At 34.0% G+C, this 59,562-nt stretch overlaps 9 protein-coding genes across 12 annotated transcripts; 5 read left to right on the top strand and 4 right to left on the bottom strand.

Annotated features, from left to right (window-relative positions):
• The first annotated feature begins 1,100 nt into the window (after positions 1-1,100).
• On the top strand, positions 1,101-4,948 carry LOC113873757 (probable WRKY transcription factor 47). Its single transcript, XM_027512056.1, has 5 exons — positions 1,101-1,379; positions 1,930-2,004; positions 3,169-3,318; positions 3,396-3,509; positions 4,361-4,948. The coding sequence occupies exons 1-5, from the start codon at positions 1,101-1,103 to the stop codon at positions 4,946-4,948; spliced, it is 1,206 nt and encodes a 401-aa protein (XP_027367857.1).
• Positions 4,949-5,897: 949 nt separating this feature from the next.
• Positions 5,898-8,103, top strand: LOC113873618 (protein S-acyltransferase 18). Its single transcript, XM_027511819.1, has 8 exons — positions 5,898-6,053; positions 6,130-6,462; positions 6,548-6,616; positions 6,697-6,768; positions 6,866-6,994; positions 7,088-7,168; positions 7,332-7,493; positions 7,588-8,103. The coding sequence occupies exons 1-8, from the start codon at positions 5,898-5,900 to the stop codon at positions 8,101-8,103; spliced, it is 1,518 nt and encodes a 505-aa protein (XP_027367620.1).
• Positions 8,104-8,716: 613 nt separating this feature from the next.
• Positions 8,717-12,853, bottom strand: LOC113872315 (probable polygalacturonase). Of its 2 annotated transcripts, XM_027509777.1 has the most exons (7): positions 12,230-12,853; positions 11,985-12,095; positions 11,218-11,535; positions 10,691-10,811; positions 10,272-10,446; positions 10,059-10,129; positions 8,866-9,704 (listed from the first exon to the last, which is right to left on the bottom strand). In XM_027509777.1, the coding sequence occupies exons 2-7, from the start codon at positions 12,000-12,002 to the stop codon at positions 9,013-9,015; spliced, it is 1,395 nt and encodes a 464-aa protein (XP_027365578.1). In that variant the 5' UTR covers positions 12,003-12,095; positions 12,230-12,853; the 3' UTR covers positions 8,866-9,012. The 2 variants fall into 2 exon arrangements, with proteins under 2 accessions (XP_027365577.1, XP_027365578.1); XM_027509776.1 differs by having other exon boundaries at positions 8,717-9,704; positions 11,985-12,853.
• Positions 12,854-17,209: 4,356 nt separating this feature from the next.
• Positions 17,210-19,269, top strand: LOC113872821. Its single transcript, XM_027510654.1, has 6 exons — positions 17,210-17,428; positions 17,511-17,558; positions 17,780-17,840; positions 17,938-18,072; positions 18,235-18,402; positions 18,907-19,269. Exons 1-6 carry the CDS (start codon positions 17,346-17,348, stop codon positions 19,015-19,017), a joined length of 606 nt encoding a protein of 201 aa, XP_027366455.1. The 5' UTR covers positions 17,210-17,345; the 3' UTR covers positions 19,018-19,269.
• A 422-nt stretch (positions 19,270-19,691) lies between these two features.
• Positions 19,692-31,033, bottom strand: LOC113872818 (protein translocase subunit SecA, chloroplastic). Of its 2 annotated transcripts, none has more exons than XM_027510649.1 (20): positions 30,440-31,033; positions 30,271-30,343; positions 29,893-30,099; positions 29,462-29,564; positions 29,176-29,356; positions 28,084-28,302; positions 27,495-27,608; positions 27,281-27,394; positions 26,827-26,994; positions 25,995-26,170; positions 25,436-25,502; positions 23,801-23,947; positions 23,537-23,632; positions 23,392-23,460; positions 23,014-23,115; positions 22,691-22,942; positions 22,543-22,610; positions 21,054-21,171; positions 20,135-20,374; positions 19,692-20,032 (listed from the first exon to the last, which is right to left on the bottom strand). In XM_027510649.1, the coding sequence occupies exons 1-20, from the start codon at positions 30,821-30,823 to the stop codon at positions 19,892-19,894; spliced, it is 3,039 nt and encodes a 1,012-aa protein (XP_027366450.1). In that variant the 5' UTR covers positions 30,824-31,033; the 3' UTR covers positions 19,692-19,891. The 2 variants fall into 2 exon arrangements, with proteins under 2 accessions (XP_027366450.1, XP_027366452.1); XM_027510651.1 differs by having other exon boundaries at positions 29,176-29,255; positions 29,457-29,564.
• Positions 31,034-32,009: 976 nt separating this feature from the next.
• On the bottom strand, positions 32,010-36,677 carry LOC113872819 (protein transport protein SEC23). The gene is made up of 5 exons (XM_027510652.1): positions 36,240-36,677; positions 34,158-35,978; positions 33,234-33,350; positions 32,898-32,969; positions 32,010-32,755 (listed from the first exon to the last, which is right to left on the bottom strand). The coding sequence occupies exons 1-5, from the start codon at positions 36,561-36,563 to the stop codon at positions 32,618-32,620; spliced, it is 2,472 nt and encodes an 823-aa protein (XP_027366453.1). The 5' UTR covers positions 36,564-36,677; the 3' UTR covers positions 32,010-32,617.
• A 177-nt stretch (positions 36,678-36,854) lies between these two features.
• LOC113872820 (L-cysteine desulfhydrase-like) lies at positions 36,855-40,851 on the top strand. Its single transcript, XM_027510653.1, has 2 exons — positions 36,855-38,361; positions 39,941-40,851. Exon 1 carries the CDS (start codon positions 36,926-36,928, stop codon positions 38,333-38,335), a length of 1,410 nt encoding a protein of 469 aa, XP_027366454.1. The 5' UTR covers positions 36,855-36,925; the 3' UTR covers positions 38,336-38,361; positions 39,941-40,851.
• A 2,006-nt stretch (positions 40,852-42,857) lies between these two features.
• Positions 42,858-49,573, bottom strand: LOC113870802 (ABC transporter B family member 21-like). 2 transcript variants are annotated; one of them, XM_027507270.1, is made up of 13 exons: positions 49,391-49,573; positions 48,159-48,491; positions 47,997-48,051; positions 47,716-47,891; positions 47,396-47,617; positions 47,015-47,253; positions 46,337-46,862; positions 45,961-46,234; positions 44,920-45,785; positions 44,545-44,811; positions 44,181-44,444; positions 43,806-44,099; positions 42,858-43,440 (listed from the first exon to the last, which is right to left on the bottom strand). In XM_027507270.1, the coding sequence occupies exons 2-13, from the start codon at positions 48,462-48,464 to the stop codon at positions 43,084-43,086; spliced, it is 3,846 nt and encodes a 1,281-aa protein (XP_027363071.1). In that variant the 5' UTR covers positions 48,465-48,491; positions 49,391-49,573; the 3' UTR covers positions 42,858-43,083. The 2 variants fall into 2 exon arrangements, with proteins under 2 accessions (XP_027363071.1, XP_027363070.1); XM_027507269.1 differs by having other exon boundaries at positions 49,303-49,440.
• Positions 49,574-55,334: 5,761 nt separating this feature from the next.
• On the top strand, positions 55,335-58,644 carry LOC113873758. Its single transcript, XM_027512057.1, has 5 exons — positions 55,335-55,640; positions 55,840-56,414; positions 56,744-57,259; positions 57,350-57,509; positions 58,598-58,644. The coding sequence occupies exons 1-5, from the start codon at positions 55,418-55,420 to the stop codon at positions 58,642-58,644; spliced, it is 1,521 nt and encodes a 506-aa protein (XP_027367858.1). The 5' UTR covers positions 55,335-55,417.
• The last annotated feature ends 918 nt before the right edge of the window (positions 58,645-59,562 follow it).

Raw genomic sequence — 59,562 nt, forward strand, 5'->3', positions numbered from 1 at the left:
GTAATGTGAGATCAAGTCCAAGTAATATGATCATAAACACATGCGATATTTGGTATAGTAATTTTAAATAAATTTTTTAATTGCTTAACTGTATTCATTTACACACTTCCAAATCACTATTTTAATTAAAAAATTTAATCTTATTCTCATATTTTGTAACAATTGCTGTTTCTACTATCATTATATAATTATCCTTTATTCTAACTTTATCTTATACCGCTATTAATATTTTTATCCTTATCACATTTATGACTACTACTCACCTTTAATTATTATTGTCATCATTGTTATAATATTTTGAATTGATTTTGATATCATTATTTTATATTATAATTCTAATTTTGTATGTTAAACAGAAATAATAAATCTCACTATGTATGTAAATAAAACAAAACATTAATAATCACATAATTACCACCTGAATATCAATGAACAAGTTCGTTGTTGTCATTGTATCTTCACGTTTATTTTGTAAAATTAATTAAAAATTTATATCTACTGAACTAGTTAAAACTTTATAATTTATAGTAAATAATTGAGATAAAACATTTAAAATAGAAGATATATATACATATATATCCTTATAAGTGGAGGGGGGGAAAAAAAAAACTCTATAAAAATGGTGGTTCAATTCTATATTATTTAACAGAGTTAAAGTACAGTTGTAAATTAAGTAATTTGATGGGTAGTGTTAGTCATATTAAAAATATCAGTGTAAATGAAAATTTCTCATATTAAAAATATCAAGGAATATCCAGAATTTTCTACCGGTTAAACAATCTTTTAGTTTAGATAATAAGAGAAACAGTGATTCTATATATTTTTTATTTTGAAAATAAAATTTTTAAAAATATTGTCGAAGTGAATGAGAATACTTTTTAGTTATAGCAATTTTATCTCATCAAATTGATTATATTATATTAAATAATTTTTTTGCAATATTATATATAGATCCAATATAGAAGAGGCTGCACAACACAAGCACACATGTAAAACCTCCCCTTTGAAAGTCTTGTATATATATATCTTAGCAAACCCACCTTTTTCTTCTTCTTCTTCATCTACTTCTCTCTCCATATAATTTATCAGTAACAGTACATATGAAAGACCACCACAAAATGCAACACCGCCACCACCGTGAATTGACCTTGCTAAGCTCCACCGACTTCCCCCGCCAGAATCTCAGTCTAGATCCCATAATCGTCACCCCCAAAGACCATAGCGATCCTTCCATCAAAGAAATGGATTTCTTCTCAGATTCACCGCCCAGGTATAGTGATACTAAAAACAATATTAACCAGCACCAGCACCATCATCAACGTCACCCCAACATCTCTCAAGATGGATCACAAACTCTTCTCACCGATCACTTCGTAAACGTAAGTCTTCAAATTATACAAACGTAAGTCTTCAAATTATACAAATATATGGACTGGTTCAGAATTCATGTTCCGATTCCGCGTCTTCAATTCTGAATCCGCTACCACATCAATTCATTCTTTTAATTGCACTTTTGCTCGTTTATATATATTGTGTCATTTTTATTTTCTTTTTATTTTAATTACTCAGTCTTTTATTTTATTAACTAACTAAATTTAGTATCTATTGTTAATATCTTATTTAATAATTAGTAAAAATATTACAGAAACATAAATATTATTAATTTATATAAATTAATAAAATATATGAAATATTTAAATAAAATAATATAAATTGTTTTTTTTTATTCCTTATATATATATATATATATATATATACATATATATTAAAATTTATAAAAAGTAATACATCACGTATTTATTATATTTATAATAATTATAAAATAAATTTTTGAAATATGAGACTTAATTTAAAGAATTAAAAATTTATAAGAACTAGGTGTATATTATGGCTAATTCTTTTCTATTTGGTGCATATAATGTAATACAGACTGCGTTGAATTTAAAGTGTGCAAGTGCTGAAAGAACTGCAAATGATGAAAGTTCAAAAGCCGTGGTTCGTATGGTAAGATCTTTCCCTGATTTAAGTTTGAGAATCATGTATATAACAATTGCAGAAAAGGGAAAAAAAAGAAAAAGAAAAAGAGATATGATAAATTATTTGATGGACGAAAAAGAAAAAGAAAAGAATGTTATATATGTTATTGAATAATTTTATTGTATGAATTAATATAATATCTCTTTTAGGTTTTATACTTAAAACATTTGAAAATTAATGTTTCTCTCTCTCTCTCTCTCACAGCTGATCAATACACTTAAAAAGGAATTACTAAGAGAACAAGAAGAAAATTGCAAGTTGAAAACTATGTTGGATCAAGTCACCAGAAACTATAATCAGCTACAAATACTGCTCATCAATTCACAAAAACCTCATCAGGTAGGTTTATATATATGTTGAACACTACATTGTAATTGTGTCAAGATCTTTTCAGTATTGTAATAAAAATATGTGATTTATGCAACCACAATTATTGACAGTTGCAGAAATTACAAAAACATTTTGCAATTATATATAGTTTATAACATTTTTGTTAAATTATGTATCTCACAGATGGATGAGATTAATTATATCTTTTTTTTTATCCCATGAGTTATTTTTCTCAATCTAATTCTATGTATGTACTCAAATTTATTTATTTTCTTTGTTGTAACCTCTTTTTTATCGATCAAAGAAATGGGATAACAAGCATCACTTTAATTAAAAAGTGTGTACTCTATTTGTTAACTTTCGTGTTAATATTTTTTTATCTTTAGAAGTTAAAACTGGCGATAGAATATGAAACATCCACTTTCATTGAAAGATAATTAACATGTGTAAACATAGGCCACAAAAATTAATTGAATACATTCAGAGATGAAAGTGACTTGGTAAATATACTTAAACTAATAATGAAGTCTTATCACTTATGCGGTTTTAAGTTGACGTGCATGACTTAGGAGATAAGATTCTAAGTCAAAATTTAAGTTCACACACAAATAAAGTTAAATTCATGTACTGAACCTACATATATGGGTGAAATAGAAGGTAGAGACAAATTGGATGATGTTGAACTCAAATATTGTTGCATAGACTTGGGATAATAAGTTTGGTCAAGAGGTATTGGTTGTTTCGAAAACAATTCAAAGATAATTAATTACATTTACTAAAGTTAATACTGAAAAGCTGCAGGCTTGTCCTGATCCAACAGAAGATGTTGTTGACCAATCGTCCTCACAGAGTTGGGGATCATCCAAGAGTCCCAAGTTAGAAGAATCCAAAATCGAACTTCCTTTCAAAAAGGCCAAGGTTTCCGTGCGTGCAAGATCAGAAGCTCCGCTGGTAATAATTAAATTTCATTTTATGTGTTCCAACTTATACTGTCGCTTATTAATTTGAAATCATATGTGATTTTTCAGATTAACGATGGATGTCAGTGGAGAAAATATGGGCAGAAAATGGCCAAAGGTAACCCTTGTCCCCGTGCCTACTATCGTTGCACTATGGCTGTAGGATGCCCGGTTCGAAAACAGGTAAATACTTTATTTTTGTTTTCAACTTGCTATTGGATAAGTAGGACTAAAGAGAGGTAGAGGTCAGGTTTGTCTTGTAAAAAAGAAAAATTAATTTTAGCTTATTAATTTAAATGGGATAAATTCAAAGTTTGAATTTAGTTTTTTAAAAAGTTGTAAAATGTGGACTTTAATTTATTTATGATGTGATCATCTTTTTATTTATCATTTTTCTTTGAATGAATTTTTATTGATTTAATATTTAATAAATATCTTCTATTTAGAAAATGAAATGAAAATATTAAGATATAATTTTGTATTCGTAAAATTGTATTTAAATTTGGAAAAAATATGTTTTTAATAAAAAGGGTAGTTTTTTAAAATTATTTTATGATTATTTATTTAAAATTTACTCTCTACATATTAAATTAAGTACATCATTTATGATATAATATTAGATCAAAATATATTTTAAAAATAAATATATTAAATAATTATTTAACTACTAAGTAATTTTTGTATATATAAAGTATGAAAAAAAGGCAAATTACTTCGTGGTGTTTGCTTCATGAACAAATTAACCCCGTAAGTAAGATGAAAGTGGCTTGATTCTTAGGGATGTGTATCAAGAATGTGTTGAGAAGCAGAATCTATTCAATAATCTCAAATCTCAAATCTCAAATCTCAAATTGTCAGCTAAGAGATAAACTTAGTATAAAAAAAGTTATATAAATTATTAGGAAGTGATTAATATCAAATGTACAGAGATTCACTTTTATTAATTTCAAATATCTAAAAAAAGGAAGAGAGTGATAACAAGAAACAATGGTTCTATGAAAAAATGGGTAAAAAACTTGTATAAAATTTTGCAGGTGCAAAGATGTGCAGAGGACAAGACAGTGCTTATAACAACCTACGAAGGGAATCATAGCCACCCTCTCCCACCATCAGCCACAGCCATGGCCAATTCTACATCAGCTGCTGCGTCAATGCTTCTGTCAAGTTCAGGTTCAACAAGCAGCAATGAAACGTTAAATAACAGTGCAGGACTCTTCTCTTCAACACCCTACATCTCCATGGCAACCTTGTCAGCCTCTGCACCATTCCCCACTATCACTCTCGACATGACCCATATTCCCAATAATCCCATGCAACTACCTCTACCGTTGCATGTTGCTTCTTTTCCTCAATTACTGGGACACCCTGTGATCTTCCCCCAGAAGCTATCACATCCAGCTATGACTCTTGCTCAACTAGCCCAACAACGACTGCCTTCATCCATGACCCAGACAGTGAGCGCAGCCATTGCTTCAGATCCAAACTTCACTACTGCCCTAGCAACTGCCATCTCATCATTCATTGGATCACACCCAGGCAGTGATGCAAATAGTAACAACACTGGAAATGCTAATTCTCTTCATGGGCCATTTCTGTTCCCCAATTCCACAGTCACCAATTAAGTAGCAGTGAATGTTGGACTATTCTGTACCATAATACAAGTTATTCTCCGAGTTATATTATTTTTAAACACAGTTTCTACCCTATTTGTTTTACAATTACTTTTTTTTATTTCCTTCCGTCACATCATAGATCTCATCTCATATTAATTTCTCTTCTTTCTTATCTACTCTGGTCATAAAAGAATAATTAATGACTTGTAATTTCACCCCTTTATTAAAATATTGAGTTTATATTTAATTTAACTTATTTTGTAAAAGAATTATTTATTTGTATAACATTTTTTAACTTATGGCTAAAGACACACAATAAAAAAATATATACAGTAAGCTTTTAAGAAAATTATAAGATTGAAAATCATACAACAATATTAAATGCAAGAAATTTTAATAAATTTTTTTTATTAAGTGTTATTGGACACAGATTAACGAATAATTTTTGTATAATTTTAAAAATAAATAACTATTTAGTCATAATTGCTGATTGATTTTGTTTATGTTTTAAGTTTTGAAAAATGCTAACCAATATTTTAGTTAAAGAGTTAAAATAAAAAAAATATATTAAAAATACTATTGAATGAATATCTATTACAAGTTTTAATTAATTCCTAATTTAATTTTAAATAAAATTTTCATTTTTATTCTTTAATTAGTGTTCTTGGACCATTATTAGCAACTCCTTGATTTTACCATAGCATGGAAGATTTGGTTCATGGTGTGGGTACTTAGGAACTTGGAAGGAACAAAAAGCCCAAAAGATTTTACTGAATGGAGTGGAGCCCAAGACTGTGTTTTGGGAATGGAAACCTACGGTTTGTGGTATCCGTTGGATGAGTGAAAAGGGGGAATGGAGCGCGTTTCGATTCAATTTTGAAAACAGAGTGACCGTTGAGTTGAGGAAGTAAGTAAAGGAACGCAACTCTCTCATCAAACCCCACATTTCCTTCACACTATGAGACGCCATGGATGGCAACGCCCTCTCCATCCTTTGCAGTTTGTGGGAATCGCCGTTTACGTTTTTCTGGTTGTCTGTTTCTTCACATTCCTCGGACTTTTCCTCGGAAACCCAACTGCAGAGATCACTCTCACCCTCACATTTTCCTTAGTCGTATGTTTTCTTTATTATCTTCTCACTCTCAATCCATAACTCTCTTCGCAAACTCATTTTCTGATATTCCCCACAGGCTGTTTCCGTTATCTTTCTCTTCGTGAGGTGTACGGCCATTGATCCCACTGACAGAACCAGCTTTAGGAAGAAGAGAAGAGCCAAATCCAATTCGATTCCCAAGCTCAATTACGGGTTCATTCTTGGTCAAATTGTGATGAGGTTTTTCAGGAGGGTGGAAAGGAAGTTGCTTAGGACCTTCATTAAGAGGAAGTACTTGGATCCGTTTAAGACAAGTTCTCAAATGGACCCTTTACTTCCATTCCCCCTTGTCATGAAAGATGACGATGATGCCATTGCCCCTAATCTCAAAGACGACGATATCTCCTTTTGCGCGCTTTGTGATTTTGAGGTTCTTCAATTACTCAATTTTGTTACTTCATTTTATCTTGAGGCTGTGCTGCCGTCAAATATAAGCCTTCTCTGCTGTGAATTAGGTGAAAAAACACAGTAAGCACTGCAGGACTTGCAATCGCTGTGTTGAAGGGTTTGATCACCATTGCAGGGTTAGTGTTGTTCTGGCATTTCTATATTTCTTTTTCCATTTGGTTATTGAGATGTAATAATTGCGGTTGCTTGTTTCCAGTGGTTGAATAACTGTGTTGGGAAAAGGAACTACACAACATTCTTTCTTCTCATGATTTTCGTGCTTTTAATGGTCAGTGCTCACTCATTCGATTTTAGACCCAAAAATAAAGTGGTTCAATTAGGTTAGTTGAATCGTTTCCAACATTGTCCGTTACATGTATGTACAGCTTGTCATTGAAGGAGGGGCTGCAATTGCTATATTTATCCGGTGCTTTGCGGATAAAAGGGGAATAGAAAAGGAGCTTCTGAAGAAGCTTCATGTAGAGTTTCCAAGAGGAGTTCTTGCCACCATATGTGTAAGACTTGTCTGAACTGTTTTTTGGGCATTTCTGTTTTGGATTTAGCATCGCTTTTGATTTGCTTTGAACTTCCTGGAATGCTACATACAGGTGTTGCTTCTCTTATTGACAGCTTATAGCTCAGCAGCACTGGGGCAGCTTTTCTTCTTTCATGTGGTTCTGATACGAAAGGTAGCTTTCTTTCCTGCTTCTGAAACTATCAACTATCATATACTGCTATGCTTTAATAATCGGTTTGCCAAAGTGTTTAGCCTTCAATTTTTGCCTATATCCTTTTACTGGAATGTTCATTGTTATTGAATCGTGTTGTGTTTGTTATTAAATATTAATGCAGGGAATGAGGACCTATGACTATATCCTAGCGATGAGAGAAGAGAACCAAGCCATGGAATTGGAATCATTGGACGATTCTGATTTCTCTTCAGACGAGAGCTTTGATTTTGACTCACCTGAAAAGCCAACACTAATGTCAAGGTTTCTATGCAAAGGACAGAGGGTAAACCAGGTAAGCATCAGATAGTCATAGATTGCTTCATTTTATGCAGTGATTTAGACTCATAACTTACAGGGCAATTTGTTTTGAGTTTCAGAGCTCACCTAGGTTGTCTATCAGAATTGAAGGAGATACTGAACCTTCCCCCTTGATCAAGACAAAGAAGTTCCACGTAAGCATTAACCCATGGATACTCATAAAGTTGACCAGAGAGAAAGCCCTACTGGCAGCTGAGAAGGCCAGGGAAAGGCTTATGAAAGATAAGCCAATGGAGGAAAATACTTCATTAAAACCTCTTCCACTGGAGACAAAATGCGGACCATTGATGAATGCGGATAAAAATATGGACACAGAGGGATTTGGGTCAGCATCTTTTGTAGCAAAAGGGAGAGTTCCTGCATCACCAGGAAGATTTTCAAGCCCGAGAAGGAGATTTTCCGCTGGCTCACCGACGGTGTTCTCTAGCAGCATGATGCCATCCCCACAACACAAATATAGAAGCAGTTTCGACTTGAAATTAACAAGTGTGTCCAGGGAGCTTGATACACATATTTCAAGGCAGGTTCTATGTTCAGTCATCAGCAAAGAAGATAGCGAACCATCTCCAAAATAGGCGCTGTATTTTACTAGTTGAGATTCTCAACCTTTGAGAAAGATTTGTTGATATGTCCATTCTTCATGTCCATTTTCTATGTATCATTGATTCCTTATAATTTATACATGGGATGGTTCATCTATATTGAACATGGTTTCAATTTAATTTATACATGGGGTAGTTCCAGCCAGCTAATGAACTTGTAAGTATGGCTCATTCTGTGTGTCAATTTTTCATATAAAGGCAATGCAGTCATGTTTTCTCATCTATCCATTATTATTATTATTCTTGTAGTAGTGAAGGGAAAGTTATTTTAAACAAAGCTTTTGTAAGTAAGTATTTGCTTTACTTCTCAACAAGACGAGATTCTAACATTAGTAGGTCCCTCCAGTCCTTTTCCCAAATTGAAAACAAACTAACGATAATTATACTTACATGTTTTCAGAGTAAAAGAGATGTGACATTGATTGCATTCCTTATTGAATTCCTTAATTCAATCAAGGGATTTTAACTTCGGGGCAAAGTCAATAAGCTGCTGCTGCCTCACCCCAGAGCACCGCGCATTATCTCTAATATTGGTGACATTTGAAACAGACGGGAAAAAAGATCATAATAACCTCAACTCTGTCAACAATCAACGACATTCATTCCCTTATTTTATTTCGAATCAATGGAAACAAAAAAAAAATATTTTTCTTTCCAAATCCATATGTAGAAAACAAGACATGAAATCATTCAAATTCATATTTCTGATAAATCACTCAATTATTTGTTACTGCGCACGAGTTACAAGAAACAATCATCTCCTGGTATCATTCTGCTGACGGACAACCATCATAGGTCAGGAACATCATTCAACTTCTTCTGTCAGGCAAAATTTATCCTGTAGGGGAACTTTGGCAGCTTAAAAGTTTTGAACTCCATTTACTATGACAGTAACCATGAACCCGTGTTTTGACTACTCCAACTCTTTAAGTGGTTCGGTAAATAGTAACAGTCCGAAGTATGCTCAGGGAATATTCTCTCTTTGAGAGGCTCACAAACTTCTGGTGAAACCAAATCGGAGTATCCTTTAACATAAGAGCAGTTCCATGGAAATTTTGAGCTCACATTAAGGGTGATGTTTGATAAGCAGATATTGACAAAGTTGTCACCTCTAATACCCTGCATAAGTCCAGCCCGTTTGACTTTTTCCCCTGTCACATCCTTGATAGTAATCCTTTCTATTACTGGTAGTGCATCTGGGTCATAGGTGTCATCTGGATGTTCTCCATATAAACCAGTGAACCTAATAGCAATATCTACATTATCCAAGATCATGTTAGAGATATAGACATTTCTAACATAACCACCCCTGCCAGGAGAAGTTTTTATTCTGATTGCGCTATGTGAATAAAAAATTTTAATATCTTCTGCATGCACTTCTGATACACCTCCAGACATCTCACTTCCAATAGCAATCCCTGCACTTGTTGTTTTCCCAATGAGCCTGTGGATGTTAATATTTGTACTGGGTCTACCAAATGAAATGCCATATCCATCCCATCCACTTTTGATGGCAATCAGATCATCACCCGTGCTTATGTAACAGTCTTCAATACATACATTGTCTGAAGAATCTGGACACAATTAGTAGGTATATATTAGAATTTGATCAGTTTTTTGAAAGAAATTTGACAGACATTTGCACAGTTTTTTAAGTGTCAACGCAGAGCAGTTAACCTAGACAAGACAAAACAAATACTCTAGGAGATAAACAACGTTATTTCCATGAATGTATTGCACATTTCTAGAATTCAGTTTTTCTTTGGTCCAGATGAAAAATTCCCTTTAAAACAACTCATGACAAGAACTTTATATCGCACCAACACTGGATTAAAAAAAATATTTGATTTTAAAAATCAGTCTAGCGCATACTTGTGCATCGTCAATTAAATAGGGTGTGACTTTCCAGCCTAAGGGAGAATACTGACCTGGATCAATCCCATCTGTATTTGGTGAACTAAGAGGAGCAAGGATTGTGACATTCTGAATTGTAACATGGCTGTTCATCCAGAAAAACAGTCTCAAATCTCCCCCTTAATCATGAAAGCTTCACTATTGCATAGTTTTAAAATGGTAATTTAAGTGCATGATCGGCAAATATGTATGGAGATATAAACTCAATCCTTCTTAAGGGAACAAACCTGCAATATACAGGGTGAATAGTCCAAAATGGAGAATTCAAGAAAGTTACATTTGAAATGAGAACCCCAGTTGAATTCATCAACTCAACCAAATGAGGACGTGTATAATCCAATGTTTTGTTCCGAAACTTGTCCCACCAGATACTCCCTTGACCATCTATAGTTCCATTGTTACCTTCATTGGGACACCATGGCATTAATATATTGAAATACAAAAAATATATATTTTTTCACACCCCTGGGGGTATATACACCTTGGGTGGGAAGAGAGATGGGAAAGAAAGAGAAACAAAAAGATGGATGTGATGGGTGATGTGATGGGAAAGGAAGACATAGATAGAGAAAGGTGCAAGGGGGTGTAAAAATTGGGGTGTGAAAAATCATGATGGATTGAAATATCCTCATTGAAAATTACCAACCTATTATGACAACATCAGTCAAATTGCGCCCATAAATGAGGCTTCTATGCCTTCCACCTGGCAACTCCCTTCCACGACCATATGATGGTAGAGGATCCACAACTGGCCAATCGTCAGAGTTCTGTAACAAGCATGCCATGGCATTTATTTCATATGTTACATATCATAATTGAGACAGCAAGGTCTGAATAGATTAAACTATCAAAATTTTTGGGACTTGAATCAGTATATAAAATACATAGATAGATAGATTGCTTAAGCCCAAAAATAAATCCTAGCATTGTAAATCAACACACAAGTAATTATTAATTCCGTAAGTATCTATTATTAATTAACTACATTAAAACACTGCCAAATTGATTAATATGCATAAGAAACGTAGCTTAGGAACGTTATGTCTATGCTGAAAGAGACATTGCAGTATGTTATAATTACTTTGCAGACAAGCCAGAGTAAACACATTTTCCAGATATACTAATCTTCCTTTTTCTTGCATTTCACTATATTATTCACAATAAGCAGCTTACTGTTGATCCAAGAATTACTGCATCCTTGTCCAACCACAAAGTTAGATGGCTGATGAGATCAAAACTTCCAGTTAACCACCGGCCAGCAGGGACAAAAAGCTTGGCTCCACCTTTGTCAGCAAATGAATTTAGGTAAAAGATGGCATTCTGAAATGCTTTTGTATTGAGAGTGATCCCATCGCCAACTGCTCCAAATTCGGTAATGCTGACACTGTGAGGTCGAACTTCCTTCAAGTTTATATGTTTGTGGCATGAGCTGCTCCACACTGTCCATGGGCTACAACTGAACAATGCAAGAACCAGAAACACATTCACCAACTGCAAGAGAAACGTGTCAACACCAATTAGAAAAGCCATCATTGTGAAATTAAATCATTTTTTTATAAAACCGTGATCTTCATCATCTGCAACAAGAGCAGGATCTTAGCAAGCATCAATGTTATGAAATTACAGAGACATAAAAGACTGATTGAAGTATTTCAAATTGCTAAGTTGAAATTCTACTCAGATCAGCTACATTTTGTCAAACAGTTGAATAAGCAAGAGTAATAAGAAGTAAAATACAAAATAAGTTATACTAAGGTAGACAGTGTAGAATCCATCAATGCTGTTCTTGATCTCTGTAAAAAAAATTGTGCTTTTAGATCTTACTACTCCACCCACCCACAACTAAGCTTGACAGTGGAAACCAAAAACTAGCATTGTATTGAAACCTCTTAGGGGAGAAAGTAGAGGGAATAAAAAGCAAGAATCAAACACAAACTCACAGTTGAAAGTCTCTTCATAAGAGTGAGATCCAGTTGTCCCTTTTGACCCAATAACCTGACCAGAGGCAGAGCTTTTGAGGCAACCCCAACGACCAATTTGGAATCCTCCTTCTGATAAACAAAAGGTACAGAAACAGAAGAGAGAGAGAGAGAGAGAGAGTAAAAGGATCAAAGGAGGAAGAAGAGAAGGGTAGTTTTGGTTTATTGATCAAACTGTTGAGCTAGAAGGGAGTGTGATACAATACTGATTGGATGGGTCATTTGAGAGGAGTGAGAGAAGAAGCAGCACCACCCAACCCAAGTAAAAATCATTGACAGGAACTGTTGATGCCCCTCAAAAATTAAGCAGTAGGACCCCCCTCTCAGTATGTCTCTCTATCTTCCTCCAAACTCTTTATCTCTCTCTCTCTCTCTCTCTCTTCCTCTCTCTACCATTGTGGAACCAACCAATCCAGATAGCCACCAACACCAAGCAATGATTTTGAAGACAGGACTCGCTATGAAGAAACCAGACAGCATCAATAGAGGATCACGGTGTCTGGTTTGGGCTTTTCACCGGTTCCATTGCTCAAACAGTGACGCTGAGTTCCAAAAGACAATTTCAGAAGCTTGCATGAAGCTCCACTTCCCACTATCTTTCTTGTTCCTGTATTTCTCGGAGTAACCTATGATTTTTATCCTAAACCAATTCGTGTGGAGTATTTGACTAGTCTACCTTTTCAAACACTCCACTCCATGTTTATTTCATTAACCACCTTTTCTATTTTCTTTTGTTTGTTTTATTACTTTGATTCGTAAATATGTAATTTGTAACCCAAACAGGGGAAGAGAAGAAAGTCGCAAATGTGCAAAGCGTGAAAAGGAACAATGGGACACATTTGCTAAAATTACCAAAACCAGTTTGCGGTAACCACAAGTGACTCCTGAAAATAATTACTGTCTTTTTTCGAAAATAAAATAGTAAGTGTCATATTTTAAAGAACAACAAGTGCCATTTCTTGTCATTGTTTAATTATGTATCTTCTCAATGAGAAAACATGTTAGGGATTAAAAGTAGAAAATCTCGTGTTCTTTTTTTCTTTTCCAAACAAAGAATTATTATGTTAAGGGTGGATAAAATTGGGATTGGACCGAAATGAGGTTGGCCATTTATTGTGGAAACTGAAATAAAGAAAATGAGATTCGTCGTTTATTCAGTGTCCCCATTTGAAGATGATAATAATAAATGAAAATACAGTCCGTAGTTGATGAATGATGAAGACAGAGGACCCATCTCACCTTCGTGTTGCTGTTACACTTTTGTGCTTCATACAACATGTGGAAACAAAATTACCTGTTAATTTATACAAATTATTTCATTATTTATTTGCTATTGATTATTTTGGTTTCATTTTAATCAATTAGCTTCACTTCAATTTTAAAATACTTTATTTATACTTTAAAATAGATATAATTTAATTATAATTTTTATATTATTCTTTAATCGGATTCAGAATTATAGTTTCATCTTAATAGTTTATACTAATTATTCTTGAGCTTATGGATCTTCTTCAAATGATAGGTTGAAATTTCGACGCGAATGGAGTTTGACTTCTTCAATAAATGGTGGTTTGGTATGGGAAATGGATTTTTCGTTCTTCTTTTTCTTGGTTGAAAATAATTCTTGTTGGGTTTCCTTCAACATTTTGTATTGAGCTTTGAAATTTTAATTTTAAAAAGGGAACTTGAAAAGTATACTATATAATAAAATATTATATTATTGATTATTTTAAATATCTCATTATAAATTTATAATTAATGTTTTTTGAAATAAATTAGTATTAATGAAAATAATTACAAATTTTAAACTATCCATAATTAGATAACTAGTTAAAGAATAAAAGATAGCAAACCGATTTAATATAAAAATTTGTAAGCCATATTTGTTATAGAATAAGTAAGATACAAATTATATGAGAGTGAATATAAAGTTTGTCTTGTTTTAAATAATGGAAAATTAAATTTATAATATAAGAATAATTAATTTAGATAATTGAGAATAATATTTTACAAATGACTTTCCTTAATATTTTCTAATCTCGAAATAGGATAGCATAATCACTTGTCAAAAGAATACTATATCGTTTGAGTAAAAGTCAACTTAATTATTTTTATTGATTTGAATGAGTAAATTTTTAGAGAAATACTTATAAAAAATAAGTTAACGTAAATAATAAATAAAATTTATTTTATAAGTTAAAAATAATTTTTTTAAAATTTTATAAAACTAAATGAAAGAAATTCTTATGTCTTCTAAAAAATAAAAAAATATAAGTTATCTTTAATTTATAAAAAAATTATTATTTTTATATCTTTTACGAGATTTCTCTAAAAATTTATTTAAACAGACCGTAAAAAGTTGCGAAGAAGTTCGGTTCCACTTAAATTAAGAATCTTCTAGACTAGATTTTTTGAATATATAAATAAATTTTTCAAGTAATATATGAATATTATTAAATTAATTTATTTTTATTAAATAATTAAAATTGTATTATATAATTATATAAATAATTTAAAAAAATAAAAATTCATTAACATTAACTTTAAAATTTTGATATAAAAAAGGCAATTCTTTAAAAAATTGTTTAAAAATTCTTCTAAAAATAATTTAATTCAAGAATTAATATTCAAAAATTATATATGCGGTTAAGAATTTTTAAAAAATTATTAAAAATTAAGTTAAAATATATGTCTTCAAATTTTCTATAAAAATAAATGATAAATAAAAACAGTTAGATATTATAAATTTATATTATATTTAAAATATATTTAGATTACTAAATAAACTAAATAATAACTTATACATTAAATAAATGAACTTATTAATCAGCAGTTGGTTAACATAACAAAAAAATAAACAAATTTTTATAATTAATACATCTATAAATATATTTACATTTCCTTTAATTTTCTATCAAAAACAATAGAAAAACATATAAATAATATTTTGACAATTTTTCTTACATTTTACTTTTTGGAATTAAATAGAATAGATCCGTATGCGTAATAACGTTGGTAAAAGAGGGAAATAGCAAAATAGTAGTAGTTGGTAGAAAAGCCTACGAATATGATGAGAATCACAACAGGGAAAAAGGAAAATGTGGTCCCAATTAAAACTCTCCTTCAACCAATGAAAAACGCTTTAGGAAAACTACAAGGTTTCTTTTGTTGCAATTTACAGTGAAATATTTCATCATTAATTTGAATTGACACCAAAAAAATACCATACATTAATGGTTTCACATTAAAACAAATATACTAAAAGTTATTTTTTTAAAAATCTCTCATAAATTAAAATTAATACTAAGAGATATAATATATCCTACTTAATAAATAAAAATAACTCTTAAAAATATTTTATTTTAAAATGAAAAATGAAAAATGAAATTTACTATACAAGATTGATTAGCTTGACCTATAAGGGAAACTGATTCTGCTTCTAATACGTCACAATCCATTTGGTATTTGCTTATATGAACGAAATCTTGTCTTAATTTTGTTTTTCATTTTTGCTTTTACATATGAAAGGGTACATCATCCCACTTAGACCCTTTCCTGTCTGATACAATATTGGTAAAATTAGTCATGCCCTACTTTTAATAATCACCGCATGGCTAAATTTGGTTCAACTTGATATATTATTGATTAGTGTACACTTAATCTATTCATAATCTGCTATTTTGTCAAATTTTGCTCAACAGCTAGCTTGGACCCACAGCCACACCACATTGCATATTAAGAATTGTACAAGACGAAGGTAACAACCTGCTCATAGTACATTCATAATTGACAAAAATATTGAACAAATATCTTTATCCCTCTCCTTCCAAAGAGTGAGTTTTCTATAAAATATTGAAGTATTTTACACGCCTTTTTGTCTATATGTATATAAACAACAAACCAAAAGAAGATAAGTAACTACTGCCAACCATTCAAAAGGTTATATAATAGCAACAGCTACCTAGTTTATATGAATATAAATTCAACAGCTACCAAAAATACCAACTCTCATCAATCCATGTTTAACGCTGTGAATCACTCTGGCTCATGTTGACATATGCTTTGCAGGTAGATTTTAGGTATTCTTCTTGTTATAGTCATGTATGATATAAACTTATAAACAATGAAAACGAGAAAAACAAAACTGTAACTCACTGTTTGGTTGAGAGGAAACAAAACGAGGGAAGGGAGACAATTTGCAATTTAAATTAAAGAAAAATTAAAATTAAATGAAAAATCTCCACTACTATTATTCATTAAAGAGGTAAAAATTTGGAGATTAGGAGAAGTGGAGAACACCACTCACATTCTTAGTTAAGTACAGTCTTAGTTACATGCAGAATAAAAGGCACTAGCCACCTTTATCTTTCCATTGATAGCCATGGGATAAACCATTCTTTTGACTCTATGTGAGTGGTTTGCATTGCATTGAAATGGGTAATGGTACGTACATTTCACTTTTATTTTTTCTCCCACTTCTTTTTCTTGCACCAAGACTCACAAAGTCCACAAGAAGAAGGTACGTCCCACCATTTCGCTACTCGAAATAAACTACATTAGCAATGGTTCACAACCCTTTTCTGAGTATATCAATGGCGTTCATTATCATAAGGCTTCCATTTACTAATAAACGTAATAAATTCCAAGTTTTAAAATTACTTTCCATTGTATAATTTTATCTGAAAAATTAAATTATTAATACAGATATGAAGGGCATATTAAAAATATCATAATATATTATAAATATTTAATGTACTGATAATATGTATCAATTTTTTACACTGAAGAAATTATTTTGTAGTATGATATATTATACTATTACTATAGACTTGTATATACTAATAATTTAGTATTTTTACATATAAATTATATTAATAAAGAGTAATCCCACTGTAATTTTTTATTTATTAATATTTTTTCATTAGATTAGTTTCTGTCAGTATAATAATTTAACAAAAAATTAAACTAATAATATAAATATTATAATTTTTCTGAATAATATGATATATTATACTAACAAGATGATTGTATTATTACAAATATTAATATATCTTAATATATTAAATGTTAGCCAGTTCAATATACTTACATGGCATATATTCCCAACCCAAAGCCCAACTGTGATGGGCTACTGAAAATCTTACGAAGCCCAAATATATGATGCGAAACGCTGCAGGAATAAAGTAGGGTTCCCCCTCTCGTGGCTTCTGAATTATGCGTTGAACGCAGAAGTGTGATTTGAAGCTTCAATCTTCAACTCTGCGACCTTTATATCGTTGTTTGAATGCGATGCTTTGGTGTGATTGAAGTTGAGAGTAGAGTATGGGCAGTGCTAAAACTCCAAAGAAGGATGGAAACAACTCAAACTCAAAATCAAACTCAAACTTTGCTTCCCTACAAAATAAGTATGCAGTCACCTCCCCTTTTTCTATATATCAAATTCTATTCAATGTTTTGTTATTATTTAATCTCTGTTACTATCTGCAGTTGCTATGAGGGAGAACGTCTAACTAATATGCTACAATCAATCCGTAGGTAAAATGCGTTTTAAACTTTTGTTTTAATTAATCTTCCAACATCATTTGATGATCTCGTAATGCTGTTTATTGAAAATCTCAAGTGGGGGTTTGAATCAAGGTTTTAACTGTGTAAAGAGTGAAATTCTCAACTACCTTGTTTTCAGTTGTGGGTGTAATCAATGATGGTGCAATATCTCACCCCATCTTACTATTACTAACGCTTGTTCTGATGAACAGGGAGATCAAATCTACAAGACAGTTAGATGGAACTTCCTTGCCAGAAAAGATATGGTTAAAGGTTTAACTTCTTGGTTTATGAAACTATAAAACAATTGTTTAAATTTATTAGGAAACATATATACTCATTCATGTAACTGTTCTGTGGATCCTCGCAGCAACAGTTCGCTATTGGGGTCAATGATGTAACTCGTGTCCTCGAGCATATGAAACCATGCAGTGAGTGGGAAAAATCTACTCAACTTGTTCCTTTAATCAAAAGTAATAATAAGGCATCCTCAGTTAAGCTTCAGGTTGAATTTCTCTGTTCTGCTATGTTAAATATGTAAATCTTTAGTCAATATCTTATTTAGTATCTGCACCTTTTCTTATTAGTTCATTACTTTTAGGTAAATCCTCCAACATGCACTTCTGATTTTTTAACATTTACATTATTTATGCTTTACGTTATGCAGGCTGTGCTTGTAGCTTCTGACTGTAACCCACGATGGCTGACAAAGCATCTGCTAAGTTTGGCTTCATCAAGGAGTGTGCCCCTGATCTTTGTTAGAGATAATAAAGAAGGTTCTTTGAGATTAGGTGAACTTGTTCAATTGAAAACAGCCATTGCTATTGGAATTAAGGTGAGGTCCTGGCCTCGCACTGAAGTATCATGTTTGTTTCTGTTATTTTTAGAATAAACAATAATTCTTTAAAAATTTCTCATTTGTCAAAAAATTAGAAAAAAAGAGAATATTTCTTTCAATAAGTTAATATAAACATGCACTCACTATTTCTAGTTTTACAATTTTTATTTTTTGGGAAAACTATAACAGCCTCGCACGAGGAATGACCAAGTTTTATGTGGACTTTGCTCCTAATTTTCAAGATCACAATAAACCCCCTTATTGCTCAGTCCTTCCTTACAAGTTTCTTGTTATAAAACAATCAACCTTAAAAGAACATTTAACGCCATTTCACCGGGGTTCTTAATGTAGAAGTTATGTTAAGAGAACTTTTTGCATTGTTGGAAACAGGCAAATGCGACTTGACTATGCCTCAAAATATCACTTAATCTTCCCGAAGTTATTTTGTATTTTTTGGGATTTTGGGTTACCGAGTTATTCATTATATTACGATGAATGCAGGTTAAAGGAAGCGCCATAAATAAAATTGTTGAAGAAATTATTCAAGGCGATGAATTTAAGCTTTCACCAGACGGGGCAAATTCAGCAAAGAATATTTTATGTGCGAAGTGATTTTCAAGACCGTAACGAAAGTTTATTTGATATTGTCACAGATGTAAATCAATCATTATAGTTTGGGCTTATATCTATTTTTGGCCCCCTTATTTTAATGGTGTGGTTCTCTTTTTCCTTTAATTTTTTGGGGGGCGGAGATTGAAAATGGTGTAATTATTATTATTATTATTTTGTAAAGTTTTATAGCGTCTGGGCATTATAATTTATATTTTACAATAAATTACCACAGAAGATCTTTTGAAACTTTTTATAGCTTGCTGTGCATTTGGAAATTCTTTCGCTTAATTGCATTTTTGTCTTGATTTGGATTACGTATTATTGTGGTTTCAAATCCTTTAAAATAAGTTTTGTTTAATCATAGTCTTAAGTTATATTTAAATAAATTAAGTTACTACATTAAGTGACTTTATTTATTTATTTTTATCTATTTAAAACCCTAAAATGTTTACTTTTGATCGAAATGTTTTGAATATTTATGTTAAATTCATAGTGAAAAGTAATTTAAAAGACTTTTTAAGACGATGAGATTAAGATTTTAAAGATAAAATGAATTTATTTTTCTTTCATTTGATGAGTTTAAAGTAAAAGGAAGATTTAAAAATATTTAATCCTTTTAATTTGTGAAAAATTTTAGTAAATAAAAATGTAAAGAGTTATAGGTAGAAAAATTCACCAGAATCAAATTTGTTAAATATTAAAATATAGACTTCAGCTTAAATTTTTACGGTGTAAAAGTATAATTAAACCTAAATTTTTACAGCGCCTGATCATCACAAATTCTATATTACAAAAAATTCTTACATGCATGGAGGATCAACTGAAGCTTTCAAGTTGTTCCTTCTCGTTCAATTGTTTAGACTCGAGGGCTGGATTAGGAACTAGCACTTGATGTGGAAGGCTCAACAGTGCCAACTGGATCAGAGTTGGGATTAACCCGATTTCGTCCGCTACGTTTCCCTGATTCCCGATTCTGTGTTTTATCTTGATCTTGCTTTACCAGCACAGGTTGGAACTGCCAAAAGTTCAAATTCAACGGAGGGAAAAAGGGTCATCCAACTATCAAAATTATAATAACGGATAAGGTGGAAAACTCGGTACCCTAAGAAAAGCAAACCTGATATACAGAATAAATAACATTTCTTCTTATTTGTGCCATCATCTCCAAGAAAAGGTTATAGCCTTCAAGCTTATACTCAATAAGTGGATCCCGCTGTGCATATCCCCGTAAACCCACAGCTTGCTGAACAAATTTTAGGGCTTGCAGATGTTCTTTCCACAGGCGATCGATATTACTCAAGATCAAAAACCGCTCTGCTTCTTTCATCAAGCCTGGTGCTTGTTGCTCCACAATATCCTACAGCAAAATTTATAGAAATGAAGAGGGAAACCAAAAGAAATGGAAAAGAAATTATGTGAAGAGCCACACGGCCACCAAACCAATTCACCTAGGAGTTTTTTTTAAATATGACACTAGTGATGGTAATTGCTTTAAGTCCAAGCATTAGATTGCAGAACAGTCAGTATGAGGTTTGATAACCTCTTCTCTCCCTCCCAAAAAAATAACTAAAAGAAAACTGTTTTGACTAAAATCACTTGTCACCATTTTTGTCCCTTTAATTGACAAACAACTAAAAGAAAACTCTCCCTTTTAAATAGGGACATTCTTTCTCAGTTGTTACTTGTTAGTTTTTTTATATCGTGTTATTTTTAAATTGAAGGGTAACCCACAAATCAGCCGCTCAAATTATATGGGCCAAGCATTTTAATCATTGAGATTTTAAAAATCTTTCGTTAATCCCTGAGTATTCACTTTCGTCTTTTTTAGTGCAAAATGACAATGAAAATCAAGTGGAAAAATACTAAAATGAATGACTTTTTACAAAGTCAAGAAATATTATCGATTTTTTAAAATCTCTGGTTAAAATGCTGACCCATAACCAATAGGAAAGAGAACATAAAAAAGGTCTCTTCTTTTTTTTAACAATATGAAAGGATCGGTTGATTTGATCCTGCATGATAACTGTTAAACTGACCCTTTTCTGCAGGTAGGCTTCTCGACCACGAAGACGGAGATAATTCTTCAATTCCTCATAATCTGAACACTTGTCCCTCAGCAAATCAAGGGTTAGATCATTCAATAAGCAGCAATATCTGAAGAAAAAATAAGACAACTTCTGTCAGCAAAATTGTTAGATCCAGATTAAACAAAACCATGCACCGGTTAATATCAAGTACACAAAAGCACAATAAAATAATCAGTCATCTAAATGTCCAGACCAAATATCCAAGAGATGCTTGCTTCTTATTTTGACTTCGCAGTTTGGACTATATGTGTAGGAAAATTAGTTTCCAAAATGGATCAGGATGATGTGAAAATGATATGCTTCACCATGTAACACCCAAAAAAAAAAATGTCGAATTACGTAATACAGTGAATTGGAAAGGCTGCCATATCATTGTTCGACCCCTTTCAACCAATTAAACCAATGGTCTAATTGGATTTTAAAAAAATAAAATAAATATGCAGAGCCTTCTTAATTTTTTACAACATATGTTTATTACATTTATATCAATAAAATAGAATTTTTTTATTTTAATAAATAATCTAGTATTTATAAATGTAGAAAATATATTTTTTAGTGAAGTATTCTGATGGACACTAACTGGTGCGAGAATAAAAATTGAATCGAATTTAGTTGAACTGATACGGAATTAAAAGTTACATAGGAAACTGAGCAAAACGGATTGAGTATAAAGGCTTCCTCCCAAGATGTTCGAGAGCCTAGTCTCTCCCTTCCCAAAACCACTCATATTAAAATAACTGCTAAAATAATTAATAACTGCTAAGATAATTCAATCCTATTAAAAAAACCTAAGTCTTGGCTCTCTTCTTATAATATTTACTTATAAGGGGCCTAACATATTCAATAACATTAAAACAGCAAAGTTGTTGGTTCTCTTGCTTGGCTTTTGCCACGCCATGTAACCAGAAAGTATCACAGTGGACTACTGTCTCACAGAAGTGACCAATCAGCCCCAGTTTAGCCAGTTCAGGGAAAACCCTAGTTTTTAACAATTCAGAGGCAGCTTAGCATGTCTTGCAATAAGGCCTTTAGATTAAGCTAACAAACATACCTCGAAATAAGATAGCAGGTCTAAGCCTATATATAGATTAACAGTCGCAAATCTTTGAATATAATAATATATCGAAACAATTTCAAGAAATAATAATAATAAAATAATAATAATTAATTAGGCTCACTAAGATTAAAAATCTCTTTGGACAGTCTAAAGCATGATCTTTTTAGCTAAATATGCTTTTAAAAAGCTGTGGCTTAATTTATTCAGTAAATAAGCCTAGGCTAGGTCATGACGTCCATCCCTAGCTCCAGCTTTTAAAAGTTTCTATAAAAAAGAATACAGAGTTTTGTGCCAGAAAGTACTATTGGAACAAAATCAAGGTTCTGCATATGACTAAACCAAACAAGGTATCAAGCACAAGGATCAAAAGATTCCACTTACTGCTGAATTTTCGCAATTAGTTTTTCAAGATCCCAATTGTCTTTCGGAGCATCAGAACCAATGTTGGCCTAATTCATCATAAGATTGCATTATTAAGTTACACAATGAAGCAAGTTTAAGAGAGTAGCATAATTTTAGTATGACTTACCTCTAATATGTCATCCATTGTCAATTCAGCATATTCAATAAGAAGAGACTGAAGATTGTCAGATTCAAGGGCTCGTCTTCTCTCTGTATAAACACGATCTCTTTGGCTGTTAAGTACTTCATCATACTCAAACAACTGCTTCCGAATGTCAAAGAAATAGTTCTCCACTTTCCTTTGGGCTTCATCTAATGCTTTGGTCAGCATCTTGGACTCAATAGGTAGGTCTTCAACTCTGAAAGCTCGCATTAAGCCCTACACATCACAATATTAATCATGTTTTGGTATTCAAATTCCCAGTGTAGCAGCGACACAACAGACATTACCTGAATTCGGTCTCCACCAAAAATCCGAAAAATGTTATCTTCAAGACTTAAAAAGAAGCGCGAGCTTCCCGGATCCCCTTGCCTGCCACTTCGACCACGCAGCTTTATGGATAAAAATCAAACTTTCAGTTTCAAATCTTTAATTCACAGTACTATTTATTTATTTATTTTATTATAATATTTTTAGGGAAAAGGAGTGGTGGCCCATTCCAAGATAGGGAAAGTCACGGGGCTCAAAGAGTGCTTATATAGGATTTACATTTATCTCACCCCAAGGAGACAAGTGAGAAATATGCAGCTGTCAAGGCCACAAATTATTCCATGCCCCTCCCCTCATTCTTGCAACCCAATAATGAAAAGGAGGGATGAAAAGAAAACCTGATTATCAATTCGCCTTGACTCATGACGCTCTGTGCCCACTACATGTAGTCCACCAGCTTCCACAACCTGCAGTCATAATGATTATTAATAATGCATCACATGCAATGCATCAAGGAAAATATTAGTCAAGAAACAAATTGACCTTCTTTCTCTCTTCCTCTGTGAAGACTTTATATTCCTTGCCAATTTCCATAAATGCATTTCTCAGCTTGGAAATGACTTCATCTTGAGCAGGGCCCTGCATAAAAATATATAATGACCATATGATAATACAGGATGAAAAATTCGGAAAAGTAATACATCAAAGAAGAAAGCTTTATTTGTCTTTCAAAATAGAAAAAGTAATTAATTATTCTAATTTCTAGTATCAATTACACTAAAAGAATCATCATCATCAGATTGTCACCTTTTCACAGGCATAGGATAGGCGCTCCTCTGCTTCAAGCTCAGTTAATGATCGCTTGCCCCATGTTTCAACAGCTAATTGTGCAGCCTTCTCAGCCACGTCAGCATTTTTATTTGATAATAGGCACGGGAATAATTTCTCATCCACCTGAATGACATATGTGGAGTTCCAAAACAGTAATTGTGAATAGTATGCACACGCACGCAGGGAGAGAGAGAGATAAACACACATGCACACACTTATTAAAGCATACAAACATAAAGCAACATAGATTATGGGTATTTTAGTAATATGTTAGAATAAAAACAAAAAGAATCAGTCCAAATTCTTTCTTTCCCCTCTAGTTTTGGTGCAAACGTGATTATTTAGTTTATTTTTGCATAAGCACATGCTGCGTAACTGGAGGGCATTAGTAGTGAAAGTGTAATTTTGTTTAAGAGAAACTGCAGCATGTTGGGATTTATACAGCATCAACCTCACACACACGAGCTGGATACATCCTGTGAAAGTCCTCATTGAAAACATATACAAGATCACATAACCCAACACACTCCAAGCTTGCAAATTTATCATCCTCATCATCACCATCAAACAAGCTAGAAAGCAAATCATGAGGCATCACTGCAATCTCACTGAACTCCATGCTCCTCTCATCCACCTTCCACAACACAAAGGAAGATCTACACATTCCAGCAAGAAAAAGCTGTTCCTTACACCCAATCAAGAAGGAGAAAACCACCTCAGAAGGCCTAAGGATCTGAACCTCACTCCAATCTCTTAGGTTCAAATCAAAGGATGACACAAAGCAAGAGTATATCCCAAACACTTGGAACCTACCTTTGAACAAAGCAGAAGAAAGAGAAAAGGAGTTTCAATTATCTGAAATCAGAAGGGAGAGGAGGAGCAAGTTCCCAAGAACCTAAAAGAGGATCATAAATTTCAACATCCAAACAGTCCTGTGTCAACCAAGTTACCAATGAACTTGATGCCACCACCAACAACGAACTTGGGAGCTGTTTTCCATGATCATTGAAGACACCCAAAAGAGGGTTGATTCTAGGGAAGTGAAGGGGTGGAGTGTTATGAAAATGTTGAAAAGGTAGAAAGCGAGAAGAAAAAGAACGAGTGAAAAAGGTAAGTAATTAATAAATTTAAATTTTTAAAAGATTATCAGAGTAAATGTCTCATAGGACAGAACAGGAGGCAATATTAGTTAGAGACGGTTAGTGAGGAGACATTAGAGCGGTTTGGTTAGTTAGCTAGAGAGGACCAGTTATAACGATGGAGGGATTCATTTAGAGAATAAGTAACTTTGTATAAAAGGGGAAACCCTTGGAGGAGAATTCTTTCTCCTAGTTTCAGTTCAATTGAATCCAATTAAAAAAAAACATTTCTTCTTCTGCCAATTCCTTAAGAGGTTCCTACAATGTCTTAAATATCCATATTTACTTTTGTTGTTTTAGAAATAATAAGTAGGACATTATAGTCTAAAAGAAGAAGGAATTGGTTGCCAACATCCTTCTTCTATAAAGTATTTGATAGAGTGGGATGTGTTAGCAAGCCCACACACACACACACACACACCCATAACTGTATATACATGAAGAAATATTTTAAAAAAGGAAAACTCCATACCTTCCATGTCTTGAAGGGAGGAGGTTTCTTTACTGACACAAAGACTCCTTCATCTGGCTTAACAACTCTGCAATCATAGGTTCCCAAAAATATTGTAATGCATGTTTGATAATCATAGGCTCTATCAGTAGCAATTTAAGCATAGGAGTAGCCAGAAGATGCTTTCCCATTAAGGTTATATCGGTGACAAATGAATTGTGGAAGAAGTACGATAGTGCCAGCAAGGAATATGTATATGCAATTACAGAAGGTTAGCAAGGAGTTATTTAGCACACAAATTATTCTTCCAAGAAACCATGTGATTAAGGCTCCACTATCATCTATTGGAAGATAAGTTACACTAGACAGGTAGGCAAAGTACATCGTCTCGTCTCTCTCTCTTGTTAACTGGGGACCATAAAAACCCTAGCCCACTCACTACCTCACCCTTCCAAGCCACTACTTGACCTCTAGAGAAACCCAGATAAAACACCATCATCTCAAATAATACTCAAAAGGCAACTAGTACATGGAAGGGAAAATTCTCCATGATAAAACATCGTCAAAAGTTCCATAATACCTTGGCATCAGTATCTCACGAAGCTTCAACCGTGCCATAAATTCAGCATTACCACCAAGGATTATATCTGTCCCACGACCAGCCATATTGGTAGCAATTGTCACTGCCCCAAGACGACCACTCTGTGCTACAATCTCTGCTTCCCTCTCAACATTTTCTGGTTTTGCATTAAGAACCTTGAAACAATAAACAATTCATCATATTTATACCCCAAAAATTTAAAACAAGAGTGTTGCAAGGTTAAGCTTTATTCTCATTCTTCCGAATGGAACAGCAGTTGGTCAGTAGGCCTAGGGAATGAATAGGCTATCCTTTTTAGAAACAAAATTATTTGAAAAAGGTATCATTAAGAAAATATTGTACTCTCATTCTGTCTATGAAGCATGAACACTCCTCTTGCTTAAGGTATTGGAGTGTAAGACGTTTCCAATGCCAATACCTACAGACTTATTGAAAACTTCTCGTTGGAAATCCAGTTAAAAAATTATATTTTGACAGCTTGAACATTTGAACCAATACCTCTATATGGACGGATTCTTCAAGGACACTAGCATTATTTAAAAAATCAATCCTTTTAAACATTTAGAGAAGCCATCTTAAAATATAATATAAAACATTACAAAATAACTTCTCTTAATTGCTTGGTAAGGCTTACTAGTCATTATAAAAAAAAAATCCAAAACTTAACAAGTTGTTCTAAGAAGGTGAATCTGTCTTGCAAGATATGATTCATCTTCTTGCTTTGGGATATTTTTCATAAAGAGACAGAGTGCTGAATTATAAATGATGCCTCAATATTTTGTGTAAGGTATAGAAAGACGACAGACTTTACCTCATGTGGAATTCCAGCTTCTTTCAATTGCACTGACAAGGAATCGCTCTGCTCAACACTAGTGGTGCCAACAAGCACTGGGCGACCAGTTTTGTGCATTCTAGAGATTTCCACTACAACTGCACGCCATTTCCCTGAAGTTGCCCTAAAAACTACATCAGATTCATCCTGAGAAAGAAATTAAAGACACCATTAGGAACTAGATAAACATCAAATAATTTATAAAAACTGTTTTAAAGTACAAAGTAAATCTACTAAGATAGACAATAATAAGACTTCCAAGCTAAACTTTTAGGGGAAATAATCCACCAGCACTATAATAATTTACACATATATTGCACACATAAATGTAGTAAATATATAATCATTCCTCCCATTTGGGAATATATTCCACATGGCACAGTAAACATCAGTTTATTAAAGTGCTGCATATGAATGAAAAGCAAGAAGAAACCTTTCTTATCATAGGTTTGTTTGTTGGCACAACTGTAACTTTAAGCTTGTAAATGCTCTCAAATTCTGTGCTTTCTGTTGCTGCAGTACCAGTCATACCACAAAGTTTGGGGAACTGTAGAAGTACATATTCAAAAGCATCCAGGTAATTTTGAAGGCAAATTAAATTTTTAAATCATGATTCACTTAATCAGCCCAGATATAACATTTCCAACCTGCAGAAAGAAATTCTGGTAACTAATAGAAGCCAGTGTTACAGTTTCATTTTGAATTGGCAAACCTTCCTTTGCCTCAACTGCTTGGTGAAGTCCATCACTCCACCTTCTCCCCTATCAGTAAAGAAAATATAACTAAAATTACTTGTGCCTTGAGATATCAACTGAATTTACTTCTCAGAAATTTGAACGACATTCTTCCTTCACCTAAGTTTTACTCTTTTTTCCTCTATAGATAGATATGGTAGTGAGCTGGGGGGGGGGGGGGGGGGGGCAAACTATTATCCAGATGTAGACTAATATAAATAGTTTCTGAATTTAAATTTTGACCCAAATCTAGTGAATATAAATTACAATACAACTATTCTTATATATGACACTTTAATTTAATACATTCATCAGCCATATTCTGAAGCAAAGTTTTGCCATAATCTTAAACTTAATAGAGTTCCAGAAATAAAAATCAGTACATGCAAAGGCCTGAGATTATAATTATTATCAAAATTAAATCAAATATAGCACAAGAAACTGCTATAGCTGGTGCACTACCATACTTATTGCCATGAAGTCAAGTAGAATCTCTAAATACCTGCATGACTCGACCAGTAAACTCATCAACAATCAGAACCTCTTTGCCACGAATTATGTAGTTTACATCTCGAAGAAATAGTTCTTTTGCTTTTATTGCATTTAGGACATATGAAGCCCACTGTTCTCGTGGATCATATAAATCTTTGACAGCTAAAATTTCTTCAGCATCTTCATAACCCTGTTCAGAAAGTAGAACCGTTTTTTGTTTTTCATCCACCTGCATTGACAATTTCAGGAAGAATAATAAAATTCAAAGATCCACTTTTGTTTTAATAAATTAAGCATCCACTCCTGTCAGCACAGATAAAAAATGAATGCTAGAAGTTCATTATCATTGCCAAGCAGACTACAAAATAGATGCTAATTCTATATCACATTTACTGTCAGCACCATATAAGCATTCCACTCTATAATATTTATAAAGCATCTTTCTAAAACTTCTTCATTTTCATTTACCTAGGGCTAGTCTAATCATAATCGATTTTTCTATTTTTCTTTAAAAAATCTCCCCCTTAGATAGGAAGATGTTTGAAATAACAGTCCATAAACTCTTAAAAAAACAGGGATAAATATGCCTTCACCTAAAGTTTAGGTTTTGCTGTTCTAAGAATAGTATGAACATATTGTCCATGTAACACAAACCAGACAAATGAAGATATCCTCATGTTCACATCAACGGACAAAAATATTAATCAATGACAACACAGTCCCAGTTGACAAAAATATTAATCAATGACAGCACAGTCCCAGTTTATAATTTTTTTACCATATTCTGATTAAGAATTATAGGTTTGATGGCAAAGTCCTGAAAGGAGATAAACTTACATCTGACAAAATTTCTTCTCAAATATACACAAAAATGGCTGAATTTAAGTATGTGATACAACCAGATTAATACACATGGTTTTCTAACCCATGCAAACCTAAACTAGAAAACAGACTCCTTTTATGATGCTAATATAGTAATATTTCTCATCACAACTTAAAAAGTGATCTGAGCATGTACAGAAAGAGCAACAGAGAGTAAATCTTCAGATAAACTTAACACTACATTAAATTTCAAAATGTAAACATAGTTTAGCAGACTTACAGTGTAATGTATGTCTCGCTCAAAGGCTTCTGCTATCTTTGCAGCCTTATAATATCGATCACTGGGTTTCTCTGCAGGTCCTGATATAATAAGTGGAGTTCTAGCTTCATCAATAAGGATTGAATCAACCTCATCAATGATACAATAATTGAAACCCCTTATGACAAGCTCCTCGACACTCTGTACATTCCACAGTTTGGAGTTCAGTATGATACTAAAGGATAGAAATTAACTATTCAAAAAATATATTAAATGAAAGAAATGTGTAAAGGAAGAATTACTTTCCGTGGCAAGATTGTCTCTCAAGTAATCAAAACCAAGCTCACTATTAGTGACATACGTTATGTCACATGAATAATTTTCCTTTCTTTGCTGACTTGTCATATTCTCTGCCAACAAATACATTATTTGTTAGACAGCAGCAAAGGAATGTGTATAAAATGTTTTGTGTATTAATGAAGCTCACTTGATAATGAGAGAAAAAGAAACATAAAACCCTAAACATAAACCAAGAACAGATTACATCAAGGATGAATTGGCTTTTATTGAGAAATAAAAAATAGAATGGACAACAATGGAGGGAGCCAGGAAGAAGCTTGAAATACAACACGCCCCCAACTGACTAACAATGGATGAATATAGATTTGAAAAGATTTAGAAAGAGAATTCAAAAATAAAGGGAGGGGGGGGAGGGAAGGAATGAAGCATGAGACATACGCTGAATGAGGCCAACCTTCAATCCAAGAAAGCGAGGAACTTGACCAACCCACTCGCAATCCCGCCGAGCCAGATAATCATTGACGGTAACAACATGAACTCCCTTCCCACTTAATGCATTTAAATAAGCTGGCAAAACAGCAACCAGTGTCTTCCCTTCTCCTGTCCTCATTTCCGCTATCTCTCCCTTATGAAGAACCATGCCCCCTACAAGACCCGAACTAACAGAATTAACAAATCCACCTCTTACGCACACGAATATAAACAGAGCCAAACACCAAATAGCACGAGCCAGAGATATGTATAAGTATAACATAATTAAGTAACAAATTCCATTTCCATTTTCCATCAACAACAAAATACAAGCGAAGGATTTACCTATCAGCTGTACGTCGAATGGACGAAGGCCCAAAACTCTCTTGGACGCTTCTCTTACAACAGCAAACGCCTCCTGCAACACACACACACACACACTTCCTTAGTCACAAACAAGAGCAACGGCATTCGAATCACCATCTATAACAAACATTCACATTTTCAGACTCACAGGCAAGAGAGACTCCAAAGACTGGCCCTGTTGCGCGCGTTCTCGCAGTGCAAAAGTCTTCGCCCTCAGTTCCGAATCCGACAATGCAGAAATCTCCGATTCCAATCCATTGATTATGTTAACGGTTGCAGCATACTGCTGCCTCGTGGCTTCGCCGGTATCGGTTCCTTTGAAGATACCGCCAAGCAATCCTCCGAGGGACGCTACCGCACCCGATCGGGTCCTCCTGCTTCGCCGTGTTTTAGAAACCGACGGCGGATGGAGGTGGAAGCCTCCGCGAAGAAAAGCGGAATCCGGTAGAGTTAGGGTTTTGTGGCAGTAACAACGCGTGTGCGAGTTCCAAGTTTTGGAGGTAAAAGAGGAACAGAATGATGACGCTGCCATGGTTTGAACTTAGAATTGCGAAGGGAAATTGAAAAAATGATATATAGTGAGGAAATTGGATTGGATTGGAAAGGTAGGTTTCATTGGCTTGGGCTGTGTAGGGGTGGGTGGTAATGGTGCGTGCAAACGGAGACTCTCAGTTCTCTGCGTCTGAATTGTTGTGATAGGAAGGACGAGAGATAAGATAAGGAGAATCTATTGTGTAGGCGCGCGTAAGTAGAATTCTAGGAGTAACTAGTAACTAACCATTTTAAATAAATATCCCTTTAAAAAATGTTTTTCTAAAATGCTAATATTCCATTTATATTAATTTATTTGGAGAAAAAATCGTTTGGTTTTACTTAAAATAAAATGATTGGTTGTTATATTTAATTATTCATCAAACAATTTTTTTAAGTGTTATTTGTTTTTAATTCACCAGTTATATGAATTAGTTGGATACTGTATGTTTAATAATTTTACATTTTTATTATGAATCAAATCAAATGCATATTTATAATAGCTAATATCATTTGGTCCTAGCAAAATTTAGGATTGACAATTAAAACAATGAGGATGATTTAACTGGTGGCTTTTTTTTACCCATTAAATAAGTTTAAATTTAGATATTAGATTATCAAATTCTATTCATATTCATCTTATATATTTTAAGATTTTATTGGTTTATTTTTTAAGATTGAATTAAGTATTTTAAAATAATATTTTTTTTATGAAAAAATATTTATTACATATGTCTGCCATTTATTTTTATAAGTGAAAATATTCTAATTATGTTATATTTATGTGTGTGTAATCTTACACAAAACATTTTCTCTAAATCATCAAATTTAAGGAAAAGAATATAATTTTAATAAAAAGAATCTTATAGTTTTCTCTAATTATTAATTAAATTACATTTGAAAATAGATATTTTAATGTATTAGAACGTATGAAAATGCAGAAGAGTTTTCATATTTGGCAATAAACTAACAAGAATTACTCAATAATTTTTTGTACAATATCTGATTGTGTAATGAATTTTTCTGTTTATCTTACATAATGTTCTTTTCTTCTCTATTTTCTTTCACAATAAAAAAAATAGCGAAAAAGGGGATATTTTTGTTCATTTTTTCATCACTTAATTTTACTTTTTTCTTCAATTTCATTTAAAACAGTGCGTAAGTGTAACAATTGAGAATCCTGTTGTCAATGGAAAAAAGATGTATTTCTTTTGGAAAGTACTGGACTGTGTAAAGGAAACATTTGCGACAACAATTTAAATGAACATACAGTAAATATTTAGAATCTTGCCAAAATTCATGAAACTATGTACAAGATCTCTATTCACATGATATTGTCCCATAAAACTTACACATCATCCCGTTATAAATACACTGTAGTTTCAAAGTGTAGTACTGTCAGCTGAACTTGCAGTTCTTGTATTTAATCTGGCATAAAAGAAAAATCATTAGCAATCAATAAGTATTATAAATACGATACGAGAGAATCCTTTATTGCTCTATCCTCTATGATAACATCTTAGCAGCCGTCCTGTAAATTGTGACACATTCTTTTCAATTTGTGTCAGTCATCCTTTATAAAAAAGAAAAACAGAAAAAAAGAACACTAAAATCCGTCTGTTACAATTATAACATATTCCTCAGAAGTTAAAAGAAATCAATGGAAAGCACATAAGCGAGAGTTTAGAGGACATGGGCAAGATCATGGTATTACACAAATGATCATATAAATAAAGAATACGAAACGAGCCCCCTGGGAGGGTAAATCGGCGACCAAAGACATAAACCAGAATGATCAGCTTGGTTGTGGCGGTACCACTTTCAAACTTCGCAGCCACTCACAGAAGCTAGGATCATCGAAGTGAAGGAAACTGCTTTTTAGCTTTGTCCGCTGTTCCGTTGTCAATGACCTAAGTTGCGGGAATCTTGCCTCCTGCCAAAGTTTTTAAGTTCAATATGTAAGCAGGAACCCTCTACAAATATTCATGATACACAGGGAACTTGTTGGCAGTGCAGTAATTGAAAAAAAAAAGATGTTTTCAGTTTCACAAGAGAAAACATGAAGCATTCCTCACCTGTTCATAAGGAGGATCCCTGTGTGCAGGTATTACTCGAGAGACAAAATATCGAGCCTGTGAGCTACCCTCCTGTCACAAATGTGCATTGTTGAAATTTAACTTCTAATCAGGAGATGGAACTAAAAACATGTGAAGATCTAGGTCTAAAGTGCAGTGCCGTTGATTACAAAATTAAAAAAGTAGATTTTAATGAACTCATAGTTTGTTATACATGTATATATTTCGTCACTATATCAACAGTTGATTGGTTATATCTTCACACTTCAACATATAAAGTGCATCCTTCACTTTAGAGGAACCAAACATAGTGAGTGAATAATAAAGAACACAAACCTTAAATGCTAGGATGCGAGGAGCTGGAAAACGGAATTCAGTAAGCTCTTCAGCCAATGTCCGACAAGCTGCTAAAGCAGTAGAACTTCTTGCTTCATCAGCTGCAAGTTCAGCACCCTAAGAACAACAGTCAATATTGAAAAGTTTTGAAACAATTAGACATAAAAGAAAAAAGGTAAGAAAATGATATTCTAAAGAGAGAAAGAAACCAGAAACATACAGAACAATATCTAATTTATTGTGGTCTCAAACATCATGGTTCTAAATGTCAAATATGTACAACTTAGAAGTAAATGAATATTATGTTGATCAATGCAAAGTATACGCTGAATTATGCTTATCAACAGCAAATTCATCGGAGGACTAGATTGCATCAATTTGGAAAATACAGGAGTAATATTATTATAACTGGAAAGAGGTGCCAATCAAATTCTGGTAAAACTTATAAGAGGACAAAAGGTGCACTTAAGCCTGAAGTATTAATTAGAAACTTGTACTCGGACCTCAAAATATAAGGTCAAACATAACAAAGATGACTCAAACCTTCCATTCTGCTAAGGTAAAAAGTCATCACACCAGACCAAATATGATTTCTACATTTAAAATTCAATACATCGAATCCATTACCATTCAAATTTCTTTTTTATTCTATTAATTGTACATGGCCATAAAATATCATGTATGATTATTTGCTATAGTAACTTCAAAAAGGCTTATGTACCTCCGCCCCCCAAGAAAAAACCTCAAAAAAGCTTGAGGGAAGGAGTGTAGTAACTAAAATTAGTTTCATTTAGCACCATGATCTGCCAAAAGGAGATATAAAACAGTAAAGAAAAAATAATTTATTTACAACACCATAGTTCATAGTTCAACTAAGATGTCATGCTAGAAGCCTAGAACAGAAAGAGGATACCAAGTGCCTACCAACCAAATGAAGACATCAGTGCCATGGTCAAGAATAACAGCAGCATCAGACTGCATAGCAAGATCATAAGCTGGTAGCTCCTCAAAAGTCCCCCCCTCCCTGTGCATTAGACAACGAGGAGCCACCATTCGCAGTGACAGATCGAAGGATGCATTCAGAAACAGGTTCCGCAGCACAGACCTCTCATCTTCATGGCCAACAATGCTCCCCAATAGGGGTCCTCTTTTGAGATGGAAAAGAAGCTCTGGTAAGAGAGAAAGCTCCTTTGGAAAACAGTGAAGTTTTGATTTGGGTAATTGGGAGCCAAATTTTAGAGCTATATCCTTGATTCTTTCATCTATCGATGCTCGCATGTCAATTACATCAGAATGGTTTTTGGCTCGTAACAGAGTCCTCTTCGCAATGAGGACAGCAGCTACATCATCCTGAATACTCTCAAGATATGCTGAAATACTATCTACAGTTGGCAGTCTAACAGTAATGACCCTTGACACATTGGCTTGATATACATTTGAATATTGAATTGCAAACTGGAAAAAAACAAAGTCATTTTTGATATCTCCTTTAGTTTCCATGGAGAGAGAGAAGCTTTGTGTCTCTTCAACACTCAACATTTGAATATAAAGCGCTGTATCATTTCTAAAAGTCTCGTGGGTGTCTACATGAGCCTCTTCACCAGGACCCACAACTTGAGTTACCAGAATACTACTGGACATGCGTAATTCTAACAGCCCATGAGAGCCTGCTGATCTGGTGGCTGCCCTCTGCAAGTTAACACCAAAGGCTTCCCCGAAATCATCATGGAGAACCAAAACTCCACCCGATGCTTTTGCAAGAGGCTGTAAAATAGGAACTCTTACAGGGCAGGTTCCAGCACATAAAATGTCAACTACAGTATTATGATGATGAGCCTCACGACCTAGATTCTCCATCCATTTTAATGCCGTCTTTTCCATATAAGGATAATTAGGGTGACTAAGAGAATGAGGAACAGACCCAGGTCCATAAGTGTTTGGTCCACCAGCACAGACAATAATTCTGTTATTACCACCTGACCTTTTGACCACCCCTCGGGACAGATCTGCAGATGGGCCCTGAATTATAGCAAGAGCAACCTCAACAGCAGTTCCTAGACACCGATCTCTGGAAGCTTCTGGTATTTTCATTTTGTAGGGCCGCAGAGATGAAAATATGGTATGTGCTACAGGCAATGAAGCATGCATTGGTGCCAAGTATAAGCCAGTACCATAAATCAATCCTTTCAAAGATTCCAGATTTTGTGGCTTGTCCCCGGGAAGCACATCAGCATATGCAATTGACTCCTCTGAAAAATCATAAACTGAGACAGTACGGCCATATACTACAATTCCTACACGCGTTGTTGGAGGGAGAGAATCAACAAAAGCATGCAAAGAACTCTGTAAATGCTGCAGATGAGATTCATCTAAACATTCATCTATCACAAGAACAATTGGTGCAGACATTCTCGAATCTGAAACTGGCACAAAACCAGGTCTCTTGTTCCCAGTTTGAACATAGTCAACCATGGATGATGACAGTTCTGGAAATATGCGAAGATCTTCCTTCTTGGGAGCAATGTACTCACCATCACTTATATTCAGTTTCGAACATATTACACACTGCCACTGGCCTGATCCAAGCAATATGTTGCAATAGATATTTGCAAAAGCTCCACAGCTTTTGCAGCGATGTGGATCGCGCTGAATTACTTGCGGACCTGCTAAGACCTCCCTCCCTGGAGAGAGCAACGCCCCGAAACCCAAACTGGGTACATTAGCCTGTTTCTTCTGCTTCAACACCTATTTATTAAAGGGAAAGTAAAAAGTCGAAACATGAAGGATCATTTAAAAAAAAAAGTGGCGTCTAAAAAGAAAAGAAAATTAAAAGACGCATGAGAATGATGTCCCAATTACAGGAGAAATAAAAGCCTAGGCATGATTGCAAGTTCAGATAATCAAATCATTAGCAAAACAAAATAAATTTCACTGGTGACAAAATTCAGGTACTTAATGAAAAAAAAAAATCAACAGGAGCGTTAATTAGAAGAAAGAATATAGTACCTTGCTAGCTGAGAAGCGAACAAAGTTTGATTCTTCAGCAGCTGCGGGAACATGAGCCTCTATAGCATGAGAAACTTGGGGCTGCAACTGAAAAGATCCATTGGAGAAATGTGGCGGGGATGGCGTTGGGAAAGCGGAGTGGGAAGAAAAAGCAGGCGGCTGAGGCGAGACAGGTGAGGTGCGGAAAGGAACAGCAGCAGGACGAACAGGAGAAGTAAAAACAGGTGGTCCAGGAGGGGTGCTCAAGTGAGGAACGGGGCCTCCATTCCTAACGGAAGGGGATGATGAAGATGAATGGTCTTGTTGCAACATTGAATTAGACATTGATTCAAGAACACAAATGCCAAATTCCTCTAATGGTCATTGGACTGAGTTTGAGCGGGTAGAGAAGGAACATAAACATGCCTTCCACTTTCACCCTTTCACATGTTCTGTTCCTCCACTTCTTCTTCAGACATTTGCTGGACTAGGAAGCCTCACGGGTCAGGCCCAACCAGGATCCAGCTAAAGACAAACGAGACCGAAGCGTAAACGTCGTCGTCTCTATTTCTTCTTAAAAATTTATATAAAATCTAATAAGTCAAAAAAATATTTTAAAAAATGAAATCACGAGTAACGACACTCTCACCGTTCTTCTAACATGCCATCGCCAACCACTGAACCCTAGACACCACAAATTCCCACGAATGATCACGTTTCCACAAAACCCTAACATTCCACCCCATCCGAACCCAACCATGGACAACGACGACCCTCGAAACGGCACCGTCGAGGACAACGACCACGACCACCGGGCCGCGAAGAAACCGAAGCTCACGCGCCCTATTTCCGAACCTGAGATTCGCCAGGAATTTTCCCATCACCAACCTGGCATAGCTAGAATCAACAACGGCAGCTTCGGAAGCTGTCCACGCTCCGTCCTCACCGCTCAGAACGCCTGGCAGCTCCGCTTCCTCCAGCAACCTGATGATTTCTTCTTCAACACGCTCCGAAAGGGAATTCTCGACTCACGCGCCGTCGTCAAAGACATCATCAATGCCGACCACGTCGATGACGTCTCGCTCGTCGACAACGCCACCACGGCTGCCGCCATCGTTCTCCAGCAGATCGGTCGGCGTTTTGCCGGCGGCAACTTCAAGAAAAACGATACTGTCATAATGTTCCATTGCGCCTACCAAGCCGTCAAAAAATCCATCGAAGCCTACGTCACTCCGGTCGGCGGCTCCGTCGTGGAAGTTCAGCTACCGTTTCCGGTTCGCTCCGACGAAGAAATCATAGCAGAGTTCAAGAAAGGACTCGAGCGAGGTAAACTTAACGGGGGAAGAGTTAGGTTAGCGATGATCGATCACATAACATCGATGCCTTCTGTTGTTCTCCCCGTTCGCGAATTGATCAGAGTTTGCAGAGAGGAAGGAGTGGACCAGGTTTTCGTCGACGGAGCTCACGCCATTGGAAGCTTGCGCGTCGATGTTAAGGAAATTGGGGCTGATTTTTACGTCAGCAACTTGTACAAGTGGTTCTTTTCTCCGCCTTCGGTGGCGTTTTTGTACAGTAAGAACTCGAACGACGTGCACCATCCGGTCGTTTCGCATGAATACGGGAAGGGGTTACCGGTTGAGAGTGCGTGGGTTGGGATGCGAGACTATAGTCCCCAGCTTGTGGTGCCATCGATTTTGGAGTTCGTGGATCGGTTTGAAGGTGGGATTGAGGGTATTATGAAGAGGAACCATGATGGGGTTGTTAAAATGGGGAACATGTTGGCAGAGTCTTGGGGAACGATTCTAGGGTCGCCTCCTGGAATGTGTGCTAGCATGATTATGGTGGGGTTACCTTCTACACTCTGTGTGATGAGTGATGATGATGCCTTGAGGTTAAGGTCATACCTCAGGGTCTATCATGGTATTGAAGTTCCTATATATTACCAGGCTTTGAGGATTTGTGACAGGGATCCCAGGGACAAGGATGGGTTTATAACTGGTTATGTCCGCATATCTCATCAAATTTATAACACTGTTGACGACTATCATAGGCTTAAGAATGCAATTAATCAGCTTTTGGAAGACGGAAAAATTTGCAGTGAGCTTCCAAAGGAGTGATTTCAAATAAGAAGATAAAGAAAGCGGTATGGGTTTTACTCACTTGTAGTCTGCATTTTGTTTTGTGTTAGCTTTATCTTTAGCAGCTTGTTTTATATGGCACATTGTTGTTGTCTTGCATCCTCTAGTTTTTGCAAAACAAAATAAGCATTGTCAGAATTTCTCGGAAATTCTTAAAAACTGAATAAGAATTTTTATTCGAAGCTACTAATCAATCTAACTTCATATTACAATTCAACAACTTTGATCTCAGTATTGTCTATGATTGATTCTACTTGTATTGCGGAAGGGTATGCTTTATAAGTATATTTGCTTAAGATTTGATAGTAGGAACTGAGATATTAATTGCGATAGATGTGTCACAAAATGCCAAATGATTGGTCAGGTTTGATAGTGAGTGGATATATTTACTACCATAATTGATACTTATACGAAATTTTTTTTTTTCTTAAATCTCGAGGGTGTACTGGCTGACTTCTGACCTCACAGTTGGTATTTCCTCTTGTTTCTTTATTTCCTGTATATATTTTTTGCTCTGTTCAACCCTGCTTACAGATTATGATCACTTAAATGTATGTAGTCACTTTTAATGGAACTTTTGGTTCCTTTAAGTGTCAGACTGTCTTTGGGCAATTCTAAAGAATTTCCCATAGTTGCTAACATTTACAGGGAGGGCCATTTGTGCTGCTTCAGTAAATTGATTATTTTGTTAAACCAGTATTTAACATTGTGAGTGTTGGGCATGTCCCAAGTCCCTGGACCAGTTCTTGATGACAAGCTTTCATAGTTTTCATAGAAGTGATTGAAGAAGGTAAATTTTTGTGGCACTGTGCACACTATGGTGCATTTAGTTGGAACGAAATCCCATATATTTAATTTGATTTTAGGTCAACCCTGTGGTTTGATTTAATAGTAGGCTCCTGACATCCATTCAGTGTAAAGCACATGGCATTTTTAATAGGATTTCATTATAAGTTATGTTAAGGGACCTCACTTAGTGGGATAAGGCTTGGTTGTTGTTGTGATATAAGTTATGCTAATGGATTGGGTTTAAAGAATGTTTGTAGAATAGTTGGATTTTCTTGCCAGGACCTAAACAATGTAGAACTGTGGCCTGAGTCTGTAAAGCTATTGTTAACTAAACAGTCAAAGTTTAGCATATATCAGTCAGAAACTGTAGGTATCCTTGTTGACCTTTTTAATTTATTTTGTGATATATTCGGGTAATAAAGTGGAAATTTTTTCCGTTTGCCGTTAATTTGGTTTTCAATTTTTCAGTTCGAGTTTTGCTGTTTACATTGGATTAGATTGGTTTGGGAACGCCCTTACATATTATCTTTGATACTCTGTAATTACAGCTTTGTGCAATATTTTTTTGTCTTTCATTTTTTGAAGGGAGGGGTTAATTCATGCCAATATTAATGCTAAAAGGTGAGTTTTGTTCTTTGCAACTGTGTGCTACCTATGTGGCAGTGTATCTTTGAATCCTTGAATTAGCTTTATCAGTACAGTAGCTTAACTTGTACGAATTTAAGTACTTGAAGCCTTTGCTCTTGATTATTTGTGCTATGATTACTGAAAGATTTTGTGCTATTGATATGACAGGTAATGGAAAATGTTAAGAGCCCTCATGGAAGAACCTATACAAGGTTAAATATGTTTGCTGGGTTGCGTAATTATTGTAGAATAAAGGGGATCTTCTGCATGCCACTACAGAGCTCAGTAGGGATTCTGACAGTTACATATTGAAATTAAGCAAGCTGATATTTGCGAGGCGTTTTTTTTCTAGTTCTGGTTTTTGGGGCCGTGAGAAGATGTATATCAGCAGCATTCTTTAGTTCTTGACTAAGTTTCATTCATGAGCTAATTGCCTCTCAATCCTTGGCTACTGGTTTGTATGTATAGGTTTGCTTCTTGGTAATTGGGGCAAAGCATGTTTGAATCCTGCCTTGACACTAAAAACCAAAACTGGATAACTCTTCTATACGATGGACTAAGGCACGGTAGTAGCCATTTTGTTTACTGATCAACGTAGTGAATTCAGAAATGAGTATTGCAAATATATGTTACTGCATGTAAAATTAAATTATGCCTTTTGATGTTGTAGTGTATTTTATAACTCGTTAACCTATAATCCCTAGAGATGGCAGCGGCTGTATTTAGCTTACACCATCTTTCAGCTGGGGGTAGCAATACCTGAGCGGAACAAATATTTTCAGCATCAGATCTTAACTAATGGCTACTATCTACAAAGCCTTATTACTAACAGTCTGGTTGGAAGCGTATAAGTTGGATTTGGAGCAATTAGATTTATGAAAAGTTGGTTGACTTCTCTTGTGTAACAACAATTTAACCTTGTGAGACAATGCAAGCATTAATCGCAAAGAACACGCGCACGCTTCTTACATCTTTGTGAGGCATTGGTATTCTTGAAAGGAACACATTCTACTGGTTAGTGCGTCTTTAATTTTCCAATGAAATAAGTTATTATGCATCCTCCCAATTGTCATTTAAATGGCATATATTGATTTTTATTTCACTTACACTTACACTCACGTACGGCAACCAATGAGTTTGGAATTGGGTCATTTTAGACTGAAGATTGAAGTGCCCTTCGCTGGCCCAGTTATAGCTTTAAATGTAGGTCTCATTTCTGCATCATCTTCATCGCTATCATAATAACTATTATATATTGATATTTCTAAAATACCGATTAACATGAACCTGATGATAAAACTCCTTCTCATCAGTCAACTGTTATTTGTTAATAAGTCGACTATTAAGCATAATGATTAATGTGAATTTGTGATTTGGAATGGATCAGTCAAATATTATGGCTGAAAAGGCTATCCATTAACGTTACATCTGAATCTCAGACAAATGCATTTAAGCGCAAATTTCAAATTTTCAATGCAGTTTTTATTTTGCCGATGAGATTGTGTGATGTTTCTAGACGTGTGATAACTGGGATAAATTTGAAATTCTTTTATAAATTACAAATAATTTATTTCTTTTAGAGGCTTTCTTATTTAACATCTTTAAAATTTAAAAAGATAAATTATTTTTAATTTACAAAAAAAATTATTTATTTTTTATATTATATTGTTATTTTCATGCATGCTTGTTTAACCTACCTAAACTCGGTTGTTAGAATTTCTATACTTACCAATAGAGATTTAAAAAATAAATGAAATATAATTATCTATTAATTAATAATAACAATTTAAATTATTAACCTAATATTATTTTAATAATTCTTATAAGTTTTTATATTTTAAATTTTTAAAATTATTTTTAGATGGACCTACATGTCAGCCCATTTTATGTTTTTGTTTTAGGTTTTTAATGTTTCTAATAAGTAGGCTTGTTAGTCCATTAATCCATTCCTGAAGGAGTAAGACTAAACAGAAGCAACACAGGTTAATCCATTTTGTCACTTCTTGAAGCAGTTATTAACTCAACCCACTATACAGAGGTTGTAATTGATTACACAGCTGATGGCGTCATTGTCTTCTAGAATGAACATTTGGATATGTTATTGTTAGGTTAATTTGCACCTTTTTTTAGTTTTAATAATTACTACAATTTCGTCATTGATGACGTTCACACTTGCATTGTGTCGCTATCAGGTAATAGGGAAGATGCCGTCCCATTTTCACGTTACTTTTGAACCTTTTACCAAATGTCTCTTTAGTCTCTATTTAGTTCATCGTTCAAAAATAATGTTATTTCACTTTTTATTAAAAAAATCCTCCAATTAAAAATCAAAGTCAATTCTATTTAGTTGTAAAATAAAAAATATAATTATATTAATATTTTTCATATAAAAAAATAAATATTTTTAGATATATTAATTATTAATATCTTTTATATTATTATTTATCATAAAAAATATATCAACAAAATATTCAGTTTTCACTTATATAAGTAAATACATTCATTCTTTTAATTTATATTATATTGATTTAAAAATGAAATGCTTTAGTTATTTCTAAAATATAATATAATATAAATTCTCTAACGATTTTAATAAATTAAATACTTGTTTATATCGCTGGAATCCATTTTCATTTCAAGTGGCTTTAACAGCAAACTTTGCTTTGGTAACAGCTTTAATAGTAAACTGATTGATTAGAGAGAGAAAATTGTGACTGGCAGAATTGAAAATATATATTAAAAGAACAGACACAAAAATTACAGAGAGGTCCACTTGATTGGGTGGGTGGAAAATAGTCTCATAGAATTGAAATTATAGACGCGCCGTTAATCTTTATAGAAAAACTGTGATGCTCTCTCTACTGTGCTTTGAATATAAATATTTACTTGAATGTTAGTTACATATCGTCCTTTCCGTATCATCTCTTCACATGTAATTTAAGTGACAACATCTAAGCATTGGTTAAGAAAAATAATTGCAGGACTGATGCCAATAATAGGATTGAAGAAAAATAGGACTCTATTCGGAAAATACTATAATAAAGTTGGAAAAAAAAAAAAAACAGATACCTGAAACGGTAGTGTTGGTAAAAATTTGCTATATTGCTATCAAACTGTTGTAGGAAGTTCAATCATTGTACACATTTTTTTGGTCGGCTATTGTGAAGTACACGCTACCATTAATGATAGCACGAATCGATTTTCTTACATGAAAATTGAAACAAAGATTAGGTATTGATCTTTTGTTGAACTTCTCAAATTTTAGCAGAAAGAATAGAGAAAAGAAGGGAGTAAGGGAAAAGCCGCAAAACTCATACTGTTGAAGCACTTGTGTGGAGTTGGACTAAGGAAGCATAAAATCCACCATTGACGTTGATGAGTGTTTCGTGCCTTCCTTTCTCCACTATAACTCCATTTTTCACAACAGCAATCAAATCTGCATTTTTTATTGTAGATAGACGATGGGCCACAACCACAGTGGTTCTGTTCACCATGACTTTGTCCAGTGCATCTTGAACAACCCTCTCTGACTCAGCGTCTAATGCACTAGTGGCCTCATCCAGAAGCAATATCTTTGGACTTTTAATAATCGCTCGTGCAATGGCTACCCGTTGCTTTTGCCCACCAGATAATTGTGTTCCCCTCTCCCCCACTACAGTATCATAACCCTGTCATACGACCAAACACGTAAAGTCAAACACATTTGTCAATGTGCACAATTCACCCAATAAGATAAAAGTCCACTTCAAATATTGCGAAAACATATAATAACAAAACGAAAATATTTTCTGTAGCATTATTTAAGATGCATTTTTGGAGATATATATATGCCGCAAAAAAATGAAATAAGTGAGATATTTTGCAGTATTTTTATTTATTCATTAATAAAATTTATTAAGCTCAGCCTTTAAGATTGAAAATAAGTAATGAAATTAGTACATTTTTATTAAAAACTAGTATTTATTTCATTAAGAATATAAAAATATAATTTTTAAGATGTTTAAATTCAACCAAATGGGATTATTTATCTTACCTGGTGTAAGCTACTAACGAACTTGTGGGCATTGGCCAATTCTGCTGCAGCTATGATTTCTGCTTCAGTTGCATTGCCTCCTTTACCATAGGCAATGTTAGCACGGATGGTGTCATTGAACAATACTGGCTCTTGGCTTACAAGACCCATTTGCTGCCTTAACCACTTGAGCTTTAACTCCCGAATTTCTATCCCATCAAGGGTGATTTGCCCTGAATCAGGATCATAAAATCTTTGCAACAAGGCAATCACAGTGGATTTGCCACTTCCGCTTTCACCAACAAGGGCCACCGTCTGAAACAACAATTTTGTATGCACTTTTCAGTTAACATTTGAAATGAAATGGAGATTAAAAATAAAAGCAAAAAATTTTACCTTGCCAGAATGAATAACCAAGCTGAGGTCTCGGAAAATCGGTATATCAGGCCTAGATGGATACTTGAAACTCACATGACGAAGCTCAATTTCTCCCTGAACACTATCCAATGTGGTGCCAGACTCATCACTTGGGTCTATCTTTGACTTCTTATCAATCATTCCAAATATAGAAGCAGTAGCTGACTTGGCTTTGCTTGAGTCAGGAGCAAAGGAGCTTGATTGGGAAACTCCAATAGCTGCCATAGTTAACGCAAAGAAAACCTGCAAAACATGAAAACTGTTGGAATGCAATACTCTTCACACTTATTTTCCAACAAAAGTCTATATAATAAAATTTTGACAAGTATGAAGGATTTTGTACCCGGAAAACATCTGAGAATGTTGCCTTCCCAGCGTCCACTAGTCTAGCTCCTGCATAGAAACTAGTTGCGTAGACACTAAACAGTAAGAAAAATGAAACCCCAAATCCTGATCCACTAATTAACCCTTGTCGTATCCCTGTTTTCATAGGGCCTTCACATTTTTTCCTGTATAGTTCCATAACCTTATCTTCAGCACAGAAAGAAGCTACTGTTCTTATACTTCCAACTGCATCATTAGCAACTTGGCTTGCTTCCTCGTACATCATCTGCAGCCGCAAACAACCATTACTATATTAAGAATTTGCCTCAAACTAAATAATGCAGCTACTTGGTACCTATATATAACTTGGTATATCAATGGAAAATAAACTAACCTTTGCATCTGCACTGAATCCTTTCATGAATTTCATTTGAACATACCCATTTACTCCAATGAGGGGAATTAAGACAAGAATAATAAATGCTAGCTCCCAACTTGCAACGAAAGCAATAATCAAACCTGCCAATGCAGATGCTAAATTTTGAACTAATAGTCCCAGTGCATCACCAACAAGAGCACGCACAGAAGCAGCATCAGCTGAGAGCCTTGCACCAACAGCGCCACTTGAGTTTTCAGGTTCATCAAACCAACCAACCTCCATGTTGACCACCTTCTCAAAACATATTAGCCTGATACGTTGGATTAACTTGCATCCAGCCACAGAAAAAAAGTATGCTCGTGCTGGAATTATCAAGAACGATGCAAGACCAAGGGTCATAAACATCAATGCCCAAAACTTGGAGTCCTTTTTCATCTCATCAAACGGTTCATAAAATGTTTTGATCACACTGGAAATCAAAACACCAAATATTGGAAGTATAACACCATTTCCTATTGCAGCCACACATCCAATAAGAAGAACTGGAATCTCTGGCTTGTTGAGGGAAGCAAGGCGGCTGAGTGGAACCTCTGGTGCTTGTTCTTTGGATTGTAAGTTTTCATGTTCATGATCAGGGACATTAACTCCAGTGGGTAAACCAAAGGAAACTGAAAATGAGTGGCGGCTACTATTTCCTATGGATGATCCCCTACTAATAGATCTTTGAAGTGACCTCCTTTGACTAGATTGTCTAAAGGATTCTGCAGAATGTTCACTCTTATGATTGTCTGCAATTTCTTCTGCTTCCTTGTTTACTTCTTGTAGGCGTATAAGTTGAGTGTAAGCTCCCTCAGGATCCTTAAGTAATTCTGAGTGTGTTCCTGATTAATAAACACACAAAGTTACAGTAAGATATATATGCAAACAAAATTATGATATTTGAATTATACTCTGCATAAATTGCATCACAATCAGAAATAATTAATCATCCAGATATGGCCAACATTGAGTCAATGAAAATTGATAAGGAACTTTTTCAATGAACTTGTGTGGTACCTTTCTCAACCATCTTCCCTTTATGGATTACAGCAATCATATCAGCATTCCTCACTGTGCTCAAGCGATGTGCCACAATAACAGTAGTTCTGTTGACCATGATTCTATCTAGAGCTTCTTGCACTATCCTTTCAGACTCTGCATCAAGTGCACTTGTAGCTTCATCAAGAAGTAAAATTCTAGGATCCTTCAGGATTGCTCTTGCAATGGCAATGCGCTGCTTCTGTCCACCAGACAACTGAGTACCGTGCTCACCAACCATTGTGTTCAATCCCTGCATGCAGAAGTAAAAGGCCCAAGGTTACTTAAACAAGTTCCAATATTACAAATTCTGAAATGGCCTTGAAATTGAAGTACTCTGGCTAGAAAATAGGACCTGTGGAAGTTTATCAATGAATTTAGCAGCATTTGCAAGTTCAGATGCAGATCTTATCTCTTCAATTGTTGCTCCCTCCTTTCCATATGCAATATTATCCTTAATGCTAGATGCAAACAACACTGGCTCCTGGCTCACAAGGCCAATTTTTCCTCTAATCCACCTAAGCTGAAACTCTTTCAAGTTAACACCATCAATAAGAACTTCACCTGCCTGTGGATCATAGAATCTCTCTACCAAGCTGATAACTGTAGACTTTCCACTTCCACTTTGTCCAACTAATGCTGCAGTGGTACCACTGGGTATATGAAGAGAGAATCCATTGAATATCAATTCCTCAGGTCTGGCTGGATAACTGAAATAAACATCCCTTAACTGTATTTCACCCTGTATATCTTCTAATATTTTTCCATTTGGATCATAAGCATCTATCTCTGGCTTCCTTTCAATTGTCTCAAACATTTTGTAAGCTGCAGCCTGACCAGCCGCAAAAGCACTCATGCTAGGGGATGCTTGGCCGAGAGACCTAAGATATGAAAAAAAATTTATGTGTAAACAAGTTGAGGTATAAATCTGTTTAACTCTAAAGTCGTGTGTGGTTGTGTTGATTTTGATAAAGAATCAAGGAACTTTGAAACTTCCTTGCTAGAGGAAATACATAATAAAAAAACTACTTACATTGAAGCGGTTAACACAGCAATAATCACATTAATTACAGTGCCACCATTGTATCCTTTCTCCATTATCATCTTTGCTCCAAACCATACAGCCAAAGCATAACCACAAAAAATAACAAACATAACTGTGCCTAGACCCAATCCAGCTATGGAACCTTCATGAATTCCTGATCTGTAAGCATCTACAAGAAATTTGCTATAACTAGATACTGCTTGCTTTTCACCGGTGAAGGATGCAACCTGAAAATATATACAAGGATAGAATATATGATCATCATAGCACTGTCAAGTGCACTGCAAGCACTAAGAAATAAGCACGTTCAACCAAGAAACCATAAAATTTCATAGATATCAAATTCTTAAGTTTTAACGAACAACATACAGTCCTTATTGAGCCAATTGTCTGTTCAACTACATGAGCAGCTTTCGCATAAGCAGTTTGACCTCGAGTAGCCATCTTGCTAATGATGAAAGCCATAGCAGCACCTGAAATAGCAAGAAGTGGAAGAGTGGACAACATGACAACTGTAAGAAGCCACCCTTTAACAAATGCTATCACAAATCCCCCAAAGAATGTTGAAATTAGCTGCAAAAATTTCCCAACCTGTTCAAAAGAAACCAAATTTTCAGCATATTTAAGAGTGGCTTTGTGCTCATAATTTACAGTCAAATCTACAATTTAGTTCATGCAGCATACCATACCTTCTCACCCATGGCATCTTGTATAAGAACCGTATCACCAGACATCCTCCCTACAACCTCTCCTGTGTTTGTTTCCTTATCAAAGAAAGCAACATCTTGTCTTAGAATAGTTTTCAAATACAATCCCCTTATTCGTGCAGCCTGTCTTTCTCCTGTGACCATCCAGCTAGTCACCTCTGAAACATGAAATGGTTCACCCAAGTTCAGTGTTTTGTCTTCAAACTCGAATGAGTCAACACAAACCGCAATGATCTTAACAATCATACATAAATTATACTTACGTAGGAATGCTGCCACCCCACATCCTACAGCCAAGTATACAAATTTCAAGGAAACCTGTAATTTTATCATAATACAAATGAACCATGTCAGTTACACAAACAAAGATTATTATAACTAAATTATTCTAAAATATTTACAAACTCTGTTATTTGTGGTTTTACCTTGGACACTTGTTTCACTACATCCGGGTTTCGTTGGTTACTACCGAAGCTATCAATCATTTGACCGAACAGTAACGTCATGAGAGGCAAACCCAAACCATTTCCAATGGCACCAATGGTCCCAACTGTCATCAACAGAATGTCAGTGGAGTCTGCAAAGGTGAACAGCTTGTGAAATGGAACTGTCTCAGGTTTTTCTTTCTGTTTGCTCTTTTCTGCCTTTTCCCCATTTGTGCTGCTTTCTGCATGATTCTCTGACACAGTTCCCTCGTCATGTTTGTCACCTTCCTCCTTCTCCACACCCATATCAGATCAGTGCCTTCTAAGCTCCAACTATGCCAAAAAAATGAAACACAATTATCAACTCAGAAAACATTAGCACCTCAAAAGATCACAAACTTGGTAGCTTAGAATTGACATAAACAATAAAAAATTAAAAAATTACAGAATCAGGTCTGGCCTAAGCAGTGCTAAACAACGTTTGGTGAAATTAAATTGAGTATAAAATAAGATATCGGTGTGAGTTTGTTTCAAGGCTAATCAAGTTGCATGAGCCAGGTGACATTTTAATGATTTTTTTTGGATTCACAAAACGTGTAACCGAATGTGAAACCAAAATCTCGGAAACTTGAAGCAAGAGAAGCCAGATTTGGAGATAAACAGCAACGTGAGCTTTCAAGTAATTCCAAAAGTGAAATAACTTCACAACCATCGTAAGAGCTTGGATTTATCATAAACAGAGTAACGAATGTAAACCAAAAGGTGTTACGTTGATAACTCGTACAACTTTGTAGCCAAACATTTGACTTCCTGAAATGTGCGGTTCGGTGCAGAAACAAAAAGAAAAGAAAAAGAAAGCAAACAGTTGAATTAGCGGATCCGGACAAGAAACGAAGAACGGCAAACATGCTTCGTTTTGTCTCGTTCCGCACCACACCGCAGAAAGAAAGAATGAAAGAGGAACGGCCCATCCTCTTCTTTTGAAGGAAAACGAAGAAGGAAGAAAAATGTTGCACTTCTTAAAAGTCAAAGTTTCAAAGCAGCTGTTTTTTGATAAAAGAAAAAGAAAAACACCCAGGACAAAAAAAAATGCTACGGACAAGGTGAAATCCATCACAGAATAAAAAGAAAAAAGAAGTGGCACCTATTTCAACGCATGGAAATGAGGAGCAATGTGTAGCGAAACAGGGAAGAAGAAGAAAGAGAGAGAAAAGGAGAGGTATTGATACTACCTTGAGAATGAAAAGTGAAAGAGATAAGAGAGTATAGAAATTTTGAGAATAGGAGTTTGTGGGATCTCCGTGGGTGGGTGAAGGCGATGGTGGCTCTGTTCTGTACAAAGTATTGTTCACACTTATAACTTGTTGCTTCGAGTGCAAGCATCTTCGTCCGTGATGGGGAACTACCCCTCCATTAATTATTCTAGAGTCGTGATAGTCTTTAGTACACTCTTTTTTAAATCATTTTTTAATGATTCTTTTTTTTTATTCTATTTTAAATGAATAAATATATTAATTTTTATGGAAAAGGAGCAGTAAACTTAATGCATGTAATAAATACCTTTATTTCTTATATTTAAAGCTTTGACTACTATTAAAGGTCGTTCAATTTTTTACTAAAAATTTAATTTTTAATGTATTGAATTTAATGATATTTTTTTTTTTTAAAGTCAAAGTTTAGTATATCTCTAAGAGTGTGTTAAAAAAGAAATTAAAAATAAATATAACTACAACATTGGTGAGTATATTCGATATTATTTTATAGATGACTTGTGTAGCTCCTTCCTATAGATCATGTGAATTGCTTACCTGATTTTGGATATAATAATATTAAAATGAGAAAAAAAAACTATGGTCCACAAATTTGAGGTGATAAAAAAGGAGACAGTGAGAAAATCAGTATTTAAATATTTCTCTATTTTAGGGTTAAAAAATTATAATGGTTGCATGTGGTGTCATAGCTGTTGGTTTGGTTTGGTGTTTCCATTAGGAAATTTTGGTCAAAGCAATGGCCATTTTTTTATTGACGATTTTCTTCTCAAAACACGTAGATTTCTTCTTGGTAAGAGTAACGGCGATTCATTTTTTTATGGATTGAATGGAAGAAAATACAAAAAACAACTTCGAGATTGATTCTCTGAACCTAACATTTTTTCTGTTTGATCCAGATATTTTTTTAAAAATCTATTTATTAAAATCATATTATTTTTAAATTTTTTATTAAAGTAATTATATTTAACAGTATTCAAAAATATTTTAAAAATTTTGCACTACAATATCACACATGTTAACTGAAGTGACTTATATTTTACACGTTTTTCACACTAATTAAAGTTATGGGACACTCTTTTCATACGTGTCATATACTAAAATTTAACATGTATTATATTTTAAATGTTATTTTTCTTTTTAAATATTAAAAATTAACACGTAACATGTTTTGAGTGTTGTCTCTTAATTCTAATTTTTTATATTAGTTTCTTTAATTTAAATTGTTTGTATCTACTTTTTTTTAATTTAATTATTTAAATTAAGTTTTTTATCTCAAAATTATATTTAATAACTAATAAATGTTGATATTTATTATACACATTTATTAAAAAAATTATAAATTAATTGAATAACAACGAAAGTTTACTATATTTTGTAACTTTCATTTAATATTTTTATTTAAATACTATATACCCTATTTTCCTACTTTATATAAATAAATACTATGTCACATCTATTTTTGTTATGATTAATTAAAAATTAATAAAATTAAATGTGCGTGATTAAAATTTTAAATAATAAAATCATACATGAATTCCATAATAAAATTAAGAGTACAATTAAATTGAAATTTTTTTTTTGTTATTGGATAAAATAATTTTATTTCACATAAGATGAAAACAATCTTAATATTTTAAAATTTTTAAATTATATCTTATAAATTTTTTTATTTTTTTTTATTTTTCAGTTTTCAATATATATATATATATATATATATATAGTAAAGTCAACGATAAACAAATGTGAACAACTATTATGACTTTGTTAAGGTTACCTCCGTCTCGATAGAAGTGCCGTATCAATACAAGTGTCGCTCCTTTTTGTATGTCGCGTGACTCCAACCAAAACTCTCCTCCTTTTTATAATTTTTCATTTTTTTAACGTTAATTTTTACGATTGAATTTAAAGATTAAAAAAATATTTTATGATGTTAAAAATGTATACTATTTACTGTAAATATTTTTTAAATAAACATTTATTATTTTAAACGCTTTTGAAAGTAATATTTTTAAAATTTTCATTATAATTGAGTTTATGCTAATGAAATGTTATTCAATATTTTATATTATCTTCTATCATTTAGTTCATTTTTTCTACCTTTTCTTTCTATTTCTTCTTCTACGTCTTTCCAATCTTTTGTTATCCATTCATTCCACTTTTCGAACATCTTCATGGCCATTTTATCTGTGCTACCTTCACTTTTTAAAAAATAAAATTATTACTTAGTAGCTGAAAGTCATTGATTAGTAAGACTTTTCTATATTTATTAAGCTTTTAATGAAGATCATTAATCTTTATATTTATCTTTTTCATAATGATGGAAACAATATTAAATACAAGAGTAAAAAATTACTCAAAACCATAAATTTCATTCCAACAAGAATAAAAATAATAAGTTAGTGTTGATAAATATTAATAACACTATTTGGTATGTATATTTTTTCTCTAAACAAATAAACAAAAAAATATATGATATTACCATCTTCTTTTAATAGAAAAAAAGTGCTTGTGTGGGAAGAGAAGTTAATTTAATTAAGTAGGGAAGTGATGCAATGGAATATGTAAGATCGGTAAATGACGTGGGAGAAGGATCACGAAAGAGGCCAACCGATCCTCTTCCAAACATAAACATCTATTTTTTGTTGGGCGTGTCAATTTGAAAATCTGTGTTTTTCAGTATCGCACGTTTTCGCATAAATTAATGTATGCTTTCTGCTTCATTGCAACTTCAAAGCAAAGGAAACATTACAAAATAAGTGGTGGGTAACGAAAAAACAGATTATTGAAGATATTATAAAGAAGAATAATTAAAGTTTTGAGAGGTGATAGTAAACTTTGGCGTTGGCTAGTTCCCAACTTTAATCATTCATGTATTAAAGTTGGGAACTAAAAGGACACAGGTTAAAAATACAAAAAATAATACGTTTTTATTAAAAACATTATTTATATACCAAATTGTGTAATATCATATTATTTTAATAAAAATTATTATTCCGTATCTTCCCACCTCTAGAATTAGAAGGAGTGATATAATATGTGCCGATATGGCAATTTTGGATGTGATCATGATAATGCTTGGTAAACACTAAGTGGCACTATTGCAATAGTTTCTGAAGGAAAAATTAAAAATAAGAATAATTGGAGTGAGCAAGGTCAAACGCACCAAACCGGTCATGCATGCCTCGCACTCTAAACAAGGAATGTTAAAGAACAATTTTTTTATATTCAAAATTACATTATATATGACTTTTTATGGTATATGGATCGAAAAAATAAATTTGAATTACTTGACTTTTTCACTATTGTTAGCATCGTGCAAGCGAATTTAAAGTGATGAGAGAAGGGATTAATGCATTGCAAGCGGAAGCGGCTGTGTAGGATTATTACAAGAGTTGGCCAAACCCTACGACGCCTAGTGTTCATGTTTGTATTGTATGCAAAAGTCAATAGCAAAAAGAAATGACAATTCACTTTTTCATAGTGAACTCAAGGTTGGTTGGTACATGTTAGGCATGTTGACTCAAGGTTCGCAAAAACAAATTAAATGCTTCTATGTTTTTTAAGTTTTGATCTGGTCCATGTAACAAGTGTGTTTATTTTGGTTCTGAAGGCCCAGAAAGAATGATTCACTGACAAGACTGGCCATTGTGGGCCAACAATCATAGTCCAATGTCTCTCTCGTCTGTTGGTATTATAGCTTCTTCTTTTTTGTTTATTATAACTCCCACGAAAGCATTTTCATGTCTGATGATGAAATGAAAAAGGTTTCAGATAATACTTTCTAGTTTGTAGAGATTACCAATTGCGGGTTCAGGAGATTGCAGACCATAGTACAAAAATGAAGTTTCATGGGCAGAAATAATTGCAACCAATGTGAAATTTTATTTCACCCCATAAAAGCCTCTCCAACGTTAAGTTTCAAAATTTTAATTATTTTCAATTTAAATTGAGTTTCAACTTTTGAATCTTAATACACCGTATTAAATTTAGCAATTAATGTATTTAAAAAACAGTTTTATTTTTTATATTTAAAAAATATAAATAATTATTTCTTTATACCGAAGAAGAATGAAAGTCGAAAACTCAAAAAGGACAAAAAAAATAATGTTTTCCAGCTAAAGGGCAGAGACATTAGAATCAATGACACCACTACCACTTTTCTTGAGAAAAGCAAGTGAGGAATCCAGGTAAGCATCCATGGCAACACTGTTTTTTGGTGAGAGGCAACCACAAAACAAAGGGTCAAAGCCCATGGGAGGTATACAGAAGCCCATAGAAAACAAAACGAAAGGAGCAGGATCACCTCAGAAAACAAGGTAATCCAAAAGCCCAAGAGAGGAGAAAATTGTTTTGCTGTCATAAATTACAACCGTAGAATCCAAATATCCATCGGGGCTCCACAAGACCCGTCCTATTTCTGCAAATATTAATAATTTTAAATTATATATTCTAAAGACGAATTAAAATTAAAATATTTTTTTAATCTATACTTTTAAAAACAATTATACACAACGTTAAAGGTGATATATTTTATCTGTAAATCGAGTTGGTCCAATCCTGTTCAATATTATCACGTTTTTATGAGTTAAAAAATGATTCAAGGAAAGTTTTGGGTTGAGTAAAAACAGAACTAAACACTCTTGATAAATCTCGAGTTGATAGATCACAGGAAAAAGAAAAAGAAAAGCGAGAATGATTGCATGCTTAAACCGGGGAATTTGATCCATGTTGGACGGTGTTGAAGGGGGAATCAAAAGGTGCTTCTTTGTTAGGCCTAAAATCGATTTATACGGATTCAATTCTCGAGGCCTTCTTCTACAACATTTACAAATTCATCAAAATATTTATTTAGTGACAGAGAAGTCAAGATTTTGGAATGTAATAAAAAAGTCAAGATTCGTATTATGGTGATGTTAGTTAGCTCTCTCTCATATGACGACATCCTCTTGTCTTGGCACCTAAATCAAGCATTGTGGTCCCATGTCACCCCATCAACTAGCTATGTTATCTCTTCTTGCCATATCTATGCGTAACATGCAAATAATTCCCATCTTTCTATCTAAATAATGCCCTTTTCTGACTTTACACTACACGTTGGTACTTACAGTTTCACTGCTGTTTTATCTTTGAGCAACATTCAAGATTCCATTCTCAATCGCCTTTAGGGTAGCCTTCAAACCTTTGGAGGTGCTTTATAAGAATCTAAGGCACGATTTATCCTTTTTTATAATCAACATTCACGGGTATTGTTAAAAATCTAAATATATAAAGTGATTATTCTTCAATATGTAATTCAGCATTCACGTGTATTCACTCTTTTATGCAAGGTATATCGTGTATATATAAAGTTACATTATTCTCCTCGTCTTCGTTCTTCAGTCTTTTATTTTAACAGCTTCAATTCACGGCTATGTGAATGTTATGCTTTTTAATTTTTCTAAATTAATTTATCGTTTTACTTTTAATTACCTAAAATCAATTGTAAAAACCGGCATTAAGAAAACCTTATTGTTAATGAATATAAACAAAATGACGAAATGAGAAAGAAAAACGAAACTGAGTCACAAGGAACAAACTATAATTTAGGCTATTAACATTTTACCAAGAGACAATAAATAAGCATAATTGTTTGATTCAATACATTTAGTATCAAGAAAATTTAACACGACATTTAAGTACTGAGAGAACATCGTTTAACTTTTTAATAGATTTTTTTTTAATACATGGCAAGAAATGAACGGTGGGACAGGCCTTTTTGACAGTGATTCATCTGCGGTTCTAAACTAAACCGTGTCATTAATTAATAAATGAAATCACACTCACACCTATTCATTCGGTAAATATACAAAAAAAGAATAGATTTTGGGAAAGGGTAGATGCACCGAGTCGAAAGCTCTGCCTAGAAGGGGAAAGTGCTCCTAACATTAGATAATAGATTAGACCCTTTACCATGCTCCTCTGCCTCTGAGGTCACCCACTGGAACGCTAATGGAGAGCGAGTTGCAGGCTTTGTTTGTCTTCATGAATGTGCTTGTCTTCTGTGCCTCTCTTGTGTCCACAGAGCAAAGCCATGTCTCGGCTGTAGGAGACCCAGGAATGCAGAGAGATGGTCTAAGGGTGGCCTTTGAAGCTTGGAACTTTTGCAATGAAGTTGGTGAAGAAGCTCCTCACATGGGTAGCCCAAGAGCTGCTGACTGTTTTGATCTCTCAGGTAAGCCAAATCACTTTTAAGTTTTATATTACATTTGTGCTCCACAATGTCATGCTTTTATTATTACATTTTGTTTATGTCTATGTTTGTCCTCTCCGTATTCTAGAGTTTCCCACATATTTAAGCATTTGTTTTTTATTTAAAGAATATCAGCAATGCTTATCTTTTGTTGAAAGTTGTAAATGGATGTGATGGCCAGGCACTCTGACTCACAAGGTCACTGAAGCTGATAACAGACTTGGGGTGGGGGATTCATTTCCTGGTCTGAAACAAGAATATATCAATAATACAGACCTCTATGCTGTTGAAAAGGAACTGTATTTGGGTTCTTTATGTGAAGTTGCAGACACCCCAAGGCCGTGGCAATTTTGGATGGTAATGCTGAAAAATGGAAACTATGACACCAGGTCTGGGTTATGTCCTAAGGATGGGAAAAAGGTTCCCCCTTTTAGTCCGGGAAGGTTTCCGTGTTTTGGAAAAGGGTGCATGAACCAGCCCATCTTGTGTCATCAACAGACACAGCTCAAAGATGGCAGAATGCTAGGGGGATTCAGTGGTACTTATGATTTGGATTCTGATTGTGCGGCTGAACATGATGGTCTCTCTTATTACGGGGTTATTTGGGAGAAGAAAGTTGATGTTGGGAGTTGGATTTTCAAACACAAGCTGAAGACTTCAAAGAAATACCCTTGGTTGATGTTATACCTTAGAGCTGATGCAACCAAAGGATTCTCTGGAGGTTACCACTATGACACTAGGGGAATGCTCAAATCTGTGAGTGCAACATTTCCTTCAGGATCCAATATTTCAAAATTTCCAATTTTGTTTAATTAGTTGCGTTTGAGAATAGTGCCTATTAATAATTTCTTTTTAAACGATAGTTTATGCTATAAATTTAACTATGAAATTTATGGAGATGAGTTGAAAATAATTTATTTTGATAAGGTATATCAAGAAACTTACTGAAATAAACTAAAAGTAGCCTATGAGAGTAATAAGTTGTTTTTCATAAGCTGTTATGCTCGTAGTCTACAGTTTACTTAATTTCCTTCAATGTGTCTTGTTTGATTTGCCATGGTTAACCATTTGGGTACATGATTCAGCTTCCAGAGTCACCAAATTTCAAGGTGAGGTTGAGTTTAGATATCAAGAAGGGGGGAGGACCCAAGAGCCAGTTCTACCTTTTAGACATTGGAAGCTGCTGGAAGAACAATGGTGCTCCGTGCGATGGAGATGTACTCACTGATGTGACTAGATATAGTGAGATGATCATCAACCCTGAAACCCCAGCATGGTGCAGCCCAAAAGGTTTGGTCAATTGTCCACCATTTCATATCACTCTAGACAACAAAAAGATCTACAGAAATGACACAGCCAATTTCCCCTACTCGGCTTATCATTTCTACTGTGCTCCTGGCAATGCCCAATACTTGGAGCAACCTGTGAGCACTTGTGATCCTTATAGCAATCCTCAAGCACAAGAGATAGTTCAGTTGCTGCCTCACCCTATATGGGCTGAGTATGGCTATCCCACAAAAAAAGGTGATGGGTGGGTTGGGGATGCAAGGACTTGGGAACTTGATGTTGGTGGGCTATCAAGTAGGCTCTACTTTTATCAGGTTAATAGTTGAATTACTATGCTGTTTATCGGAATCTCATGAGTCATCACAAGCATTATTTTCTGACAAATTTAAATATTTGTGGTGCAGGACCCAGGCACTCCTCCTGCCAAAAGAATATGGACATCTATGGATACCGGTACTGAGATATTTGTTAGTGACCAAGATGAAGTAGCAGAGTGGACTCTTAGTGACTTTGATGTCATTCTAACACAACCAGGGACCTACTTGATGGATCAGGTTTTTATAGGTAAAAAGTAGTAAGGAATATTGATAGTGAACTAAACTTTTGGGATTTTAGCTAGTCCACAAAGTGTAGGCTTCTAAATCCTAGGGGTGCTATAGCTTACAGACATTGATAGGGAAAAAAAATCCCATTTGTTATTATTATCGGGTTTTAGGTCTTGAGTTGTGCATGTATGGATCGTAATTTGCACATTCCAATTTGGGAAGTGTAAACTGAGTTTCAATCTCAAAAATAAAATGTTTAGCCAGATAATGATTGAGTTACATTTTAATATGATTTTGAATCTTAAACCGTGATTCAGAGTAGAAATGAAATTAAAAAAAAAAAAAAACTTATTTTTTCGTTGGACCAGACCATAATTTGTAAGCTATATATAATCGAAACACGTCCATGAAGTAAAATGATTTGAATACTTTTTATTTTATTTAAATTATAGCACATTGGATTATGGTTTTCCTTCGTGAGATAGATTTTATATTTTCATTTAAAATTAATAAATCCTAGTGGTGATGAAGTAGCAGCAGTTACAAGGCACAACAACTTCAGCTTTAAAGTTGGAACAGTTTTACTAATTCAACAAAAAGCATTAGTTTTGTTTTGACTTATACGCTCGCGTTTGGCACCGTCAATCACTGGCTATATTTTTTCCCAAAATTTCAGGAATGATTTGTGCCAAGCAAATAGATATTTCAGGCAAATTAACTAAGTGTAAATAGACCAATGTTGAGATGAGATTAATTACAGACTCGAAATTGTTAAGCATTAATGGATAATATCAGGATAATAGTTTTTTTAAAGTCAATAATTCTAGTAATTATATCATTTGGGATCGCATTAACTTGAATGTTATTTTAGTTTAATAAGAATTATGTTTAAGCAAGACTTGGTAAGTCGCTTTAGTTATAAATTGTTTGAGATTTATTTATGATTTTTTAGTAATTGTAATTTGTAATATTACTTTTTAATTAGGACATGTAGTGATTTGATATCTGAACATTAGGATTAATATAATTTAATTTGCAAGTAAGTGGGTAAGGTGGAGAAAGAAAAAAACCTAACTCATCCCACTTCACTGCTTTGATAATTGATAGGTACCTTAAAGCCAACCCAAGATGCTGATTGCAGAGGCTTGGCTTGAGATCAGGAGCAGACACTTTTTTCTTTGAAGTAATAAAGGGAGAGTGTGAAATGGCATTGATGCAGAAGTAGAGTGGGATGGTCCTACCATGTGTATTGCAGCGAACTTGTTTGGCAATAACCATGTTGTTAATCGTTTAAATACAAGACATGCATGTGATCCATGGGATCTGGCACTTGTTAATACGTTTGGTTTTGTTTGTTGAGTCAGATCCTATGCATCACAAAAACCAAACCAGACCATAACAATGTGTGATACGAAAACGGTGATAATAATGATGATGAAATATACCCATGAAATGAGGTATTGGATTTACAATTTGCAACACGGTAAAGCATATATGATAAGTTTTAATACCTTTTCATATTGAGCGTGGCCTAGTTCAATTTTCAAATTCGTGAAAAGCTCGTATAAATGATCATTGCTTTTGATATATTATAGATCCAAAGTCACATTATTATAGTACTTCCTATTCCAATTCCTCCGCTGTTTTTGAGTCTCTATCGCTCAAAATTCAAATTCCTTTGTCATATATACGACGTCTGTTAACAAATTAAAAATATTTAGTATCTATAATAATAATGATTAAAAATATTACATGTAATTTGTTTCATATTTTTAACAAAGTTGGGACACGACATGTTATGATTTTAAGTTTTGTTTATTGAAGTAAACAACGGGCGAACAAAAGATAGGTTGAGAGAAGTAGCGATGAAAATTAAGTTTTTCTATCTATTAAAAAAATGAAGAGCAATTAAAATATTTTACAATGAAAAATGGTTAAAACGTCTAAACTGTTATATTTACTCACTGTTATATTAAAATGATACAAAAATTATTTAATATAATTACATTTTTCTTTCACTTTTCTATCTTGTTCCAAAAAGGAATTTTATGTTTATTAATTTTCTCTTGATT

Source organism: Abrus precatorius, unplaced genomic scaffold (assembly GCF_003935025.1).
Source record: "Abrus precatorius isolate BTA unplaced genomic scaffold, Abrus_2018 Scaffold7, whole genome shotgun sequence".
NCBI classification, from domain to species: Eukaryota; Viridiplantae; Streptophyta; class Magnoliopsida; order Fabales; family Fabaceae; genus Abrus; species Abrus precatorius.

Coding starts and splice junctions, on each gene's coding strand:
- LOC113873757 (XM_027512056.1), top strand. CDS start 1,101: ATGAAAGACCACCACAAAATGCAACACCGCCACCACCGTGAATTGACC. Junction 1,380..1,929: donor TCACCGATCACTTCGTAAAC/GTAAGTCTTCAA, acceptor AATGTAATACAG/ACTGCGTTGAATTTAAAGTG. Junction 3,319..3,395: donor CAAGATCAGAAGCTCCGCTG/GTAATAATTAAA, acceptor GTGATTTTTCAG/ATTAACGATGGATGTCAGTG.
- LOC113873618 (XM_027511819.1), top strand. CDS start 5,898: ATGAGACGCCATGGATGGCAACGCCCTCTCCATCCTTTGCAGTTTGTG. Junction 6,054..6,129: donor CCCTCACATTTTCCTTAGTC/GTATGTTTTCTT, acceptor TATTCCCCACAG/GCTGTTTCCGTTATCTTTCT. Junction 6,769..6,865: donor TGATTTTCGTGCTTTTAATG/GTCAGTGCTCAC, acceptor ATGTATGTACAG/CTTGTCATTGAAGGAGGGGC.
- LOC113872315 (XM_027509776.1), bottom strand. Junction 10,447..10,690: donor GACTGATGTTGTCATAATAG/GTTGGTAATTTT, acceptor GTCCCAATGAAG/GTAACAATGGAACTATAGAT. Junction 10,130..10,271: donor ATTCACCCTGTATATTGCAG/GTTTGTTCCCTT, acceptor CTGGATGAACAG/CCATGTTACAATTCAGAATG.
- LOC113872821 (XM_027510654.1), top strand. CDS start 17,346: ATGGGCAGTGCTAAAACTCCAAAGAAGGATGGAAACAACTCAAACTCA. Junction 17,429..17,510: donor TTTGCTTCCCTACAAAATAA/GTATGCAGTCAC, acceptor TACTATCTGCAG/TTGCTATGAGGGAGAACGTC. Junction 17,559..17,779: donor ATGCTACAATCAATCCGTAG/GTAAAATGCGTT, acceptor TCTGATGAACAG/GGAGATCAAATCTACAAGAC.
- LOC113872818 (XM_027510649.1), bottom strand. CDS start 30,823: ATGGCAGCGTCATCATTCTGTTCCTCTTTTACCTCCAAAACTTGGAAC. Junction 30,344..30,439: donor CTTTGGAGTCTCTCTTGCCT/GTGAGTCTGAAA, acceptor TGTGTGTTGCAG/GAGGCGTTTGCTGTTGTAAG. Junction 23,948..25,435: donor CTCCCTTCAAGACATGGAAG/GTATGGAGTTTT, acceptor TATGTCATTCAG/GTGGATGAGAAATTATTCCC.
- LOC113872819 (XM_027510652.1), bottom strand. CDS start 36,563: ATGTCTAATTCAATGTTGCAACAAGACCATTCATCTTCATCATCCCCT. Junction 33,351..34,157: donor CTGATGTCTTCATTTGGTTG/GTAGGCACTTGG, acceptor TGTTGTTCTTAG/GGTGCTGAACTTGCAGCTGA. Junction 32,756..32,897: donor GGGATCCTCCTTATGAACAG/GTGAGGAATGCT, acceptor AAACTTTGGCAG/GAGGCAAGATTCCCGCAACT.
- LOC113872820 (XM_027510653.1), top strand. CDS start 36,926: ATGATCACGTTTCCACAAAACCCTAACATTCCACCCCATCCGAACCCA.
- LOC113870802 (XM_027507270.1), bottom strand. CDS start 48,464: ATGGGTGTGGAGAAGGAGGAAGGTGACAAACATGACGAGGGAACTGTG. Junction 47,618..47,715: donor AAGATGCCATGGGTGAGAAG/GTATGGTATGCT, acceptor TCTTTTGAACAG/GTTGGGAAATTTTTGCAGCT. Junction 46,235..46,336: donor TCATTGATAAACTTCCACAG/GTCCTATTTTCT, acceptor TTCTGCATGCAG/GGATTGAACACAATGGTTGG.
- LOC113873758 (XM_027512057.1), top strand. CDS start 55,418: ATGGAGAGCGAGTTGCAGGCTTTGTTTGTCTTCATGAATGTGCTTGTC. Junction 55,641..55,839: donor TGACTGTTTTGATCTCTCAG/GTAAGCCAAATC, acceptor TGTGATGGCCAG/GCACTCTGACTCACAAGGTC. Junction 57,510..58,597: donor GATGGATCAGGTTTTTATAG/GTAAAAAGTAGT, acceptor GATAATTGATAG/GTACCTTAAAGCCAACCCAA.